Genomic DNA, 72,089 nt, shown 5'->3' with positions numbered 1-72,089 from the left:
CCCGTGGTACATATTTGACAGGCCTACTCATTTGCGGAGAATTTGACTTCCAGAATGGTAAATTTTATACCTCCATTAATTGGTTGGTTGTTTTTTTAACATTGTATTTTTTTATTGTCCCTTTCTTGACTCTGGTATCTCGGTTTTCTTAAGGCCAAGGGGTCTCTTTTGTTGTTTCAAAGAATGAAAATCTTTTGTAACTTTTGGTAAGATATAATTTATTTTAGATATTCATTTATATATTTCTTTTGTGTGTATTAAGTGTTTAACAATGATACATATGTTGATGAAAAAGTTACAATTATGGGTTTTGAATGACATCTTCAGATTTTGATTGAATGTGTCGTTCAATTCTGTTGCCTATTTATTTTTATTTGTTTATAATGCCCAAGTCAATGCAGCTGCTAATGGTTTCTGTTGTTTATGCAGTCACCGCTGTCGCATCTATTCTGAGAGGAATTGAAAAAAAAAATCAAAAACTTTCTAAAATTGTAGGAATTAAGTCAATTAGGTAAAACATCATTTTTTCAGCTTAAAATATTGTCTTGTGAGTTGCTTATTATACTTGTTATACAAGCTTATTTTAATAATTTTTTTGGTGGGGATTCTTCTCTAGAATATATAAAATATTTGTGTGAGTTGCTTATTATACTTGTTATACAAGCTTATTTTAATAATTTTTTTGGTGCGACACTTGCAAACCCAAGTGAAAACGAAAAGTTGTAAAGGGAAGTGGAAAAAAAATTACGAAAAGAGATGAATCAAGTGAACAAAGCGTAACTTCAATCACAACCGAATGAACTTACGAGACAAATTGGTAAACCCATATGAAAATGCACCTATATAAATGAATTTCAATTCAAACGCAACACCAAAAAAAAAAAAAAAAAAAATCACTTTTAGCGACGATTAAAGTCATGTAATTGATTCTAGAAATCCATCATTAAAGGTAGCGACATATGTCGTCGCATCTGCGCTATTACTTTTTGTCTAATAGTCATAATACAGTCATAGTACGATTAGCGTCGACGCTAACAGGTTTTGTCACTAAAATAGGTCGTCGTCATAAACGTTATCATCGCCGTTAATGCTTTATTAATATATTTTTTTAAAATAAATTTTATATTTTCATATAATTTATGTTATAAAAATACAGAAATTATAATCTCTGCATTAATTAAGCCATCAAAATACATAAAACAAAATATAGTACGAAATATGTATTAGAAAATTTTAGGTTTAAACTTATTATATTTTTGGTTGAAATTGTAAAATTACATCTGTTGATTATTTTATTATATGGGCATTTTTGGCAGAGAACAATTGGATTTCTTTTATTATTTTTCAGTTTTTTCTTAACTAATCGACATTTTAACAATAGATTACTGATGTTTAAGTCGATAAATTAGACAAAAATTCCGTTGTTAATCATAACAAACAAGTTCCGTTGGTAATTTGTGGCAATCAGAAAAATCAATCGAAAAATAGTTATTATAAAAATCAGACTGTCGGAATACCTTCGGCAATTACCGACGGAATGGATCTCTTTGACAAGTTTTCAGAATATAGATACATTAGAATGAAAAACAAAAGTAATAAAACAAATACGAAAGGAAAAACCCGGTTTTGACCTCGTTGGAAAATGAATTATGGTGTAACTGTGGAAGTGTATCATGTTTTGATTAGTATTGTGGCTTGTAGCATTCAGGGGCCATCTTTCCACCAAACCTTTTGTAATCTGTGCAGTAGTTATAGATCATGTAATTATCTTGAACCCACTTCATCTTCCCCAACTGATCCCAATTCAATTGCTTGTAAACACGTGATGTCCACCAGTTAAATGGAGTAGGTACTGCACACTTGATAATGCTCAGAGGCCCCTCCCATTTACAAGCTCTTGCATTGAATTTCTTCAAACCAGCCATGAAAGGTGCACAACTCCAGTCAATTTTCACTAGTCCACCTCTCGTTGCCCAGTTATCAGCATTCCACAAACTCGAATACACCTGCATCCCTTGTTGGTTTGGGAACCCAATTCCTTCACTTTTGTAGTTTCTGAAAACCCTAATTGGTATACTATCAACAAACCACCTGCATTCATTCGATCCCATGATCTAACCTTTTAGTAACTGTTAATCTTAGTATTTATATTGTTGTTTGAGTAGAAAATGTGTTAAACTTACACAACAGCGGTTGGGTTCCAGTGAATGGTGTAATTGTGGTAATCAGCAGTTGGGTCAAACCATAATTTAAACTGTTGCTCTCGATTGCCTTTTCCTTGGGTAAAGATGTTTGTGTGCATGGTGTAAGGTTGTCCTGATGAGTTTCCTAAGAACTCAAAGTCGATCTCATCATGATAGTTTCCAGTAGAGGAAAGCTGCAATGATTCCATATCGATTAGACCAAGTTAGGGTTAGGGCCAATTTCAAGAAATAGTTACATACTATTTAATGATATTGTACTTTTGAATGTTTTTCTTTGTAAGATATTGTACAGTTGCTATTTTTTGTTATTTGAATGCTTACGTAATATGCTGTGACAGTTCCAGCAGAGTTCCCTGGAACCAACTTAATTAGCATTTCAATGCTTCCAAAAAGGAATGAGTTGTACGATTGAACACCAGATCCTGTATAGATCATTACCCATTGTTAACAATTCATGTTTGGCTTTTGAAAGACAAATGGACTTGAATTTAAATATTTTCAAAACTAAAAGTTAGAATTTAAAATACTATACCTGCAGTTTTATCAAGAACCAGATCAAGATTATCACCATTGTTATACATATATGCATGCTTGGCACCCCAGTTGAAGTACACATCCCTGTAAAAGTTTCCATGGACAACACATGATTGGAAGGCGATCACTGAGATAAATGCAACTGCAACCAAACCATGGAAGCTTCTCATCTTAACGGATTCAGAAGGTATTCTTCTTAAATTGCTTTATTTTCTAATTTATATGATGTTTTCTCTTTTCATTACTAATTGATACCTTATATAGCCTTTGTTTAAGCTTATGATGATGACTCTTGCCCCATTATTTTTTCTTCCAAAATATTTTTTGTTTCTTGACTTTGTCTTGCATTTGACATTCCAGTCTTTAATGATTATTTGTCTAATCATATTTGAAAATAAATTTTATAAAAATAGTGTGCTTGTACTGGGAACCATTTTCTATAAAACAAGTCCATTCTAGGTCAATCTTGATAGATGTAACAAGGGTGTGCAGAAAATTAAAACCAAACATAAACTAAAAAAGTTGTAAACAAAAAACCATTTTGTAAAAAATTTTGTTTTAAAAAAAAAACCCTGAAATTTGAGTGTTGGTTTTGATTTTTGTTACCGAAAATAAAAACCAAAGGTATTCTAAGTCATTGCGATTTAGTTACTTTGTTTGATTTAAATTTGTAGAATGTTTTTTTTTGTTATTATATATTGCAAAATTTATTAAGTATACTTGTCTGTGATTTCATGGATTTTGACTTCAACAAGTCCATTTATTCGAATGTTGTTTTTATTGACAAATTATAGCATGTTGCGTTTTGTAGTATTTTGGCACAATAAAAAAAGAAAACAAAAAGGAAAAACGAGTGGGGAGGGGGTTAAGGACTTAAGGTTTGAGGAGAAAAGTACGTGCATAGGACTAAAAAGAAGTTTGTTAGCCAGCTGTGAAAGAACTTGTAGACAGAAAGGGGATGAATTTGAAAAAAAAAATGTTTGATTAAATCACAAAAACACAAAAATGGGAGAGTTTTTATTTATTTATTTTAAAGAATATTATGAATTAACTCTTTGTTTTGTAAAATATATATGGATAATTATTTTATTTTGTGAAATAAATTTACGACAATTCCAATGATTTTTTTTGGCTAAATTCTAGATTTTTCAAAACGATTTCCAAAATGCTTGTTATTTAGGATTTTTTTGAAACGACAAATAGATTAAAAAGGCACAATGCCTAGCAAGTAGTTAATGCGCAGACATAGTGCAAAGAGAAAATTAACAAAACTTTAAAAACAAAATTAAGCAGTGACAATGTGTTTACCAGAAATTTAAATGACTGAACAGTGAGCAGCTCCATTCTTCCTAATTTCCGCATCCAGACTTACTTCTATAGTTGCACCAGACGAACAAGATGGAGATGATGTTATCAACGAATTTTGTAGGTGGTGCTCTAATTTTTTTTGAAAACAATGTCATTTCGGGTCAGCCAAGCATTCCAAATCATGCAAAAGAAGATGAAATTGATAATTGCTTTCTTTCGAGGGCAATTGCCCCATGAAGCAGCGTAGTCAAGGAATTCCAAAACATTCGAGAAGTTTCGATATTGAATCCCACACCATTTGAAAATCCACACATAAACTTCCTTCACATAATCACTGCTACCAAAGAGGTGATCTATGATTCCAATTCATTGTTGCATAATGGGTAGAGTGTGTGGGGGACGATAATGCCTCTAGCTGCCAACGATATTGCTACTGGAATCCCACCCATTACAGCTCTCCAAACAAAGCAATAGACTTTTGGAGGAATCAAATTTGACCAACAAACCAGAGGACCTTTGTGTGTAATCGAGACTGAGTCGATCAACATCTTCATGGCCTTAACAATATATCTACCTTCCATGTTCAACATACATCTAAACCCAAATGGAAAATGAGAAACACAATTAATATTCCAAAATTCAACATATAATTGCAGTAACTCGTGGAGTGTCTCCGTATCAGTCGGCTCATGTTTCCAATTCCAAGAGAAACTAGATGTTGATACACAATCAGTAATATCACAATATTTGACAACTTCAATCGAGTACAACCTTGAAATTTTTTCTTGAAATGGGATCATACCACACCAGGGGTCTTTCCCGAATAGTATTTTCACGTCCGAGCATGGAATTAATTTGAATATTTCATTTCTATGAATATTAAATTCATCAAGACTTTTCACATCTCTGGCAATGTTACACCAAATCCCATTTGAAGATTTTATAGCAATGTAAGATGCATGTTTCTTCCTTAAGTTATGAATACTAAAGATGACTGCTTTCTAGATGCTCCCCTTGTAATTTATAAGCCTCTACCTGTAACATCCCAAAAATTAAGACCGAAAATTTTATTTTTAAATAACTTATAAGGAAACCATTAGTGTTAAAAACATTCATTGTGTCATCCCATAACAAAACCAAATGGCAGTAATTGAAACATGTCACAATAAAACATCATTAGAGTATATCTCCCAAGAATCTCATGTGCAGAATAATGGTGTGATGCACTGTAATCATGCCGGCTCCTTTCCCTTCGCAGAAGAGGTACCTAAAACCAAAACTAAAAACCGTAAGCACAAAGCTTAGTGAGTTCCCCCATCATACCACATAATCATACATTGTCAGGCATATTTGGGTGCCCGGCCTACCCTGTCAGGCATATCTGGGTGCCCGACCTACTCTATCAAGCATATCTAGGTGCTCGACCTACCCTGCCAGGCATATCTAGGTGCCCGACCTACCCTCCAGTTTATTTTAACCGATTACGGGGACTATTTCACCCCTACCACTACCACATAATAACATAGCAATAAGCACATAATTCATAACAGAATGACATACCAGGAAATTATCACAAAGATAACCGCCTCTACCATAAACAACTACTAGTGGGTTGACATTGGTGCCTTCGACCCACTCCTACAGGAAGGCAACTCACCTCGTAAAGCTAAATGCAGAATCTCATGGTAAAAAATGTCTAGCGGTAGCTCCGATGAATCCCCGAACTATCATTACCTCAATAACACTTAATCAAAAACTAATAATCCTTCTTAGGGTAAAATGACCATTTTACCTCTGATCTAATTGGGCCCATGCCTAGGGCCCAACACCATAACATAAAAGGCCCCAAATCTAAATAGTCTTCCCAAACCTACAAGTGGCCCACCAATGGCCCAATTTTATGAATTGGGCCAAACTCCTCAAATGGGCCTTATCGAAAGCCCAATAAATCCTTAGCCCAAAATAAATAATTTCGAATGGCGCAATACCGCCAATCTCAGATTTAGGCCCAAAGACCTAATTCCATAATGGGACATGAGGCCCAACAATCCAGGCCCAAACTTCTAAGGCCCAAAAGTCCATATACTCCACCCTGCATGCGTACACACGACGTACCTGGCACGTAAGTTGGCCTTGACCAAAAGCGGGAAGTTGACCAAGTACGTGTAGCGTACTAGGGTGTACGCCCAGCGTACTGGCCAGCTTCCTTATGACCCCTTTTGTGACTTAATCCATTAAGTCCTAACGTCCAAAACATAGATCCAAGTCCTTTAAGACGTTTTAATCCATAAAGTTACAAACTTATGTCTTTGCATGTGTAACATCCCAAAATTCAAGACCAAAAATTTCGTTTTGATTAATCAAAACCGCTTAATAAGTTTTGCTCAATCATTTAATAACATTCTTAATATAAAAATTATCAGAGTTTAAATCCCAAAGATCATCTAGTGCAGAAAACATGGTGTGATGCGCTGCGATCTCCCCGAGCTCCTTCCTTGGAAAAACATTAGCACCTAAAACAAATAGCTGAAAACCGTAAGCACGAAGCTTAGTGAGTTCCCCAGATACCACATACCATACATATCAACCGATCCATACATGCCATACGTAACCATGAGCCATACATAACAAACATATCCATAATCAAGTAAGGTGCTATGTGCCATCATAGTCTTGCTGTTATGCCACGGGCCGTACGTGGTCTTCCTTACCAAGCCTGGGGCCACTCCCTGGGTCTTACACACAAGTGCCAAGGGCCACCCCCTGGTCTTCCATGCAAGCATCACAAAGATAACTATACATACTACTCTACTAGGCTACTCAGCATATAGTGTGCCAAGAGCCACCTCCTGGTCTTTCATACATAATAGCATACAGTGCGCCAGGAGCCTCCTTCTGGTCTTTCACACATATTGCCTAGGGCTAACCCTCCCGGTTTTCCTACCATACATAATAACATATTGTGTGTCAGGAGCCGTCTCCTGGTCTTTCATGCATAATTCCTAGGGCTAACCCCCGGGTCTTCTTATTATACATAAACAAAATGGGCTGACATTGTGGTTGTAGACCCATACAAACAGTGAGGAGACTCACCTCACACTGCCAAAGATTCACCGAACACTTCTGACTGCTAACCAGCACTTCTGAATTGCTGACCCTTCGGCTTCCCGAACTATCAATACCCAAAACAACATTTAGACCATAATAATCCAAAAGTCAACCCTGGTCAAAGTCAACATCCAGTTGACCTGACTCACCGAGTTGGTCTACCAACTCATCGATTCCATACTCTTCCAACCCCATACAACCCCGAATCCACTCGTCGAGTCTAGCAATAACTTGACAGGTTCTCCTTCAACCACACAATTGGGACCAACTTCATCCGACTCGCGAGTTCATCCTTGAACTCGTCGAGTTCATCATCCACATATAAATGTGTCTAGTCTGTGACTCGCCGAGTTGTATGAACAACTCGTCGGGTCCATCTTCATAACTAAGGAGATTGCCTTAGACTCGCTGATTTCTTCCTTGAACTCGTCGAGTACGATGAACTTCATGACCATTATGGACTCGGGCCGACTGAGTCCCTTTCCAAGCTCACTCATACCCTTAACAGAAGGGTTTTGGGGCAAGAACTGGCCTGACTCGCCGAGTCTCTCTATGTCCAACACTATTCTAACGATTTCCAACTAACTTAAGGCATCCAAGACCCAGATCTGGCCTCCTAGGGTCGTGATATCACACAAAGCCACTACCTTTGCACCCATGCATGGCCCTTTTTGCTCAAAAGGCCAAAAACTCCTTAAACTTTGCATGGAGAGGTATAATGGCATAAAGCTTCCACCTTTATGCCTCTACTACTCTGTACACCTCTAAATCTGGAAGGATCTAGCTTGGGGACGTCCAAATCCCACAAGACATCCTTCTTGGACAATAAACTCCATAAAAAGGGACATAAAGAGATCTATCAAACTAGAAGTAAAGGTGAGAACTTGATTACCAGAAAATGAAGATGATGAAGCAAACTTCGTGGATCTACAGCCTTTTCCTTGGACCTTCAACCTCCTTTTTCTTCTTCTAAACTTCAAGAACACTCTAAATCCTTCAATAAGGCTCACACACTCAAAGAGAAAACTAGGGTTTCGTGGGACAGGTTCTGGATAATGGAGGCTACAAATGACACTGATAGAATGAGAATAAGATGCTTAAATAGGGCCCCAAGTCCCGATTTAGGGTTTTCCCAAAATCTGGCCAACTCGTTGAGTCAGTCCTCTGACTCGTCGAGTAGGTAACTTAACCCGCGACCAAAATCGCGCTCCTACTCGTCGAGTCACCCATCTACTCAATTAGTCACTTCCTTATCTTGAGGTTTTCTTTCCTTTCTTGGTTTTCTGAATTCAGGGTGTTACAACATGCAGAAATGGGGGTCAAAACATGATTAAGTCCTTAAACTAACCTTGTGACACTACTAGAAAAACAACCTTTTACGATGCTCATTGTGCGTCGTAAAAGGCTCAGACGACGCGCAAATGCGCGTCAAGAAAGGCCCTATCATAAAGAGAGACAATGCGCTTTTGCGCGTCGTCTATAGACGATGCGCATTTACGATGCTCATTTACGACGCGCATTTACGACGCGCGTTTACGACACGTAATGTGTATCAAGGAAGGCCCTATCATAAAGGAAGACAACACGCATTCGTGTGTTGTAACCTTATGACACGCGTGTTAATGACACGCAATGCGTATCAAGAAAGCCCCTGTCAAGAAAGGTCATGTCATAAATGAAGACGACACACATTTTTGCGTATCGTAATTTTAAATTTTAAAAAAAAAAATTATTTATAGATTTACTGATTTTCAAATTAAATTTGCATTTCATGTCTCATAATACAAAAAATACAATACATTGCACAAAATTTAATGTCATACAAATAATCATTCCAATAGTAGACAAATGTAATACATCAAATAATCATTCCAATAGTAGACAAATGTAATATTTCAACATTTTTTTTATATAATTAACTAAATTATTAGCCAAATTTCCTAAACTACCAACATACTTTCCTATGAAGAGCATTAACACTATTCTTTTCCATCAAAAACTTCAAAACCTGCATAATTAAATTAATGTTTAATCAGCTACAGGTCAATAAGGTAGGTTTAAGCAAAAGATTTTCATAATAGTTAGATTTTACTTACCACTGTTGTTAATGACATTGAAAGAAGCAGCCCAACAAACACCCCCTCAGAAGGATTACTACCACATAACCATTGATATTTGATACTTTATTACTAAATGAAACCAAAAACAAAGTTAAAAAGTAAACAAAGTCAAACGGTTTACAAGATGTCCAATATGAGCACTGACATTTCCACCTTCATGGTCACTATAATAAATCAAGATTTCATAATCCTTAAACATAAATTCAAAATATATACAAACAAGTAAATAATCATAAATCATATTCTTACTTATGGATAGTGACATAAAGCCTCAAGCTCTTGCATGGCTGGACTATCAATTCCAAGCATATACGCAAAATTTGCACCATAATCTAACGAGTCATCCGCTGATACAACTTCTCCATTTTTGTATATCCTTTTAAAAAAACAGAAAATAAAATCAACTGTAAACAATAGTCAAAACTTTCATTTTCAATATGAAATTATGTAGAAATGGCATTTCTTTGGATATACATATAGACATACCTACGGTATGTATATGCAGATCCAGCTGGTGGTTGAGCAATCAATGAAAGAGAGTCCTCAAATGTTGGCTCCCAGTATCTTGAATAATAATAACAAGTATATAAATCATCTTTTGCATTAAAAATAAGTGTGTTGAAAAATATAAAAGTTAGAAGAAACCTACTTGGATTTATGGATTCCATTCTCATAAGCTTTTGCAAATTCACTTTGTACTTGTGAAAGAAGGAGTGTAGTTAAATTGTGGAGTATATTTATTGCTTAATTTCTTATAATATTAGTTTAACTTAACAACATGGTTTTATATAAATATAACGAGTGCAAAGTATGTTCCTATTTGCTATTTCCTGCAAATTTGACCTCTTTTGTAAAGAAACAATTACATGAAAAAGCTAACCTGAAGAGCCATGACACCAGTTGTAAACTGAGTCATTGGATGAGCTGTTATAGGTAATACATTGATGGCTTTATACACATGATCTGCAAAAATAAACAGAATACACCAATAAACAAAAAGTTCAACTTTTTATATATTTAAATTAAAAGGAAATTAATTTACATGACCTGGGATAATGGCACGACCGTGTAATTCTTTGGACAAAGCATTCACTTGTTCTGTTGTTGGTACCTTTAATGATGGAGAATATAGAAACAAAACAATGTCAATAAAGAAAATTAAAATAAACAAATGGCATATTAGCATTTAATAGTTTACCTTTCCAATCAAAAGAAGCCAGTGAAAAAAATAATTTTGTATTCAGTAATAATAAGACCTACACGCTACTATCCTACTGTCCTGTAGTGATCCACATTACTATTGCATTGTCCTCCTCAAAGATTAAAAAAAAACAAAAGTGGTGATGGAAATCAAGATAGACCAAACATCTGAAGCTAAACACAGTTTTATAATGCAAACAGGTCACATTTTATTATACAAAAGAAAAACCCTAATGAAGTAAAAGATAATAAACCCAAATTTAGCCTTTTCTTAACTGAATTGATAATAGCAAAAGCAAAAACAATAGAAATATTTATAATGTATCTGCTACCTTTTCTTCAAGATATGAATCCGGTTCCATCTGTTTGTATTTGTGGTTCACCATCTTCATTATAAACAATTTCACATCCAATCCTCAAAATCAAACATTGACTGCATCTTCAAGATATACAAAATCTTCCAGCTCCTAAACATCTTATCTTCCCTGATTACATGTCCAACCTAATACAACTCCTAAACATCTGTATGTATATATACAAACAAATGAATCGCATATCCACACTTCAGGTATGAACCGGTAATCCAAACAGAAGAATCGCAAAACCTAACAATAATGAAAATATCATATTGTTAATTTCTTTTCAGGTGTAAACCAAAATGGAACTCCAGAGAAAATATAATTAGCAATTTGGGTAGCATGTTTTATCCATGTATCTAATTAATATCTAAAAATTTGATGAAGCTATTTTTCAATTGTTGTTTTACACTTCTTCTCAAGCTCAACCACTTGATTAACATGCTTTAAAATGCAACATTTCATTCCACTCCCGTTCATATTAATTAGATATTTGACTAATATTAAAATACTTCCTCTATAAAGGAAAGAAGCTATAATGCATATTAATTAGATATATTTTTATAACCTTGCCAAATCAACAAGATTAAGTTTCCTGTAAAGTTGCCCAAAAGTTGGACGAGTTTTCCCTTGATGAGGATTTGGGGTTGAAAAAAAAAATATGAAACTACAATATTATTTTTCCACTCGCTTTTAAAGCAGCTCCATAAGAGTATCCTTCAGATTATCTAAAATTATAATTAAAGTTGTTAGGATATTTGATAATCTGGGACAAATTGGTCCCAGGGGCATTTTAGGAAAAACTGTCCTATTTTTAGTATTTGACTTAGATTAGGATTTTGTTTTATGTAGTATAAATGGGATAAACATTTTTGATGTTTTAATTATGTTTTTATTCATGTTTCTTAATAAATTTTAGTAATCAAGCGATTTTGTAGAGAAGTTTCATTTTCCCCTGTTCTTCCTCTTTCCAGTTTCTCCATGTTTCTTTTACTCCTGCACATTTTTCTGAATAGAACCAGGTTAATAGCTTACAAAAGTAATCAAACAAACAAACCAGTTTGAGTCCACAAATGCATGGCAGAAAAAAATCCAATAAAAACTAGAGTTATGTTGCAGACTACACCTTCAGGCCAAACAACCTGGAATGCCAAATCCAATCCCATTCAAAATCACATGTCTTATTAATTACTAAATATGAATACAGGGATTTGAAAGTCTTGAATCGTTAAAAAAAGTTAGAAAAAGAGACATACATATTGTAACCTTGATAGAAAGAAATTGATGTTGAGTGTCTTTGACAAGAGAGTCAAGAACCCGTTCTATGTTTCTCCCTTTTTTCCGTTCATATTTTTAGAATCCATACAGATACAAGTTTTCCTTTTCTGTTATCCAATAAAAAACAAAGTGATAAAATCATAAACAGAATATACACTTATCATTATGAGTTGTTTCATGTAAGATGTAACATGTTTAGTATAACCCTAAAAATACCTCGGGAAGCACAAATCCATCTTTGTTCAACACAATGGTGTCTGATATTTTGTTACAATCGAAGACTTCTAAAGTTGAATTTTCATTGAAAGAAGAGAGTAGTAGATATAGTAAATATTATTGTTATATCCTCCTAAAATTCCACTTCCCTTGTTAATTGAGACTTGGGAATAGGGTGTAATCCATAAAAAAAAAAAACTCTAATTTATGGAATCAATGGAAGTTTTCTCAACATAGAAACATCATTCAACAGAAAAGGGAGAACAGAGAAGAAAATTCGAGAAAAAAGAGAGCGAGAATAGAGATAGTCAAGAATGAGTAGCTGAGATTGTCCAACAACTTACCTGATGGAAGAGACCGCGGGAGAAACACTGAAGACATCTTCGTACAATGATGGAACACGGAAAAGAGGTGATCATGGGAGATGGAAGTGATGAAAAAGCAAAGGCTGTAAAAACTAAATAGAAAACTAGCGTTAAAGTGTAACATCCCGAAATATCAAGAGTAGAGTTGAAGGGCTAAAAGAGTAAATTGGGAAAGAGTGACTCGGTGAGTCCATGTGCGGACTCGGCGAGTAGAGACGCGACTTGGTCGCGTGTTAAGTGGCCGACTCAGCGAGTCAGTGTAATGGACTCGGCGAGTAGGCGCTGAGTGGAGAAAACCCTAATTCTCGGGGTTGAGCCCTATATAAGAACATAACATCTATTTCCTCAGCCTCCTTACTCATCTTCAAAAACCAGAAACCCTAACCCTCATGTGTGAGTGGATCAAGTGCATTTGGAAGCTTGGAGAAGCAATTGTTGAGGAAATCTTGAAGGGCAAGAGGCTTGGAGCAAGGGGCTTTGCTTGGATTCGAGTTTCATTTCAGTTGGGGCATTCCTTTGAGGTAATATCTCGTTTTTAAGCTGCTATTTCTTAGATGCATCATTATGGGGGTGTTAGAGATCATATCTTTGGATGTATTGGAGTTTAGAGGTTAGATCTGAGGTTGCTACCTCAGATATGGAAGGGAGAAGGTCTAGAGTACATGAAAGTCCCTGTTTGTGAGTGGTTGATGGAGCCATCTTGTCCCAAACCGAAACCCTAGAGTGAAAACGCATAGATCTCTTTGGATTCACATAAAGTTTGCCACTTTACGTAATGGATGGGGTTGTAGGAGGCTAGATCTATGTTTTGGATCAATTGCATGGCCTGGAGTGCTTCTGAATGGATTCAGACCGGTGGTACTCGGCGAGTCACATGGGTGGACTCGACGAGTTGGATGAAGATGGCCTGGAACTCGGCGAGTTGTATGAACAACTCGGTGAGTAGGTTGAAGATAACCGTAGACTCAGCGAGTCTATTCTTGGACTCGACGAGTCTTGTCGAAGAGTCCCAAATATTTTCTGGTTGAGTCGAGAATCGGCGAGTCAAGGGATAAATCGGTGAGTTGTGTGCGAGTGGACTAAGAGATGTGGGACTCGGCGAGTCTCGGGGTGACTCGGCGAGTTGAATCGCGGATTGGGGAAGTTCTGAGCATGGGGACTCGACGAGTCGACGGGTTGACTCGGCGAGCAGGGTCAACCAGGAGGGTTGACTTTGACGGAGGACTTTGACTTGGACCAAGAGTTGACCGTTGACTTTTAGGGCTTGGTCAGCGATGTGGCCTTTGGGCCAAGAGAGGGTTAAAATAGTCTTTTATCCTTAAGAGGGTGCCATGAGAGGGTTGATTCTAGTCTCGAGAGTTATAGTCATGAGAGTATTTGCCTTACGTGTTAGGCGGTGGCGAGTTCGAGATTAAGTGTGGGGATATCTGCTTTATGTTTGCCAGGTGAGTCTTCTCACTATACTTTACCTTGAGTAGGTAACTAGAGTTATGTGATCAGAGTATTTGTATGCTATATGTACGTGATGTGTTGTAATGCATTATTTCTATGTGATTTATGCTGTGCATGCTTATAGAGTTGTAACCGGAAGGTTCCCAGAGTTAGAACCTAAGGGTTCACAGAGTTTGGGTGCACGGACCCATAGAGTTATAGCCTCGAGTGGCTAATATGTGTTATGTGTGGTATTTTGGGGAACTCACTAAGCTTCATGCTTACAGTGTTTTGTGTTATGTTTCAGGTTTCTTTCAGGATCACGGGACGGCACCGGCTTGATTGTATACATCAGAGAAAGAGTCATGTTTTGAGGATCCTGGTTTAATATGCGAGTGAAAATGGAGTTGTGTTTTGTAATTCGATTATGAATGAGATTTTAAACAAATGTTTCTAAGAATTAAACGATTATTTTAAATGAAAAATTGTTTTGAAATTTACGGTGTTACAAGTTGGTATCAGAGCCTTGGTTTGAGGGATTTGGATGCGCCTTCGGGTAAATCTGGACTCAAACTGAGGAAGTAAGAAAAGTTTTCAAAGAAATAATTTTCTAAAAGTAAATAAGAGTTCAAGGAGAAAGCAAGAAAAAGCGGTGTGTACAATCAGCCAGAGCCCGAACGGTGATTTCCCAAAATACCCTTACTTTTGTGTTATGAGATATTTATGATGCACGTTATGAGATATTATTGCATGCTAGATATAGGCTAGGTATTTCATATCTTAGGACTAGAGTGGCCTGATTTGTGATGTCTTAGCCTAGGACTTGTTGTTATATGTGTTATGCTTTTGAGTATGTGATGAGTGAGAGTATCCAGTTAGAACCCGGGAGGGGTAGAGTTACAGAGTTCGGTGGTACTTTCGAGGATGAGTCGAGAAAGTGGGGTTATCACCGAGGGTGAGTTCTATGTATTCTTCGATGCTCGAATGCTTCTTGCTTTGTGCTTTGTGGAACTCTCGATGATGGGAGTCGGCTACCAAGTGAATATGATGATATTCAGGAGGTAGATGGCCGGCATCATTAGGAGCTCTTCAGCAGCTGATAGCAAAGAAGTAGGAGGACCAAGAAAGAGCCTAGGGAGTAACCTTAGCCAGATGAGTGCGCTGGTAGGGTAGAGAATTTCGCTGGGGAGCGAGCACGCGCGATGGGATTGGTGAAAGAGCAGGTCGGACAGCTACTTAGGAGCTCTGGGATGGCCCGTGTGGAAAGTATGGGTAGATGTGGCAGGTAGTATGGGCCCGTACTACTGAAAGCAGAGGACCCATACTTGATACAGGGGGTATTCTGGAGGTTCTAAGGAGCGGATTGAGGAGTGATGTTATGGTTCGAGTACCATACATTGGAGCGGATTGAGGAGTGATGTTATGGTTTGAGTACCATACATCGTAGCGGATTAAGGAGTGATGTTATGGTTCGAGTACCATACATCGGAGCGGATTGAGGAGTGATGTTATGGTTCGAGTACCATACATCGGAGCGGATTGAGGAGTGATGTTATGGTTCGAGTACCATACATCGGAGCGGATTGAGGAGTGATGCTATGGTTCGAGTACCATACATCGGAGTGGATTGAGGAATGATGCTATGGTTCGAGTACCATACATCGGAGCGGATTGAGGAGTGATGTTATGGTTCGAGTACCATACGCCGGAGCATATTGAGAAGAGATGTCATGGAATGAGTACCATGGTTCGTAGGGAATGATGATTGTGGTTCTCCGGCTATCCGGTCATGATTGAGTTTGAAGAGGCGTCCCTTGAGAGGAAGATCGAGAGCCTCTCAGAGTATTTTAGTAAGGAGTCAATGAGAAGGGAGAATTTCAATCTGAGTTGAGCGATCAGTCGATAAGAGGGGATATCACCTTCTATGATCTGGGAGGTACTGATTATGTTCGTGTGCAAAACATGAGAAACATGATGTTGAAGTTTTGGGTTTGGGGGTAACCCTGCAGGTTGTCATTGATGATGATTCTTCACCAGAGTATTAGGTAGCATGTGTGTCACGAGGCAGTGATTTATCATGAGCAGATAGTCAGTTGAGACTGAGATAGTCGAGGACCACACTACACCTATTTGAGTATAGTAGGATGTATTGAAGTGGTATCAGTGGGGAGTTCAGTCGAGTTTAGCAGTGCAGAGATTTTTCTATCTATGTTGGGTATTGAATATGGGAGTGGGTCCCTGTTCTTGGGATGATCCGGGTGTTGGAACGTTGGTTGATGAGTTGAGGTGAGGGGTACGATGATTTTGTGGTTCAGTCTATGAGCCAGGGATGTTATTGAGCAGTTGAGTTGTTTGGTACTAGATTGGTACGAGAATTGGAACGACTAGAGGCAGTCGTGACGAGAAGTTCTTGAGGAGTTCATCAGAGGTTCAGAGTATATGAGGTCGATTGATTTCCTTAAAGGGGATTATCGGGCATTGTGTAGCACTTTCCGGGGGCCAAGTGCGATTTTGCTGGTGAAAGTAGTTGTGGGTTGGTTGTGTGCTATTTGGTGATGGTTCGAACCCTAAGTGGGGGAGAACCGGGTACCGTATGTAAGAAAGCAGAGATTTGTCAAGAGCAGTTATAAGTGGAGTATAGAGATCTGCGGTAAGGAATCATGAGACCAGAGATGTCGGTGATCGAGGAAAGGGTCAAAGTGAGTTAATGCAGGAAGTACTCGTTTGAGAAGGATGAATGCCTTCACGGCAGTTGTTAATGGTCAGGAACCTGGTTGTGGTCAGTGTTGTTGCAAGTAGATAGAGAATGATTGGGCAGCCAACTTTCGGGTCGGTATGCGTATCCTTGCTTGGATTTTGAGCGGTGGAAAAAGGGTTTCGGAGAATTATCAGCGTATTTCGTAGCATTAGCGTTTCCTCATAATGCAATTGAGAAATTGGATACATCGAAGTTGCAATTTGGGAAAAATGAAGATCTAATTATGGGGTTAAGAGGGAATGTATTATTGCATCTATATGGTGCTTGGGGAAGGAGATCAGTGGTTGTGGCAGGATCTTGTGATGTTCGGTGGGGGTGTTCCGAGGTATTTGGGTATTGATATCTTTATTCCGAAGTTATTCGTGAATCTTGAGTTGAGACGACTTGTGGTATATCAGGTATCTATGGATCTAGTGGGAGCCCTTCGAGTATGGGCATCCAGGGAGATTATTTAAGAGAGTAGATCTTTGCAAGGGTGGGCATTTTAATATGTCGATTGCCTCCAGAGTCTGTGATGCATATTCGAGTCGAGTATGGGTAGCTGCTTATGATAGTCTGCGGAGCATGAGCTAGTGGGGTCAGAGGGTGTTGTGATACTACGGGGAGCCGTAGTATTCACTAGTCAGAGGGTGTTTTGATACTTCAGGGAGCCATAGTACTCACTAGATGGCAAGAGAATGTGATGATGGAATGTTGTCCGATCAGTGTATGATGTGGAAGAGTTTTGGGCTTGAGTAGCCCTAGTATTGGGTTTTAGAGCCTGGGTGTTGAACCGGGGGCGAGACTGGGGTCTCTGTCTCTGTCGGTAAATGCGGTGAGATGCGCAGCGGAAACCAGGGATCATAGTTGAGACGATCCTCGGTTGGATTGTATTTTTCCCGCATGAGGAAAGGAGAATTTCGTGACTTGTGTGTCACTGGGCAGGGGTAGTGGTCGTGGGGAAATAGTTAGTGAGATATTTGGATCATGTTATTGGTGACATTTGGAGGCTCAGTTGTAGAGTCAAAAGCTGACCTGGTGCTCAGTCTCGAAGAGGGATATGAGAAATGAGCTAGAGCTTATCATGATGATGTCTGAGGACACTTCAGAGCAAGCGATTCAGACGCTCGAAGACATGCTTCGGGAATGTGTATTAGATTTCGGAGGGAGTTGCGGCACGCATTTATCCTTGGTTGAGTTATCCTATATCAACAGCCATCATTAGTGCATTGGTATGCCACCCTTTGAGCTGTTGTATGGGAGGAGGTGTCGGACCCTCATTTGCTGGGGAGAGGTAGCGCATGGACCCGAGAGTCCTTGCGAGCAGATCCAGAGCATGTGCGATACATGGAGTAGTGGCAAGGTTGACAAGTGGATTTCCCTGGGTAAGGGAAAAGAAAGGTATGTAACCCCGGGGGGGGGGGGGGGGGAAGTTTTGGTTCACGGAAGTGAAAGTAGTAGCGAGAATGGATGATTTGGAGTATGGTGGTTGAACACTGCGTCTGTGGCAGTGGTATGGAATGACATCACGATGGGATGTCTGCCGAGGACGCGGAAGGGATTCCGCGGGTGTAGAGCCAAGAGTATCAGGATGGATGCAGGGATGGAGTCTACGACTCCCAGCTTGATTCTGATTAAGGGTTGTGTGCGTAGTGGTGGTTTCTCCTAGGGATGTTAGAGATGTCGTCAGTGTGTTGAGTTTCCTAACCTGAGGGTGCGAAGGTTGGTGCAGCATGTGTGTGTGATTGCAAGAAGAGGACTCGTGGGAGTTGCTATGAGATTGAAGAGTGGGTCTCTCTGTCAGCATGGAATGGATAGAGTGGGTTTCGGATCGGGGATCCGGTGGTTCGTGATTATTTTTAGCTCGCGGGGGGTCGAGCGATTGTTGAGATTTGGAGCAGGAATGCAGCTCGGGTAATTCTCGATTGTTGAGTGTGATTATCAGAGGGTACCGCCGGTGCCCGGTTTGTGACGGTGGTCAGGACACCGCAAGGATAGAGGAAGTGAGTTCGAGTTTGATGGTTATGCTTTGAGGAAACTGGTCCAGTTAGGGCCAGGTGGCACGTCGTGGGAGTATCTTGGAGTTGAGTCACCGTAGGCTTCGAGGACGAAGCCTAATTTAAGTGGGGGAGAATTGTAACATCCCGAAATATCAAGAGTAGAGTTGAAGGGCTAAAAGAGTAAATTGGGAAAGAGTGACTCGGCGAGTCCATGTGCAGACTCGGCGAGTAGAGTCGCGACTTGGTTGCGTGTTAAGTGGCCGACTCGGCGAGTCAGTGTAATGGACTCGGCGAGTAGGCGCTGAGTGGAGAAAACCCTAATTCTCGGGTTGAGCCCTATATAAGAACATAACATCCATTTCCTCAGCCTCCTTACTCATCTTCAAAAACCAGAAACCCTAACCCTCGTGTGTGAGTGGATCAAGTGCATTTGGAAGCTTGGAGAAGCAACTGTTGAGGAAATCTTGAAGGGCAAGAGGCTTGGAGCAAGGGGCTTTGCTTGGATTCGAGTTTCATTTCAGTTGGGGCATTCCTTTGAGGTAATATCTCGTTTTTGAGCTGCTATTTCTTAGATGCATCATTTTGGGGGTGTTAGAGATCATATCTTTGGATGTATTGGAGTTTAGAGGTTAGATCTGAGGGTTCTACCTCAGATATGGAAGGGAGAAGGTCTAGAGTGCATGAAAGTCCCTGTTTGTGAGTGGTTGATGGAGCCATCTTGTCCCAAACCGAAACCCTAGAGTGAAAACGCATAGATCTCTTTGGATTCACGTAAAGTTTGCCACTTTACGTAATGGATGGGGTTGTAGGAGGCTAGATCTATGTTTTGGATCAATTGCATGGCCTGGAGTGCTTCTGAATGGATTCAGACCGGTGGTACTCGGCGAGTCACATGGGTGGACTCGACGAGTTGGATGAAGATTGCCTGGAACTCGGCGAGTTGTATGAACAACTCGGTGAGTAGGTTGAAGATAACCGTAGACTCAGCGAGTCTGTTCTTGGACTCGACGAGTCTTGTCGAAGAGTCCCAAATATTTTCTGGTTGAGTCGAGAATCGGCGAGTCAAGGGATAAATCGGTGAGTTGTGTGCGAGTGGACTAAGAGTTGTGGGACTCGGCGAGTCTCGGGGTGACTCAACGAGTTGAGTCGCGGATTGGGGAAGTTCTGAGCATGGGGACTCGACGAGTCAACGGGTTGACTCGGCGAGCAGGGTCAACCAGGAGGGTTGACTTTGACGGAGGACTTTGACTTGGACCAAGATTTAACCGTTGACTTTTAGGGCTTTGTCAGCGATGTGGCCTTTGGGCCAAGAGAGGGTTAAAATAGTCTTTTATCCTTAAGAGGGTGCCATGAGAGGGTTGATTCTAGTCTCGAGAGTTATATTCATGAGAGTATTTGCCTTACGTGTTAGGCGGTGGCGAGTTCGAGATTAAGTGTGGGGATATCTGCTTTCTGTTTGCCAGGTGAGTCTTCTCACTATACTTTACCTTGAGTAGGTAACCAGAGTTATGTGATCAGAGTATTTGTATGCTATATGTACGTGATGTGTTGTAATGCATTATTTCTATGTGATTTATGCTGTGCATGCTTATAGAGTTGTAACCGAAAGGTTCCCAGAGTTAGAACCTGAGGGTTCACAGAGTTTGGGTGCACGGACCCATAGAGTTATAGCCTCGAGTGGCTAATATGTGTTATGTGTGGTATTTTGGGGAACTCACTAAGCTTCGTGCTTACAGTGTTTTGTGTTATGTTTCAGGTTTCTTTCAGGATCACGGGACGGCACCGGCTTGATTGTACACATCAGAGAAAGAGTCATGTTTTGAGGATCCTGGTTTAATATGCGAGTGAAAATGGAGTTGTGTTTTGTAATTCGATTATGAATGAGATTTTAAACAAATGTTTCTAAGAATTAAATGATTATTTTAAATGAAAAATTGTTTTGAAATTTACGGTGTTACATAAAGGAGGACGAATTAGAAGTAACAAATAACTAGTACTAGGGCTTACTATGGAGGTTTAGTTATCGTAATCCAAGTGTATGGCGGCTCCATCATCGAAGGATTTGGGTAGAAGAAGCAAACATGAAAGACTTCTTGAAGCTAATATCAACCATACGAGTTCTTGATGCTTTTGAAAACGTGAATTCAAGGAGAGGAGGAAACCTTGCTAGGCTTAGAATCCCTAGTTCTTCGTCATAGAGCCCTCAATCACAATGATTTTATAAGGTCTATTTTTGGGAGAAAAAAACCCTCAATCTCAACAATCTTGTTCTGCCTTAAGATTTGACAAATGTGAAAGCTAAACTCCATCATCTCCAAACGATTGCATATGATTTTAACCCTTTATAATAGCCACTTCAGTTGTTCTATTATGTCTCGTACCCGTCGATCACCACCAAAAACCCGAGCACATACTAAGTCGATAGAAAAATGAGAGAATCGGGATTTTGGAAAAAAAATAAATGACCTCCAGCTACCTACTAAGAAGAAAGATGCGCGTTAGGGTTCTTTGTCTGTGTGTTGTTTTGATTTATCTGTGGGAAATCAGAGACAAGCGAGAATCAAGCTTTGCATTCCATACTTCATAGCGATAACTCATGGAATTCACAGAGCTTCATTAAGCCAAACCATTGAAAAGAGAAAAGTAGAAATGAAGGAAGATGAGAACAAAGCGGGGTTTTCTAATTTTTAGGGATTTTATTTCCCGCTTAGCTATTAAAGGTTGGAACGCGCGTTACATTAAAATTTATAAAGCGACATCCTTACACGACGCGCAATTTATTATAGGTGCTCTCCGTGTTTTTTTGTTTAGACACTAATTTAAGGGCGCGCAACAATGCACGACATCAATCCTTAAGTTTTTTGAAGAGATGACAATTTTTTAATGTCACACGCTTTTGCGTAACACAAATCAAGGAGTGTCACGGTTTGCGCGTCGTAAAAGGGTATTTTTCTTGTAGTGTGACCATCATACACTTTCATGGTTGTGGCTTAACTATCAAGGTTCGATTTTTATGACTATAAATGCTTCCAAGAGCTCAAAAGGATAGCTCTTATGGTCTGTAACTATCAAGATACAAGAAACCTCAACATTGGATTCAAAATAACCCATAAAACGCCCCAACACTATCACTAAGCATGTAATGGTCAAGTTTGAAGATTGATACCTCAAATGAGTCAGAAATGGTGCTAATCCCCTGGATCTATAAGCTCTCTTAAAGTCCTTGCTCCTTCTTCAAACTTATTTCTCTTCCAAAACACCAAAACAACACCAGAATGCTCTCAAATGGCTACCAAATCACAAGAACACACAAATATGGGTTAGGGTTTTGCTGAGAGTTGCTTAAAGGTGAGAGGAGGGATGGACTAAGGGCATAAGGTTCTATATATAAGGATCAAACCCTAAAATTTAGGGTTTTAGAGTCTGCATGTGTACGCTATATGTACCCTTTGGTATGCTGGGTGTACGTGCGTGGCATCCGCGCCTTCATCTCATGAGTATGCTGAGTGTACATGGCATGGTACGCTCCGCATACGACACTTCTCAGCCCAATCACAAGGGTCTAGTGGTCCAAGCCTAAACCAATTCAATTCATTAATCTTGTAATAATATAATTAATACCTTTTAAATCCCGAATGTTACACCACCACCCTTTGATCAAAAGAGTCAAGTTCTATGCTTTTAAGGAACCCATGTTGAGACTGCCTTCCTTTTTATGTGCAATTACCTTGGACTAATCAACCCAATGTATTTTTCATTATGTTTCATCTCCACCCATAAGAATTTTATCCTAATCTTTTCTATAGCATCGATAACGTCTTGCGAGGCTTTGAAGAGGGACATGTAATAAGTAGGGATAGAGCCGAGGACTGATTTGATTAATGTGAGACACCCATTAAATGATAGAGACTTAGCCACGACAATTTGGAACTGAGTTTTTCCAAGATCGGCTTCTAATTTTTCTTTATTTCATGTTGCTTCCACAAGAACACCCAAGTAAGTGAATGAGAATGAACCTTTCGAACAACCAAGAATGCGAGCGGTTCTGAGGAGTTCATGGTTTGAAATGCCATCACCGAATAGACGATATTTGGAGAAATGGACTTTTAATCCAGAAGACAAGTGAAAACATTTTAAGATACGATAAAGGTTTTTAATTCTCTCCCTATCCCAGACGACATAAAAAATTGTGTTGTCCACATAGAATAAGTGGGATATTGTGGGGCCTCCGAGTGGTAATTCAATACCTTTTATCAGTGATTTAGCGCAAGCACTTCTAACAACAACATTCAAACCTTCCATTGCAAGAATAAAAAGGAAAGGGGATAATGGATCCCCTTGTCGCACCCCTATAGAGATCGAAAATTCATCCATAAGAGAGTCATTAACAAGAATAAAAGCTCTAGATGATGAAAGGCAACCCACGATCCAATTCCCCCGTTTACCATCAAAGCCCATTTGGTCCATAACCGAGTCAAGATATTTCCAGTTAACTGAATCAAAAGCTTTTTCAAAATCCACCTTGAAAAAGAAGATTTTGTTTTTTTGACTTCTTTACCCACGAGGAAATTACTATTCAGATCACACCAATGAATCTTTGACTATTTTTTGTCATTTAGGATAACTTTAGGTTTCAAAAGGGCTCTTGTGATATTCTTTACTTTTATTTATGGAATTCAAAGACATATATCATGTAGTTCCATGGAAATGAAATAACAATTTCTTAGCCTTGATATCTTCCATCTTGAATAATAAATCATTTCAATCTAAAGAAATTTAGAATAATGAACACTTTTTTCTATACGTATATTTGATAGACTAGCTGGTAGCCTAAAGCTGTATCTTTTATTTGAATAGAATCTTCAACAAAAATAGTAGTTATTTTTGAAAATCATATAATTTGATAAAGACTAAGAGTTAAAAGAAGCATTTAGAAAAACTAGCCGATAACTAAATCTTTTAATTATACATACGTGTTTGGACAATAACATTATTAAAAGTTAGTTTAGTAGTGTTAAGTATATAAAATGATTGGACAATAACTAAAACAACAGCTTTTTGCAAATGCATTTTTCTATAAACTTATAACATATCCATGGAGGTTGTGTTTTAAAAAAATCCATGGATGGTTGTTACAAAAGGACATTTATAATTGAATAAGTTGATCTATTATAGTTCTAATTGGATTTATGTTTGTGGAAATTAATTTTTTAAAAACTATTTTTTCAATATGTTTGATTTATGTTCGTGTAATTTTCTAAAAAAATTACACGAATGATCCTTATGGGTTAGGGTAATTTGCGTTTTTGGTCCCTAACTTATTTTTTCATCTCAGAAGGTCCCTACTGTTTGCTTTTGTTATGTGTATCTTCCATGTCTTACCTAAAAAGACTATTTTTGCTCTTGATTTTTTAATTTATTTAAATAAACACACCTCCAACGCCACCCCTCACCTTACCTTACATAACCCACTATTTTCCCTAATTAAATAATAGTCTTTTTAGGTAAGATAGGGACAAACCGTGTAACAAAAACAAATATTAGGGACCAAACGCGTAACAAAAACAAACATTAGGGACCTTCAGAGTTAAAAAAACAAGTTAGGAACCAAATGTGCAAATTACCCTAAACCATATGGACCATTCGTGTAATTTACTCATTTTATTACTTAGATCAGGCAACCAATTTATGATTTAGATCTTAGAATTTTTTTTAAGTGTTTACTTTAGAAAGAATAGTTTGTACATAGAATCAATGACAATTTATTTTATGCAAAAACCACCAAAAGTTTTATGTGTTGAAAATTTAAAGTCATGAACTATGTTGATCAAGAATCTACAATATAAGATTGGGAAAATGACACATACACCCTATAAAGTTTCTAGGGTTTACTCTTTTAGTCACTTAGGTTTTTTTTGTGGCTTTATGAGGGAACTAGGTTGTGAGCAACCTGTCCTTTTAGTCCCTTTTACTTGTTTTAGCCGGTTTTGGGGACATATAGGCAAAACTTGGGGCCCAGCCATCTCTCTCTCTCTCTTTCCATATCTGTCACACAGGATAAGGTTTCCTTAATTCCCTCCATTTCTTCAACCTTCCATCATTCTCTCTTTAGCTTTGAATTCTCCCAAACCTACCCCCACTTTCCTTCATTCACCATTCCTCTCCTCCTCGTTTTCTCTCACTTCCCACCACAGACCCAATAAACACTTCTGAAAACCCAACTCAAGCATGCTTATCCCCACCTCTAAGCCACCGTCTCAAAAACTCTGCCAACCCTTTTGCCCACCGACATCACAATCTCCAATACTATCCCAATATCGTAACCTCGACACAGAAGCCCGCCTTGATGTTCTTTCGAATCGCCTTTGCCCGTGGTTTGAATACATCCCTCTCATTCCTCCATTGATTCTGGAAGGATTTGCCCTATCTACCCTTGAAGAAGTCACTGGCATCAGTGGTGTTGAGCATAATCGACTCGTTGTAGCTGCTCAGCTTTGGGAGTCATTGGTTCAATCTGGTGTTGATGAGGAACTTTCTAGGGCAATCAAGGATTTCATTGTAATATGGTAAGCCTATCACTAGGAACTCAACGATGACAAATGGAGAACGAGAACTTAGCAGAGAGACTGCTTTCCACACCCATCGATGGAGCTTGAGAGACCAATCTAGAAATTAGATCTGATCCGGGTTTGAATTCCTTCTGGGTCTCGTGTATGTATTTGTGAGATGTTATTCATTGATAATTATTGTATGTGGGTTTTTTTGGTTTCAAATTTCTTACATGGGTGTTAGGTGCATTTCATGTACCAATTTTGTAGCTTTATTTTATAAAAGTACATTGCATATAGGCTTAAACTCAAGCATTTTGCATGTTTTTCGGGATTTTTCATGAGGCAATTTCATTCAAATACTTTTGTGATATTTTAGGGACTTTTGGAGGAAGGATATTGTTGGAGGAGGTAAATAAAAGTTGCGGACAAAATTTCAGGACTTGCGGAGCACCGAGGAGCAAGATATCAAAGAAATGAGGATTTTGGCTTTACAGACGTTTACACGGCCGTGTAAATGGAAGCCTTGCGTTTACGCGGGCCGTGTAAACGTAGATTTCTGCGCAGTATATTTTTGCGTTTACGCGGGCCGTGTAAATGACAGTGTTAATTTACGTGGGCCGTGTAAACGTAAATGCGGGTTTTAAAGCAGTTTTTCACCATTTTTAAAGGGGGGGGAACCAATTTTTTTAAGAGGGGGTCGACTTTTGGAGTAGAGAAGGTGAATTTCTTGAGGATTTTGAAGTTGATTAACACTTGGGAACATTTGATTTCATTTTGTAAGAACTTTAATTTCATTTTCTAGATTTGTGATCTTGTTCTAGCCATTAGTGGCTAGAACCCTAAATTCTCCAACTTTATGTCTTGACATTTGGATGTGATTTCAATCATATGACTTGATGTTTGCTTTCAATTTTCTATCTAGTGAATTTGATTTTGTCTCAATTGAATGTTTGATTCTAATTGTGATTCTTATTGGCCATTTGGATTAGGGTTAGATCATTCAAGTTATCTAATTGCAAAATCCGTAATTGTTTTGTAAATTGGACTAGGTAACAAGCACTAATCTGATTTCTATTGAATGAAATTAGTGTAAATCTATTCACACATTCTTATGCTCCCGAGCTTATGAGGAGTATTGATTATTGTTGGGAACATTCACATAAAGTTTAATGCAATCTTTCAACCTAATTCTAAGAGCTTGTTTAGATTAGATTGGTAAGGTTAGGATTAATCAAAGAGCTTGTTTTGGTTAATTATTGTGGTGAATGGGAAGTGTTAGAGCTTGTTAACACTTTCAAGTACCAACTTAGATAGAATTAAACAAATATCTTGTCATCCGTGGAATCACATTGCTAATTTGTCTTGCATAGAGTTGGAGTTCTCACAAATCCTGAATTTGTTTCATTTAATTGATCATTTACTTATTTCTTTATTCTTTTGTTTAAATCATTGCATACCAACCCCCCATTTATGCGACCATTATTGTACCTTCCGTAAAAAGGTATAAACATTTGTTCCGTGTCTCTGTGGATCGACCCTACTTACCTTGTATTACATTTCTAGTACAAAGTAGTAGTGTTTAAGGAGTTATTTTACCCCTTTATTTGTTGGGTTTGACACGCTTAACAAATTGGCGCCGTTGCCGGGGACACGGTGTTACTAATTGTTTATGCCAAGCATTTTGTTAGCAGGTGCTTTCAAAAAAAAAAAAAGTCAGGTAGAAGATAAGTTTTCAATTGAAGGAAGTGGTGAGAAGGTTAATGTGTTGTAAAGGCCCACCTACTTAGAACAAAGCACATTCAGGGGCCAAGTCGAGCCAACGACTTAAAACAAGGGCAGCTAACCGGGAGGCAACCCTGGGTTTTTTTTCCTTTATGTTAAAACTTCTTAGTCTTTGGTAAATTTCAATTGTTTTTTAATGTCCCAAATGGTTTTGAACTTATTTTTTATTCCTAGAAACTGAATCTCCGGCTCCAAAAATACTTCACGGATAGCTTGGGGAGGATGAAGAGGAGGTTCACACCGTAATTGTGAGGCTCCAAGAACGATTCGGTAAATTCTTTCCATATCTTTAACCGTTCATATTTTACTTAAAATTCAATCATAGTGCATTTGTTACTGTTTTAGACCCATTCCCAACCCAGCTTATGCCTCTATCCAAGCATCGAGGACGATGCTATATTTTAAGCTTGGGGAGGGGAATCCATCCATATATAAATCCCGTTGCATGTAAAAGTACATATTGCATTAATTTTCATTTCATTTTCTTTTTCACTTTTTTTTCTGCATGGAAAATTTTTCAAAGACCAAAAAGATTTTCTTTCTATTCTAATTTTTATTATTTTCTTTGCATTTCGTTTTCATCTAAATTTTTGCATTGCATAAAAAAAATTAAAAAAAAAAAATTGATCCAATCCCAAGCAACCGAATCTTTTCAAAACAGTTGAGATGGTAAGTGAGTTGTGTGCCTTGAAATTGGCTTGGTCTTTTTATTGAAAAATCTAAAAGCAAGTTAATCACACACGAGCACATCTCCCGAAGCTACTTGTGCAAAACAGAAAGTGAGAAGATTGTCAACACTGGAGCATAACAGCAGGTATGAGTCGATTCTTTGGGACATATGACCGGTCTTATGAGTAGTAATGCTCAATTGAACTTAAAATGCCAAATTCAAAAGTTCATAAAAAGAATGCAAAATCTTAATGTCCCGCCTTCCAGCGCTCTTAAAAGTCCTTTCTACTTATTCCCTTTTATATACCCTGCTTGAGGACATAGCTTTCAACTATACTTACGGGTTTTTGCATGTTAACATTTAGTCCCCCGAAAAATGTCTAGAAGTCCCTCACGGTAATAGACCGTGAGATGTCCCACAATAGAAAAGTCAAGGACGAAAATATAAAGAAATTGGCCAGATAAATAAATTAATAAGAGTGTTATGTGTTAACTTAGTTATTTGTATATGTGTTACATTAAAAAAAAAAAAAAAAAAAAAAAAAAAAAAAAAAAAAAAAAAAAAACTGTTATTAAGTTAATCTGTGACCTTTGGGATTCGATCAAGTAAACTCTGAGGGGTGTTTTACACCTAATCGCCTAAAGCTAAATTGTTTGGGACTGATTGAGTTGAAAATTCGTTACATGGGTTCCATAGAAAGTCATGAACTTAATAATAGCAAATAAAGCTAATCTGTGGCCTTTGAGGTTCGGGCAAGTAAACCCGAGGGATCTCTTTAAATCTAACACACTAAGGTCATTTGATTTGGATGTGTTGGTTGGAAGCCCGTTACACGGATTTCAAAGAAAGCCATGAGCTTTATTTGTAAAAAAAAATGTAATTAGGAAGTTTGTATATAGTTATGTTTATAGTTTAATTAGATATAGTGTTTAGGAAAAATACTTGGTTGTCAAAAGATTCCCTTGGACTTGGATTTGAATTTATGACATTGGATAGAATGTTAATTACTTCAACTAGTGTAAGTGGTTTGAAGTTTGTAACCAATCTGGATAAATATTAGGGAATTTTTAGAAAATATTTTTCAGAAAAATATTGTTGTTAACCAACAAATAGCTGGAATCGGACATTGTTATATTTTATGAAACAAAGATGGTTGAGCATGTTTTGTCACATATAATTTCACGAGAGTAAGACCATAATTTGTTCCAAGAATTGACTTGATGATATCGAAAAGGAATAAGTGTTGTGATCTTTGATTCTGTTGAGTTGTACTAGGGAGTGGCTAAAATCTTGTCTCTATTATCATATAATATTTCGAGATTAAAGCCAAGTTAACTCAAGGTATGACAGGTATATTCTCAACTATGGTACAAAACAGGGTTAATTGGGTTGGATATATTTTTTCATGTTTGTTTTGATTTCATGCATTAAGTTTCAAATAGTTTTAACTTTAATTTTATTTTCTTCTATTCTATTTTATTTTCTCCAGTTTAAATCTTCTTGTTCTTTCTTGAGGACAAGAAAGGTTTAAGCGTGGGAAGATTTGTTAGGTGCATTTCATGTACCCATTTTGTAGCTTTATTTTATAAAACTACATTGCATATAGGCTTAAACTCAAGCATTTTGCATGTTTTTCGGGATTTTTCATGAGGCAATTTCAATCAAATACTTTTGTGATATTTTAGGGACTTTTGGAGGAAGGATATTGTTGGAGGAGGTAAATAAAAGTTGCGGACAAAATTTCAGGACTTGCGGAGCACCGAGGAGCAAGATATCAAAGAAATGAGGATTTTGGCTTTACAGACGTTTACACGGCCGTGTAAATGGAAGCCTTGCGTTTACGCGGGCCGTGTAAATGACAGTGTTAATTTACGCGGGCCGTGTAAACGTAAATGCAGGTTTTAAAGCAGTTTTTCACCATTTTTAAAGGGGGGGAACCAATTTTTTTAAGAGGGGGTCGACTTTTGGAGTAGAGAAGGCGAATTTCTTGAGGATTTTGAAGTTGATTAACACTTGGGAACATTTGATTTCATTTTGTAAGAACTTTAATTTCATTTTCTAGATTTGTGATCTTGTTCTAGCCATGAGTGGCTAGAACCCTAAATTCTCCAACTTTATGTCTTAACATTTGGATGTGATTTCAATCATATGACTTGATGTTTGCTTTCAATTTTCTATCTAGTGAATTTCATTTTGTCTCAATTGAATGTTTGATTCTAATTGTGATTCTTATTGGCCATTTGGATTAGGGTTAGATCATTCAAGTTATCTAATTGCAAAATCCGTAATTGTTTTGTAAATTGGACTAGGTAACAAGCACTAATCTGATTTCTATTGAATGAAATTAGTGTAAATCTATTCACACATTCTTATGCTCCCGAGCTTATGAGGAGTATTGATTATTGTTGGGAACATTCACATAAAGTTTAATGCAATCTTTCAACCTAATTCTAAGAGCTTGTTTAGATTAGATTGGTAAGGTTAGGATTAATCAAAGAGCTTATTTTGGTTAATTATTGTGGTGAATGGGAAGTGTTAGAGCTTGTTAACACTTTCAAGTACCAACTTAGATATAATTAAACAAATATCTTGTCATCCGTGGAATCACATTGCTAATTTGTCTTGCATAGAGTTGGAGTTCTCACAAATCCTGAATTTGTTTCATTTAATTGATCATTTACTTATTGCTTTATTCTTTTGTTTAAATCATTGCATACCAACCCCCCATTTATGTGACCATTATTGTGCTGGAATAGTGTCTAAGGCTATAACTATATTCGGTGGTGCATGGTCCTTTTGGGTTGCCTTCACCATAGCAACTTGAAGGATGATTTGTTAAGAGAGGGTAAATATTATAAGGAATAATATTTAGCTATTTGATTAATATAAGTCATAAATTAATTGGTATTAATTTGGTGACTTAAAGAGATTAATTAAATAAGAGGGTATAAACTGTCAATTGTTTGATAGTTAGACTTTAGACTATAAATCCATTAGGATGGACTTTGGACGGATTCTAAGAGCTTTAGGATAGCTCAAAATCGTCCATAAGGATATCTATGGAATGGATTTGGATAGCCTTAAGTGAAGATTATCCAATTAGGGTTTAGGGTGAAACCCTTAAGGAGTCTAAAGGTATAAATAGGCCCTTGGGATGTGGAATTCGTGTACAATCTTTCAGAACCTAAAGCAAGGAACCTCTGGTCGAATTCCATCCCCTCTCCTCTCTCCTAAATCATCTTGCTTGCTATTGGTGTTTGTAAGCCATTAGAGGAGTGACAATTGTGACTCTAGAAGCTCCAAGACAAGAAGATCAACAAGGAACTCAAAGGTATGATTCTAGATCTGTTTTAATGTTGTTGTTTAACCTAATTAGCAATTAGAAGTCTTGGATTCAAAAGCATGTTTATTAGAAAGCCTAGATCCAAGCAATAGGGTTTTGCATGCGCACATAGGAAAGTTCTTATGGCAAAAACCCAACAGTGGTATCAGAGCCTAGATTGGTTTTCTACAAATTGTTGCTTGAATAACTGAAACAAACCTGCAAAATTTGATTTTTTGGGTTTTGAGTCACTGACTCGTCGAGTTCCATGGTGGACTCGTCGAGTAGGCCTGACTCGTCGAGTCCCCTTGTGCACTCGGCGAGTCCAAGCGTCAGGAATGGCCAAATTCGGGATTTTTTCATAATTATCTTATGGAAACTTACCTTAATCATATTAGATCAATGTAAATCCGATTTTTTGATAAATATGACTGTTATCTTGATCTAATTAAAGATATTTATCATCTAATAAAATATTTAATTTCCTTACATGATAATAATTAATTATTTTTTGGTAATTATCTTCAAAGAAATCAAGATAAATCAAATAAAGATAATTAGAATATTAAATTGTTAATTGGAATTATTTGTTATTTGATCCTCCATGTTTTTAAATGTTTAAAACCTACCCTATAGTTTTGAAATTTAAATTTGTGATTAAAAGCTTTAATTTAGACAACTTAAATTTCAAACCCTAGATTTTGAAAAAATTTAAAATACAACCCTATACTTATATGATATTATTAGAATAATATATATATGTATAACTAAATGCTAGTCTTACCGCTAGTAGGCCTCATTCACGAAGCCGATCTATAAGGTGAGTATAAGGTTGCGGCCTATAAAATGGCGCTTAATGGGTGTACACTCACACCCACCGCTTGCTTGATTGGTGGAGGGTCGTTAGCCGAACGGGTAGGATAGGGCAACCTCATCCTCTCATTAAAAGTATAATAAGAAATACGAAGTAACTAAATTTTTTAAATTTCCCAATCTTAGTTACTTTAGGAAAAGTGAATTGATGCAATCCCATGAAATTACACTTTGCACCTTGCTAAGATGTTAGTGGAGCGTGTGTGGTTTACCGGCACACTAATTGGTTCTAAGCGAAGGTGGCGAAGGGTGATTCATTGTTTATCATAGTTCGATGGAGCGTGTGTGGTTTACCGGCACATCGAATAGGTGATCGTAACAATGAAGGCACCATGTAAATTTGCATGGTAATTCACACCCGCTTTGTGATCCTCGGCATCCCAATCACAAACAAGAGGGGCATATCGAGATTTAAACATGCCATTGAATAGTTCAATGAATCTCATCCGAACCTAGGAATTCTCAAAAACACTTAGGACTAAAAGTTTAAGTTTTGAAGAATTAGTGAATCGTCATTCACTTACCTTCAATTTATTTGCATGTTGGATTACGGCATCCCTTTTCTAGTATGTAAATGTTATTGTTGGATCCTAGCCCTAATTTTCTTATTGGGTGATAATTGGGGATTCTTGTTCTAATCTATCTTTGTCCTTTCTATAGATGTCAAACGCAAACAACGCTGCTGCTAGTTCTTTCACGTTGATGAGCCTTTGCCAAAAGGTCACCTTCGATGGAACGAACTTTGGCGAATGGATAAGATACATTCGCACCATTGCTCGCTATGAGGATAAAGAGTATGTCCTCGACGAGAAGCTCGAGAAAATCAACCCCGAAGTTGCTACTTCCGCCGAAATCACCGCCTTTGAAACTCATGAGCGAGATGCGACGAAAGTACATTGCATCATGATCGCCACCATGAACTCCGAGTTCCAAAAGTCCTACGAGGACATGTATCCATACGAGATGCATCAAGACTTGTTGGAGAGGTACCACCAAAACGCGAGACAAGAGCGTTACGAGATCTTCACTAACATGATTTCCGCCAAGATGGGTCATGGAGAATCTCTTACCGTGCACTTGCAAAAGATGCAAAGGTATGTCGACCGCCTTCGCAAGTTAAATGTTGACTTCGGCGAAGACTTGGCGATCGACATGGTGCTTCACTCTTTGCCTCCGATGTACAATCAATTTAGGATGACCTACCACATGAACAAAGAGGAGGTCACTCTAAGTAAGCTCCAAGGTCTCTTGAGGGTTGCTGAGAGCAATTTCAAGGACAAGTCTGTTGCACTAACTCCCAATCCGTCTGCTGCTCCTGTCTTGGCTATTGGTCAGGGGAAGGGAAAGAAGAGGAAAGCTTCTTCAAATAACTATCGAAAGGTGAAAGCCCGAGATGGTTCCTCTTCTAGTGGGACCAAAGTTGATCCCTCTAAGCCCTGCTCTAACCCGAAGGAGGCAGAGTGCCACCACTGCCATAAGATAGGACATTGGAAGAGAAGCTGCCCAGATTACCTGCAAGCCATCAAGGAAGGAAAGATCAAGCCATCTTTCGCAGGTATATATGCAATAAAATCTAACGATTCTAATCATGCTATTTCTTGGGTTCTTGACACCGGTTGTGGTTATCACATTTGTTCTAATGTGCAGGGACTAAGAAGAAGTAGGGATGTGGAGCAAGGAAGGATCAATCTAATCATGGGGAACAGAAGATCGTCGCCTGTGACCAAGATTGGAGTGTATTCTTTGGTGCTTAAGAATAGTTTAGTTTTAGATTTGAACAATTGTTGCTATTCGCCAGAAATGGCTAGAAACATCATTTCATTTCATGGTTTATATAGACAAGGTTTTAGATTTTCTTTTAATAATGAGAATGGTTCTATTTTGGCTTATCTAAATGGTGTCTTTTATTTTGAAGCTATACCATGTAATGGAATATATGAAACTGTTATGATTGTTGATAACTTAGGAAATGATGTTTTGAATATTGATTCTTCCACTAGTATGGATAAAGCATCCTTGTGGCATTGTCGTCTTGGACATGTCAACAAGAAATGCATAGTCCAACTCCAAAAGGATGGAGTGTTGGAGTCAATCGACCTTAGGGAAGATGACACATGCGAGTCTTGTTTACTTGGAAAGATGACTAAGTCACCCTTCACGAGTACTTGTGAAAGGGGTGAGGGACTATTAGACCTAATACATACCGATGTATGTGGACCTTTTAGATCAACCACGAAGGATGGGAACCGCTTCTATGTGACCTTTACCGATGATTATAGTAGATATGGGTATATCTATTTAATCAAGCAAAAGTCAGAAACCTTTGAAAAGTTCAAAGAGTTCAAGAATGAAGTGGAGAATCAATTGGGCAGGAAAATCAAGATGCTTCGATCCGATCGAGGAGGAGAGTACCTAAGTCTTGAATTCCACGATTATCTCAAGGAGTGTGGAATAGTTTCGCAATTGACGCCTCTTAGGACACCACAATTGAATGGTGTGGCAGAAAGGCGTAATCGAACCTTATTGGATATGGTTCGCTCTATGATGAGTCGTGCTTCACTACCTATCTTCTTTTGGGGGTATGCCTTAGAGACTGCCGCCCATATCCTTAACCGAGTCCCTACCAAGAAGGTTGCCAAAACACCTCACGAGATGTGGACGGGGAAAGCTCCCTCGTTGGCACATATCAAGGTTTGGGGTTGCGAGGCTTTCGTAAGACGAGATACTCACGACAAGCTTTAACCTCGAAGTGAGCGATGTATTTTCATCGGCTACCCGCAAACTTCCTTTGGATATCTCTTCTATAGACCGAAAGATAATGTTATCTTTGTTGCGAGGAGAGGAGTTTTCCGAGAGCGAGAACTCATAAGCCAAGGAGACAGTGGGAGGCAAATCGAACTTGAAGAAATTCAAGAATCGATAGATGAAGGAACCTCTACCACTGGCGTTCAACCCGAGGAGGAAACTCCGGTTGAACCGATTGACGAATCCTTACCTCTTAGACGTTCCGATAGAGTTAGAGTTCAACCCCAGTTTTATGGTTTTCATATTACTACCGAAGGGGACACGTATATTAGTGATGGTACACTAGTAAATCTTGATGAACCTAATAGATATAAGGAAGCCATGGAAGGCCCGGAGTCTGCGAAATGGAAAGAGGCGATGGATAGCGAGATCCAATCCATGTACGATAACCAAGTTTGGAATTCGGTTGATTATGTGCCCGAACGTAAGACCGTAGGGTGCAAGTGGATCTTCAAGAAGAAGACCGACGTGGATGGGAACGTACACACATACAAAGCGCGATTGGTTGCGAAGGGCTTTACTCAAACTCCCGGAGTTGACTATGATGAGACCTTCTCACCAGTTGCGAAGATTAAATCTATTAGAGTGATGCTAGCAATTGCCGCATTTCATGATTATGAGATTTGGCAAATGGATGTCAAGACCGCTTTCCTTAACGGAAAGTTGGCTGAGGATGTTTACATGGCTCAGCCAGAGGGGTTTGTGGATCCGAAGCATCCGAATAGAGTGTGTAAGCTTGAGAAGTCCATTTATGGACTTAAGTAAGCGTCTCGCAGATGGAATCTTTGCTTCGATGAGAAAGTCAAAGAGTTTGGATTTGTATGAAGCGAAGACGAATCTTGTGTATATGTTAAAGCCAGTGGGAGTGTAGTAAGCTTCCTCGTTCTATATGTCGATGACATATTACTCATAGGAAACGACATCCCGACTCTGCAGGAGGTTAAGTCCTGGCTCGGGAAGTGCTTCGCTATGAAGGACCTCGGAGAGGCTTCTTACATTTTGGGAATAAGGATAGTAAGAGAAAGAAGTAAGAGACTAATTGGACTTAGTCAGAATACTTACTTGGAGAAGGTACTAAAACGTTTTAGTATGGAAAACTCAAAGAAGGGAGAACTACCGATACAAGGAAATGCCAAGTTGAGTAAGACTCAAAGTCCGAGTACCGAAGCCGAGATAGCAGAAATGAGCCGAGTACCATACACTTCCGCAGTTGGCTCAATCATGTACGCTATGACTTGTACTCGCCCTGATGTAGCCTTCGCTTTGAGCCTGGTTAGCAGATATCAAGGGAACCCTGGCAAAGCACATTGGATTGCAGTGAAGAACATCCTTAAGTACCTTCGGAGAACGAAAGAATGGTTCTTAGTCCTTGGAGGGAGTGATGACTTGAAGGTGCGAGGGTATAGTGATGCCAGCTTTCAAACCGACAGGGACAACTATCGTTCGCAGTCGGGCTGGGTCTTTACCCTAAATGGAGGAGCAGTGACATGGAAAAGTTCCAAGCAAGAAACCGTAGCTGATTCAACGTGCGAATCAGAGTACATCGCAGCAAGCGAAGCGTCGAAGGAGGCAATATGGCTGAAGAACTTCATCGGTGATCTTGGAGTTGTACCGGCCATAAAGGAGCCCATGGAGATTTTCTGTGATAACGAAGGTGCGGTTGCCTTGACCAAGGAACCGAGGGATCATGGTAGATCTCGACATATCGACAGAAAATATCACTTCATTAGACATCGTGTAGAAGAAGGACAACTCGTAGTGAAGAGGATATCATCAGAAGATAACCCAACAGATCCGCTTACGAAGGGACTGAGTAGGGTTAAGCACTTACAGCATGCTAGGAGTATTGGGCTGAAGGATGATATTAGCATAGATTAGATAGTATTAGAAACGTATAATAGATAAATGTAATTAACATTTGATGATTAAATAAAGAAGTTTTATTTATGAGTAAAGTTACTATCACATGTTAGTTGTTTAACTATTGTTTCACTTTGCATGTTTTGACTTCCAGAATAATTGAATTTATTAGGAATAATCGAATTATTCAAATGGTCCACAATCGTTCATATGTTGGGAGTAGATATGAATGAAGATTGTCGTGAATTGGTGTGTAGAGTGTCTAAATGGTGTTAGACATAGCAAGAGTTGCTGCAACGTTCATGAGTGCTTATGAACTGGTTTTGAGCATTGGAATAAACCCGCGCTTGCTGGAATCACCTTATGGAATACGATATAAAAAGGTGATCGCAAGACGATAATATCATATGGTCTTAAAACCTAGATATATGGTTTATTATTTGTTAATTGATTGTGCATTGATAATGCGAAAACGCATCAGTAACTTGATGTTATAAAACGCATTGTTGTGTATAGTTGGTTAATGAATAAGTAAATGCATATAAGTCGAAGTTTATCTGTAAATTTTATCCTAAGAGGGTAGAAGAGATATCTTGGCCACTCGATGATTTGATTTGACTTATGTGCCGGGCCCGGTCAGAACTGAATTGATGTGTTCGATTAAGTTCTATGTCAAATAAATCGAAGATCGAGAAATCTAAATGCTAGACTAACCATTCCATAGGATTGTCAGCATGATATCTAACAGAGGACTGTACGATCCCTTATCTAAAGGACAAGATTGATTAGATCAGAGTTGACAGCGTCTTTGAGAGCTACGATTGCAAACCGTATTATACTTGTATAGTTACTAGACTTATCCAAGTGGGAGACTGTTGGAATAGTGTCTAAGGCTATAACTATATTCGGTGGTGCATGGTCCTTTTGGGTTGCCTTCACCATAGCAACTTGAAGGATGATTTGTTAAGAGAGAGTAAATATTATAAGGAATAATATTTAGCTATTTGATTAATATAAGTCATAAATTAATTGGTATTAATTTGGTGACTTAAAGAGATTAATTAAATAAGAGGGTATAAACTGTCAATTGTTTGATAGTTAGACTTTAGACTATAAATCCATTAGGATGGACTTTGGACGGATTCTAAGAGCTTTAGGATAGCTCAAAATCGTCCATAAGGATATCTATGGAATGGATTTGGATAGCCTTAAGTGAAGATTATCCAATTAGGGTTTAGGGTGAAACCCTTAAGGAGTCTAAAGGTATAAATAGGCCCTTGGGATGTGGAATTCGTGTACAATCTTTCAGAACCTAAAGCAAGGAACCTCTGGTCGAATTCCATCCCCTCTCCTCTCTCCTAAATCATCTTGCTTGCTATTGGTGTTTGTAAGCCATTAGAGGAGTGACAATTGTGACTCTAGAAGCTCCAAGACAAGAAGATCAACAAGGAACTCAAAGGTATGATTCTAGATCTGTTTTAATGTTGTTGTTTAACCTAATTAGCAATTAGAAGTCTTGGATTCAAAAGCATGTTTATTAGAAAGCCTAGATCCAAGCAATAGGGTTTTGCATGCGCACATAGGAAAGTTCTTATGGCAAAAACCCAACATATTGTACCTTCCGTAAAAAGGTATAAACATTTGTTCCGTGTCTCTGTGGATCGACCCTACTTACCTTGTATTACATTTCTAGTACAAAGTAGTAGTGTTTAAGGAGTTATTTTACCCCTTTATTTGTTGGGTTTGACACGCTTAACAAATTGGCGCCGTTGCCGGGGACACGGTGTTACTAATTGTTTATGCCAAGCATTTTGTTAGCAGGTGCTTTAAAAAAAAAAAAAAAAAGTCAGGTAGAAGATAAGTTTTCAATTGAAGGAAGTGGTGAGAAGGTTAATGTGTTGTAAAGGCCCACCTACTTAGAACAAAGCACATTCAGGGGCCAAGTCGAGCCAACGACTTAAAACAAGGGAAGCTAACCGGGAGGCAACCCGGGGTTTTTTTTTCCTTTATGTTAAAACTTCTTAGTCTTTGGTAAATTTCAATTGTTTTTTAATGTCCCAAATGGTTTTGAACTTATTTTTTATTCCTAGAAACTGAATCTCCGGCTCCAAAAATACTTCACGGATAACTTGGGGAGGATGAAGAGGAGGTTCACACCGTAATTGTGAGGCTCCAAGAACGATTCGGTAAATTCTTTCCATATCTTTAACCGTTCATATTTTACTTAAAATTCAATCATAGTGCATTTGTTACTGTTTTAGACCCATTCCCAACCCAGCTTATGCCTCTATCCAAGCATCGAGGACGATGCTATATTTTAAGCTTGGGGAGGGGAATCCATCCATGTATAAATCCCGTTGCATGTAAAAGTACATATTGCATTAATTTTCATTTCATTTTCTTTTTCATTTTTTTTTCTGCATGGAAAATTTTTCAAAGACCAAAAAGATTTTCTTTCTATTCTAATTTTTATTATTTTCTTTGCATTTCGTTTTCATCTAAATTTTTGCATTGCATAAAAAAAATTAAAAAAAAAAAATTTGATCCAATCCCAAGCAACCGAATCTTTTCAAAACAGTTGAGATGGTAAGTGAGTTGTGTGCCTTGAAATTGGCTTGGTCTTTTTATTGAAAAATCTAAAAGCAAGTTAATCACACACGAGCACATCTCCCGAAGCTACTTGTGCAAAACAGAAAGTGAGAAGATTGTCAACACTGGAGCATAACAGCAGGTATGAGTCGATTCTTTGGGACATATGACCGGTCTTATGAGTAGTAATGCTCAATTGAACTTAAAATGCCAAATTCAAAAGTTCATAAAAAGAATGCAAAATCTTAATGTCCCGCCTTCCAGCGCTCTTAAAAGTCCTTTCTACTTATTCCCTTTTATATACCCTGCTTGAGGACATAGCTTTCAACTATACTTACGGGTTTTTGCATGTTAACACTTAGTCCCCCGAAAAATGTCTAGAAGTCCCTCACGGTATTAGACCGTGAGATGTCCCACAATAGAAAAGTCAAGGACGAAAATATAAAGAAATTGGCCAGATAAATAAATTAATAAGAGTGTTATGTGTTAACTTAGTTATTTGTATATGTGTTACATTAAAAAAAAAAAAAAAAAAAAAAAAAAAAAAAAAACTATTATTAAGTTAATCTGTGACCTTTGGGATTCGATCAAGTAAACTCTGAGGGGTGTTTTACACCTAATCGCCTAAAGCTAAATTGTTTGGGACTGATTGAGTTGAAAATTCGTTACATGGGTTCCATAGAAAGTCATGAACTTAATAATAGCAAATAAAGCTAATCTGTGGCCTTTGAGGTTCGGGCAAGTAAACCCGAGGGATCTCTGTAAATCTAACACACTAAGGTCATTTGATTTGGATGTGTTGGTTGGAAGCCCGTTACACGGATTTCAAAGAAAGCCATGAGCTTTATTTGTAAAAAAAAATGTAATTAGGAAGTTTGTATATAGTTATGTTTATAGTTTAATTAGATATAGTGTTTAGGAAAAATACTTGGCTGTCAAAAGATTCCCTTGGACTTGGATTTGAATTTATGACATCGGACAGAATGTTAATTACTTCGACTCGTGTAAGTGGTTTGAAGTTTGTAACCAATCTGGATAAATATTAGGGAATTTTTAGAAAATATTTTTCAGAAAAAGATTGTTGTTAACCAACAAATAGCTGGAATTGGACATTGTTATATTTTATGAAACAAAGATGGTTGAGCATGTTTTGTCACATATAATTTCACGAGAGTAAGACCATAATTTGTTCCAAGAATTGACTTGATGATATCGAAAAGGAATAAGTGTTGTGATCTTTGATTCTGTTGAGTTGTACTAGGGAGTGGCTAAAATCTTGTCTCTATTATCATATAATATTTCGAGATTAAAGCCAAGTTAACTCAAGGTATGACAGGTATATTCTCAACTATGGTACAAAACGGGGTTAATTGGGTTGGATATATTTTTTCATGTTTGTTTTGATTTCATGCATTAAGTTTCAAATAGTTTTAACTTTAATTTTATTTTCTTCTATTCTATTTTATTTTCTCCAGTTTAAATCTTCTTGTTCTTTCTTAAGGACAAGAAAGGTTTAAGCGTGGGGAGAGTTGTTAGGTGCATTTCATGTACCCATTTTGTAGCTTTATTTTATAAAAGTACATTGCATATAGGCTTAAACTCAAGCATTTTGCATGTTTTTCGGGATTTTTCATGAGGCAATTTCATTCAAATACTTTTGTGGTATTTTAGGGACTTTTGGAGGAAGGATATTGTTGGAGGAGGTAAATAAAAGTTGCGGACAAAATTTCAGGACTTGCGGAGCACCGAGGAGCAAGATATCAAAGAAATGAGGATTTTGGCTTTACAGACGTTTACACGGCCGTGTAAATGGAAGCCTTGCGTTTACGCGGGCCGTGTAAAGGTAGATTTCTGCGCAGTATATTTTTGCGTTTACGCGGGCCGTGTAAATGACAGTTTTAATTTACGCGGGCCGTGTAAACGTAAATGCGGGTTTTAAAGCAGTTTTTCACCATTTTTAAAGGGGGGGAACCAATTTTTTTAAGAGGGGGTCGACTTTTGGAGAAGAGAAGGCGAATTTCTTGAGGATTTTGAAGTTGATTAACACTTGGGAACATTTGATTTCATTTTGTAAGAACTTTAATTTCATTTTCTAGATTTGTGATATTATTCTAGCCATGAGTGGCTAGAACCCTAAATTCTCCAACTTTATGTCTTGACATTTGGATGTGATTTCAATCATATGACTTGATGTTTGCTTTTAATTTTCTATCTAGTGAATTTGATTTTGTCTCAATTGAATGTTTGATTCTAATTGTGATTCTTATTGGCCATTTGGATTAGGGTTAGATCATTCAAGTTATCTAATTGCAAAATCCGTAATTGTTTTGTAAATTGGACTAGGTAACAAGCACTAATCTGATTTCTATTGAATGAAATTAGTGTAAATCTATTCACACATTCTTATGCTCCCGAGCTTATGAGGAGTATTGATTATTGTTGGGAACATTCACATAAAGTTTAATGCAATCTTTCAACCTAATTCTAAGAGCTTGTTTAGATTAGATTGGTAAGGTTAGGATTAATCAAAGAGCTTGTTTTGGTTAATTATTGTGGTGAATGGGAAGTGTTAGAGCTTGTTAACACTTTCAAGTACCAGCTTAGATAGAATTAAACAAATATCTTGTCATCCGTGGAATCACATTGCTAATTTGTCTTGCATAGAGTTGGAGTTCTCACAAATCCTAAATTTGTTTCATTTAATTGATCATTTACTTATTGCTTTATTCTTTTGTTTAAATCATTGCATACCAACCCCCCATTTATGTGACCATTATTGTACCTTCCGTAAAAAGGTATAAACATTTGTTCCGTGTCTCTGTGGATCGACCCTACTTACCTTGTATTACATTTCTAGTACAAAGTAGTAGTGTTTAAGGAGTTATTTTACCCCTTTATTTGTTGGGTTTGACACGCTTAACAATGGGTCACCGAGAAGACGAATCAGATAGGGAAGGGAGCTAATTTTCAGTCGAAGATGACAGAAAGACGGGAAACACCACAACCTGGATCGATCAGTTGAGTTGGGGCATGTCGTATCGATGAATAAAAAAGGGAGGGAAAAGACTATGGAAGGAACTTGCAGGTGTGTGTATGTGTGTGTTATAGGGAAAGAGAGAGAGAGAGAGAGAGAGAGAGAGAGAGAGAGATGTTATGAGACCTTTTAATTTTTTTAATTTATTAAAATATAAAAATAAATGAACTGGCACAAGGGGTAACCGGGTTATCCCTTCATTTTCTTAAAAAGGACATATTGGACCCGACAAAAGTAGATTTGTTCCCTTAAAAAGCCACTTAAAATATTAAGTGACTAAAAGAGTAAACCCTAGACACATCATAGGGTGTATGTTTCATTTTCCATATAAAATTCGTCTATAGGATCTAAGACAATTCCTTGTATGTCAAGAATTGAATAGATACTATGCATTGACAATTTATAGAACACGATTCTTGCTGATTTAAAGAAGTAGAACCACCAAATGATAAGAAGACAACATTGGATCTACCTCTTGTAACCCAAGAACCTGACCTAGATTCAAGGTAACACTTTGTATGATTGAGCACTTAATGCGTCATATCCTTTGTATGATATGTTGTAGAAAAAAAAGGATGAATAGTAAGAAACATGCAAAATAGTTGATTGATTCAACGGTAGTAGACATACTTTTTTGAAAAAAAAAAATACAAAAATCGCTTTTACTAATCCTAAAGGTCTTATAAACATAAATGTATGGTTTGGATTATACTATTCCCCATGTTGATCCCCTTAAATCGAGTATAAATACCCATGTGTGTTCACAGATACGAGCATCAATCTTCATAAAATACTTTGCATCTTATGTGTTAAGGTTCTTAGTATATTTTTTAAGGTAATAATTTCTTCTATAAGAGGTAGATCAATGATAAACATCTAGTGCATTGAATGATTATCAAAAGAGTGTTTACTTTTAACATATTGTATACATATTATAAACCATAAAACCATATAAATATTGAATTTTATTGTTAATTATTTTTTATATATCTTTGTGGTTTAAGAAAAAAGATTTTCAATAAATACCTGTATTTAACTGACCTTGTACAAGTATTCAAAAATGTATTTCAAACCTTATATATATATATATATATATATATATATATATATATATATATATATATATATATATATATATATATATATATATATATCAATGTTGCAGAAAACGCTCGACGTAAACTCGGCGGTGGACTGGGGTCAAGGGATTAATCGGCTAGACGGAGATTAATCAGGGACCATTAATTATTAAAAGTTTAATAAATATAACATTAATCCTAATAATACAAGTAAACAAGTTAACAAATATATTAGGTCATTGATGATTTGGATTAAACAACCATATCAGCCAAGAATTACAAATGTTCTTCATTTGTTCTTGAATGTTCTTCATCAATTCTTCAAAATCATGTTTTCATAACGAGTTCATTCAGGCCACCAAATTGAGAGCTGGAACAACCTTAAACCACCACCTCCTTTCTACCCCTAATAAGAATAGAAAAATACCAGCATCTGCTCCATCCGTTTTTTGCTCTATCCACCAAACACCACCATTGACAACCTTTCTGTTTGCATTTGTTTAAGCACCATCACAGCCTCAGCAACTCCACCACTGTCGTACCCTAAACAACTAAAATCACTGAAAGTTCTCTTAAGCATTAACACAAACACTTGGCATGCTAGTTATCAAACAAACATATCAACCTCGTGAATATAGCTATAATGTGTATAATAATCTCTTTTGAAATTACCAGCCAAAATCCACTCGAAACATTGGATATAAGCATCGGTTTTAAGAACCTAGGAAAATCAAGCTGCAATTTGGAGTGTGGTTCACCTCCTGCACATTCCCAAAGGTTCAATCGATTAATAATTGGTATATAACACAATAGGTTAAACATATTCGATCTGGAAACTTGAAATGAAAACATATTAGATTAAAAAAAATGCTAAAACAGATTCTAGAAATTGGTAGACGAGGAACAGAAGACGAAGAGTAACCTGAAATAATTTCTAGAAAATGCTTAAACATATTCTAGAAAAATGCTTAAACAAATTCTAAAAAGATGATTAAACCCGTTTAGGAACAGAAGACCTGGTCAACCGATTACAGTGCCAAGACCCCGCCTAGCTTCGATAATCCCAGACTTTGACCGTTTTTGACCACATCTGATTAGAGAGGCCAATTAGCTATAATCGTCATTAGTCGAGGACTGCCAAGCCCCTAGGTGCCGATTAATCGGCCGTCTAGGCCGATATTTACATCACTGATATATATATATATATATATATATATATATATATATATATATATATATATATATATATATATATATATATATATATATATATATATATACTTACTTTTTCTAACACCACCATAACATAATTCATAAACCACTTTCATAAGTTTTCATTTTTCAGAAATATGAATTCAATAATTCATAAACCACCTTTCATAAGTTTTCATTTTTCAGAAACATGAATCCAATAATTCATAAACCACCTTTCATAAGTTTTCATTATTCATAAACATGAATATAATGATGAAACTAGGTAAACAAGCATGTACTAACAATATAATGTCAAATTCTATGTATTTTATGATTTTTTTTTTCAGTTTTTTTAACGAAATCTTCAAGCTCATCTAAAACAACGATTTCAATCCAAACTTCCTTGCTAATAATGCTAGAATATCCTTAAAGTGATTCTACAACTATAAGATCAATTTTTATTCCGGGTACATAAACTTCTACTATTTAGACAATGTAATTTCCATCATTCATACCATCTTGAGCATTGTCATGGGTTGCAAATTAGAAATTCATGAATTTGATTTTGAGAATGCAACCCTCTTGCATCTTTCACCCGTCTTATTCCAACTACATATGCAAATTATGCAAATCACTATATAGTTTAAAACAAGCTTCGCAGGCTCGATACCAAAAATTTTCAAATAATTTCCTCAAAGCTGGTTTTCAATGTATCAAAAGTGACAACTCTTTATTTATTTATAGGAAATGGAAACAAAAGTGTGTTTCTCTTGTAATATGCCGATGATATATTTCTCCCCCGCCCCACCAAGTATACTAACAACAAACTTCATCCATGCACTCTAATGGGTTCCAAATGGTTTTGATTTTCATCTAATCCAAATAGTTGTTGTCAATGAGATGTTGTAGAGAGGAAACCGTGAAAGAGCCGTCCCTTTCTACATTCCTAATTTACGGGTTATTTTGTAGTTAAGGTAATCAATAAAAAGATTTGCCATTTTCTGCATTCCAAAATGTTTTGATTTTCATCTAATGTAAATAGTTGTTGTTAATGAGATGTTTTAGAGAGGAAATTATGAACGAGCCATCATTTTTTGCATTCCAGCTGCCCCAATTACCTCATTTTCTTTATGTATGTCGATTGGGGAACATGTACTGATACTACTTATACTAGATAATCCACCTCAGGGTTTTTTTTTTTTTTTAGAAATAATGTTTTCGGAATAACAAATAACACTTGTACATTACTTTGATCATGATTATATTATTTTCTGCCTAGGGTTACACGATTTCAGAAGTAGGATAATTAAAGAAATTTGGTTTGGATGACATGTCTAATCCAAAATCATAAAACACAAAATACCTTGTGGTGAATTGTGTTCTAAAGAGATATATAATTGCTATTGATCAATTTCGTGTATAGAAATTAGCAACCATTTTCCTGGAACATTCACCTTGCATTTATACAAGGAAGAAAAGTGGTTAAATGTTGGTTACACCAAATTAGCGCTAAAAGAGGGTAGTTATTGAACATAACTACTGCCTACATCATCATGATGTCATCATTAGATTTTGGCTGAAAATCTATGTTCATACCCTTTCTTGTTACAGAAAAGCGAAACCACCGTAATGGGCTATGCTCCTTGGACCCCGTAAGGGACGCTACCCGTAGACCCCGCCAGGTACGCTGCCCCTTGGAACCCTATACCGTGGGGCGTTGCCCCTGGACCCATATATACCCGATTCCACATTTAACACTTCATGTGTGCACTCCATACCTTCAGTCTCGAATAGTAAACTGAACGTAGCCAGTCTCGACAGTAATTATAACTATACTAAAATATGCTGGTAACACTAAAATTACCAACATGTATTGTGTGTTTTTGGGAGACAAATTAGTCTCATTATCCACCGAAGGAGAACTTACTACTCCCACTTGCGGGTTTGAGGTGGAATATTGAGGTTTTGCTAACGTTTTTGTAGAAACTTGTTAGTGCTGCTATCTACTTCTTGAACTGCACTGACCATATGTTTGGCCACTCTCATTTATCGAGGCAATGTGTCAATTGTTTATCTCACCAATAAATTTGTTCAACACCAAACCGAAAAAAAACATATTAAGATAGATATCCATTTTGTTCGAGAAAAAGTTGCTCTCATTTATGTTCTTTCATGTACTTCACATTCTTATTAGACTAGGTAGGATTTAAATCTTTTGTATTTATCTTTTTATATTTGGTAGGGTTCAATCCCATTTCGATTTCAGATCGATTCTTCATACTTCTTCTATATATACATCTATAATGGAATGCAAAAGGCAGACAGCTTAATACCAAACTTTAAAAAGGAAAACCAAGTTAATTTTAAGCTAAGACTGGAAAATGAATTGTGGTGTAATTGTGAAAGAATATCTTGTTTCTCTTAGTATTGTGGTTTATAACATTCAGGCGCCATCTTCCCATTAAAACGCCAGTGATCTGTGCAGTAGTTATACACCATATAGTTATCTCTAACCCATTTGAGATTGACCTGCTGATCCGAACTCAGTTGCTTGTAGACATTGGAGGTCCACCAGTTAGCTGGGGTAGGGTAGGTACACTGGATAATGCTAAGGGGTCCTTTCCACATGCAAGCTCTTGCACTGAAATTTCGGAAAGATGCCATGAAAGGTGCACAGGTCCAGTCGATTTTGACCAGCCCACCTCTTGTTGCCCAGTTATCTCCATTCCACAAACTAGAATAGACCTTCATTCCTTGTTGGTCTGGGAACCCAATTCCTTCGCTTCTGTAGTTTCTGAAAACCCTAATGGGTATACTATCAACATACCACCTGCATTTATTGTCATGATCTAACCTTTTAGTAACTTCTAGTCTGTAAACTAAGCATTTATTGCAAAAACTTAGTTAATTAATTATGTCCTTATTTTAATAAACTTACACTACTGCGTTAGGGTTCCAGTGAATGGTATAGTTGTGGAAATCGGCAGTTGGATCAAACCAAAAGGTGAACTCCTGCTCCCTATTTGCTTTTCCTTGAGTAAAGATGTTTGTGTGCATGGTGTAAGGTTGTCCTGATGAGTTTCCTAAGAACTCAAAGTCGATCTCATCATGATAGTTTCCAGTAGAGGAAAGCTGCAATGATTCCACATAAAAGAGTGAGCATGTTAAGTATGTGTATGTGTGTGTTGTAGGTAGGGTTTTAAACATTGATTACAACTACTTAAGGCTAAATACAAGAAAATAGCAATGTAGTATTATTTATTTGTTTATTATAACATCCTACTTTTCTCTCTCTAATAACAATATTGTACTTTCAATTTTTTATTCTTATTAACGAATTGTACTTTGACAAATGTAGTACTATATCCAATTATAACTTTGTAGTTTCGATTTTTTTTTTTCTTATTACTTTGGAAAATCTACCAACTAAAGCAATGAAAATTGATTTGTATCTAGTTGATATTGCTATAATTTGGATGATTTTTCAAAGTGCAATGTTGTATAGGAAGAAATGAAGTTGGATTCTATAAGACAAATAAATAAAAGGATGTTGGTATTTCTTGCATTCATCACTATTGCATCCCTTGTATCTTTTTTGTTATCGCACATACATAAAATGCTGTCACAGTTCCCGCAGAGTTTCCTGGAACTAACTTGATTAGCATCTCAATGCTTCCATAAAGGAATGTGTTGTGTGATTGAACACCAGATCCTGTAATTGGAGTTAGATCAGTAATCATTGTATAATCTATGCTACTCGCAGGAGAAAATTAGCATTTGGGTTTGACTTTTTAAGAGTCTAATGGATTTGCATCTGAGTGTTTCCAGAATAAAAAAAACATAAACATGAAAGTGAAGATGAATGATATGTACCTGAAACATGATCCAGAACCAGATTAAGATCACCATTGCTAAAATTGTATGAATGCTTGGCACCCCAGTTGAAGGACATGTCGTTGTAAGAGTTTCCATGGACAAGGCATGGTTGGAAAGCAGTTAGTGAGATAAATGCAACTGCAACCAAAGCCTGGAAGCTTCTCATCTCAACTAAGAAGAATATATGTGATCATGTATTATGATTTTCTAATTTTATAGGTAGTTTGCACAGACAATGCTCTTTTTAATAATTGCTTCTTGATATCTTATAAAGCCTTTGTCTAGTATACGTATATTCTCTGGCATGATGACCCTCTCCCCATTACTATTTCTGTAAAGATATTTTATATTTTTTTGACGTTGTCTTTCATTTAATATTCCCCAAGGATTGTACATGATTGCTGATTTTAGAAGCACTATCATTATTAAATGAGATTCTACAAATCATACAGCTGATATGTCTACAAGGATATAAATAAATTCTACCTTTTAGATTAATCGTTTTTTTACATGAACAAAGTTACTGAAATGCGAATCTGATATTTGCCCCCATAGTCTTAAACTTCAAACAGTATCAACACACATATATCTAATTCAAACAGTCAATGATCTCTGTTTATTTGATGTATAATTTTGTTTATATGACTTGGTAAGGATCATATTAGATTTTTGTATTTCATATCTGTTACTTGATTAAATCTGTTATACCACAAAAAGAAAATGGAAAAGAAAAAGAAAAAGAAAAAAACGAGAGGGAGGGAGCTCAAGTTTGAGGAGAAAAGTACGTGCATAGGATTAAGAACAATACCTTTATTAGCCAGCTGTGAATGAACTTGTAAACAGCGGATGAAAGGGAAAAAAGTTGGGCTAATAAAATCAGATAATAGACCAAAATGGGAGGAAACGACTTCCCACTTTTTATTAAGAGAAAGAATTGTTGATATGTTGTTTTAGAACAGTAATTAATAACTATCTTATGCCTTAAAAAAACAACTATGCTATGGTTTTATTTAGGGTCAATGTCATAAATGAAATATATGTCAATTTATTCTTTAAGCGAGTTTCTTTAGAACAGCACCTCACATACATTCTAATTAGGAGTGCGCCCCAAATTCCTATAAACACAGCCTTTACTAGAAAAACAATCATCCAAGTAATTAAATAATGAATAATCTATTTATATCCATCATAAAGTCTAGTTATATCCCTCAATTTTAATATTATATGAAGATATTTATTTTATTTTTATTACAATAAATAAAAAATTATATTAATTATTATTATTTATTTTGTTTAATAATATTACTTGAATTTTCAGAATAAATATACTTAATATATTTATCATTTATTGTTGTTTAATGCTTATTATTATTATTATTATTATTATTATTATTATTATTATTATTATTATTATTATTATTTATAGGTATATAATATAACTTTGTTATTCTTATTACATAAAAACGTATGCCTAAATATTACTTGATTATAATAAAAACAAGATAAATTACACCTTAGGGCAAATACATTTTTTTTATCATTGATAAATTATACCTTATGACAAATAAAACAACGTTACAGAATATATACTGATGTTAAGAAAAACAAAAAGTTAAGGATTAGCTAAAAAAACGTTTTATTTTTCTGTATACGGGATAGACTTTATTTGGTTAGGTGTATAGAGATTTCAAGAAAAAACACATTGTTCAATATAAAAAAGTACTGTTAAATATTTTATTAGGGTGTTTATGATATGTTTGGGATGTTTATTTAGTAGTACCTATCTAATTTATTCTTGAGTAAATTACTGAAATGGTTCTTATAGTTTGGTTAAATTGTACGTTTGGTCCCTAATTTTTTTTTTTTGCACTCGGACCATCCATATGGTTTGATTTTGTTGCATTTTCTGTCCCTATGATTTGGTTAAAATTACATGTTTGGTCTCTATCTTTATGTATGTAATGGACGAAGAACACAACAAAATCAAACCACAGAGATGATCCAAGTGAGAAAAAATATTAGTAACCAAACGTATAATTTTAATCAAACGATAAGAACGATTTCAGTAATTTGATCTTTATTCTTAGATTCCATCTATGCCGCAACCATTCCTGCAGAGAAGACATTTAACAATAACGCTAGACCAAAAGCTTAGTGGTCTTGGTTATCTTTTAAATATATTAAATAGAAAAACAAACTATTCCATTATTTATATCATGTTATTGGAGTTGATTTCAATGGGGTACCATATATGTAATCATATGTGTCATACAAGGAGACAAAATTTGTAAATATTATGTCCTCGTCTACGTAAATTTTGTTAACATTTAATAAACACTACAAGAAATGTTGGTATTACCGGCGACACTTTTAGTAGCGACGCGGAGCAATAGCGGCGACATGTAATTGACGCGTTACACATTGCCGCTATTGCTACGCGTCGCCGCTAATGCTCAAAATCGGCAATCCGCGTCAAATTACCCTTATCCGTCCGATTTGATTTCAATCCAACGGTTGTAGAGGAAAGCGAAAACGCGCTAACTTTTCCCTCCAAAGATGTCGCTGCTAATATCCTTCTGTCGCCGCTATTGCTTGTCGCCACTAATGCCCATTACAGATTACCCTTTCCAGTTTCCTTTTCTGTGATATTTTTTCCTCTTGTATCCTTTCCTTCTCTCGTTTCTGTTGCTGCTTCTCAGTTTGATCACTTCTACTAAATGGAGGACGAAGGTAAATTACCGGTGCTAGCTCCTCCTGCTGCCACAAGACCTCCATAGCTTCCCCCAAAACCTCCAAAATCAGCAACCCTTGAGCTTAATACCGAAATTTCCCACATTCAAAGTCTAATTTCTCCAATTTTCTATTATTTTTCTGTTTTGTTGCTATGTTATATGATAAATTGTTAGTAATTTTGAGATTAAAAGTGTTTGTGCAATTTGTTGGATTGTATGTATTTTGTATTGTTTATAGCACTTGTGCTGCTGCTTCCTTCTTCCTAAGTCCCCTCCATCCATTCCCTTTTAATCTCTTGATTTGTTGGTAGATGATAAACACAAGGCCATTAATTTGTATTTTTTTTCTTGCTTCTCATTTGGGATGAACGGCGTTGAGGATACACGAGGTATCAAGCCTCCTGATTAAACCAAACTCCATTACAAAATATATATGACCAGTGCCCAATTTCTGATTTTTACGGCTTTGGTCCCTTGCTCTAAAAAATAATTAAAAATCTAGTCGTAAACAAAGAAACTTCAATTAAAATCTTCAAAGTTTACCCTATTATAGAAAAATCATTTCAATTGAATCCAAAGTTTTAATGTAAAATCTCATAAAGTTATTTATATTTTTTTTATAATATTGATTTATTTTAGATTAAGTAAGACTTAGATTAATTAATTTTTTTAGAAATTATTAATTTCTTACCATTTTGTTAGTCACTTAAAGGATATTTTTTATAAAGGTTATATTTGTCTAATGAATTAGTACATGGAAAAAATTGAACAAAAAGTAGGATGTAATAATGGAAAAAAAAAAAAGTATGATGTTATATTGTGTATGTATTTGTATGCAATTTGGAAACTACAATGTTATAATTAAAAGTGTATTATTTTTATACATGTAATATGTGTAAATTCTATTCATATTGTAATTTTTCAGACTATATATGGGGTTTAGTTGGACGATCCTCTTTTACGTGATAACGGATTTTATGGGCTTAGGACATGGTGGTGATGGAGCCGGTGATCCACCACCTCCCGGAGGCTTTGGTCGTGGTCAACACGAACAGAATGGTAAGTCTTATTATGATATTTTTTAGATATTTCTATCCATTTATTATAAGCTATCGTGACTAATATTTTTAATTATATTTTTCAGCTGAGCTCCCTAAGAAAAGAAGAGGCCTAGCAAAAAACATTCAACTATCAAAGATAATACGGGCAAACAAGGGAAATCCTGTAGATTTGGATTTCGATAGGGAGCTGACATATTCCCGTGTCGGGAACCATGGTAATTGGTTTACCCATGAGATTGGGAAGTATATATGGATGAACATCCCTTTGAATGTATCTGGTTGGGACAATGTTTCCCCCGCTTTAAGGAATGCCACAATGGTTCATTTAAAGGTAACTTGGATAATATTTTAAATTTAGTTCTAATTGGTATTTAACTAACTAACTTTTTTGTATTTGTAGAATAAGTTTGATTTAGATAATGTTAACTTAGATCCCGAGCATGCTTAGTTGTTGCAGAACATGGATGCGACCTTGCAAAGAATTTATAGAGGCCGGAAAAATAAAGCACATACTTATTTTGAGAATGTCAGGGGGCTTACAAATATCCCAAGGGCATTAGCCAACCCCCCCCCCCCCCCCCCCCCAAATGGTATGTTACGTGAAAATTAGGCGCAAGCAATCGAGCATTTTCAAACTCCTAAATTTCTAAAGAATTCGGCGTGAAACAAAGGAGTCCGTGCACAACAACAAGTTGTAAACAGAGGGGGATCGTACTCGTATAGCAATGCATGTTTCAAAATAGTAAGCTATGATATATATAATTGTTTATTTAAATTATAAATAATCTAATTTTTAATGTTAAATAGGACATCGCTCGAATCGAAGCATTTCGTAAGGCCAATATTCATCGCCAAGGGGTGTTTAGTAGTCCTGCAGTCGAGCAACAATATGTTAGTGGTTAATTTGTATTTTCATATAAGTGCTTATATCGTTATGGGTTAGTTAGTAATCTAATTTTTATTATATTTATTATTTTTTTGAAAATACAGAATGCTTTACTCTTTGAGATCAGTCAACAAACTCAAGCTTCTTCTAAAGCCAGCGGTCTAACACCAAAGGATATACAAAATTGTTTTGAAAAATATTGGGTGTTCGACGTGGCCATATTAGAGGCATCGGGCGTAAACCTTCTACGGTTGTGTCGATGTACGATCATAAACAACCCCTAACACAACCACCACCACAATCACATGTGACAAGACTATTTAATTTTGGTAATTGTTTAAAATGTTGGTAATTGTTGGTTTAGTAATAGTTTCAAAATTTGGTAATTGTTAGTTTGATAATAGTTTATATATTGGTAATTGTTAGTTTGGTTATAGTTTGATATATTGGTATTTTATAGCTTGATAATTGTTAGTTTATAAAAGTACAATGCTGTAATGGTATTTTGTAGGTTGGTAATTGTTAGTTATAGTACAATGCTATAATGTTTTATATGCAATATGTGGAATGTATATTTTGTATATAGAATGTTATGATGTTAGTTTAACTTATAAGACTACGTTGTTTTATTTGTAGTTGGAAATGTTTCAAACAATGTTAAAAGATCCGATATGTAGTGCTGCACTTGAAGATTGGTTTCGTTCGTTGCCACAACGAAATGAAATCGGAGGAAACGATGAGAGCGATGATGACAAGTAGATAGTTATAAGATTTTTTTATGTTTTATTTGTGCAAGTATTTCAGACTAGTATTTTCGATATTTTGTTATATGTTAAATCGGACGAGTATTTTAAACAGATATTGTATTAATATTTTGGAATGGAATGATGTAGGATTAGATTAATTAATATCATATCAGGTTCTTTTTTTTTTTTTTTCAATTTTAATGTGAAATATATATACATATACATATATATATATATATATATATATATATATATATATATATATATATATATATATATATATGGGTAAAGTGAATATACCTAACAACCTTATATAAGCTTAAGTACCTAACCACATCATACTACGTAATTTTATATCATATTTGCATTGTAATCACCCAAAGTTCTTAAAATTCAACCTCATAACTTGATTGCTTCTAAAATCTTTGGACTTTCACCATTATCATCCTTCAAATGACGTCTTTCTATCGGAGACCCCCTGGTGGGGCTTCATATACTACCGTTACAAATCAAATGGTGTAGGAAGAATATAATGGTGAATATCTGAAAATCTTGAAAGTAAATCAAGTTAATGGTTGAACTTTAAGAACCTTAGACGATTGCAATGGAAATATAATGCAAAACAATGTAATATAATGTGGTTAGGTACCTAAGCTTATATAAGGTTGTTAGGTATATTCACTTTACCCTATATATATATATATATATATATATATATATATATATATATATATATATATATATATATATATATATATATATATACATATATATATAAGAAAAACACTAATACCGGCGACGCCTTTAGTGGCGACAATAGGTTATTATTGGCAACTGGTCTTTAGCGGCGACATGAGCTTATTAGCGGCGGCATGTCTTTAGCGACGACAAACAAGTATTAGCGGTGACAATTTGATTAATAGCGACAAAACATCAGCGCCAATGTTTTAGCGACGACACGTCGCCGCCAATACTATTAGCGGCGACAAGCCCCACTTTTAGCGACGACACCTGTCGCCGGTAATACTCTAATTTGATAATAATAATAATAATAATAATAATAATAATAATAATAATAATAATAATAATAATAATAATGTGAACAAATGAAATTAAGGTTTGTTTGTGAAGATGATGGGGAACCAACGAACAAAATTGTCCCTCCAAACCTCGATGCAAATAGCCTTCATCGTGTTTACCGTGTCTATATTTGTGTTGGCCTTTTGCATCCGTCTATATTTGTGTTGGCCTTTTGCATCCAAAGGGGATGATTGTTTCCATCTTAATCACAATTTCCCTATCAACTTCACAAGCAAAGCCTATTACCCTTTTATTATAATCATAACATTAATAATAGTTATAATTATAATATTGGAATTTTAAAAAAAAATTCACGCGAACATCAGGCAAACACATGTACAAATGTTGCTCCAATCGATGTTATGTTGGATGTCAAGTATGATTACATACCGATTTTCCCGGTTAAGGCCATACGGTGTGGGTCAATAACGTCATCGAGGAGCCGACATGGCATCTCCACAACGATGTTATGAGCCCTAGCACACCCGCTCTCGTTATGTGGCATCTCATTGCAACAATAATGTAGCTCAACGAAAGAATCAACCAATCAAAATCCTAGACCGTAAATTGTCATTCTTTTAAAAATTAATTAATTAATATGAATATATACCATCTTACCTAGTTTCATTCACACAATTCTTTTCTTTCTCTTGGAAAAATCGTTTGTGACTCTTGGCATCTCCACAACGATGTTATGAGCCCTAGCACACCCGCTCTCGTTATGTGGCATCTCATTGCAACAATAATGTAGCTCAACGAAAGAATCAACCAATCAAAATCCTAGACCGTAAATTGTCATTCTTTTAAAAATTAATTAATTAATATGAATATATACCATCTTACCTAGTTTCATTCACACAATTCTTTTCTTTCTCTTGGAAAAAGTCGTTTGTGACTCTTGGCAAAGGTTGACAATGGATTGTGTACTAGTTTTCCAAATTCCAATTTCATAATAAAGCTATGACCATGTACAAAAATACATACCACACCATAACCATTTTCATCATTAGTTCATCAATTTCTATTTTGCACTTGTGTTATTTTTCTTCAGTTCATTAGATATCCTTTTGTAAAAATCGTAATGCTCCGACAGGAGATGACATTGAGACTGTAATTAGTGAGACACAAGGCTACATTGATGTTGATGATGATATAAAACAAACATTAACAACAAGCGAAAGTCAAGAAGAAAAACCAACCGAAGAGAAATATGAAACTAAGCCGCTCTTAGATGAAATAACATTCCTTGGTGCAAGAAACAACAAAAATTCATGGGGTTCTAAACATTGTATTTGCAATCACTGTAAAGGGATGTTTATGAGATCTTATACCAGATGTCATTGTAATGCCCGCATTTCTAGACTAGGCATTATCATTGATGTAATAGTCTAGGTTAACCCTTTTAACTCTTTTTGGAGTATTAATGATGAAATATTTGAGTATTATGTGAATTATGTGGATTATGTGTTTATTTTCTTAATTATTATAATTTAATGAACTAACAATAAAATAAACGTCAAATTTGAAGCGAGATAAGCCCGATATCTTCACATAAAGATGTAGTGGTTGAAACAAGGATTCCGAAGATATAAAGAATGCCGAAATCCGAGTTATAACGAAGAAGTTATGACCTGTTGAAGTTTCGCAACAGAACCGGCAACGCTGAATGACGTAAAAAGTGAAATTTACATTAGAGCGATATTTAGCCTTAGTGATCTAAACGAAAGTCATAGAATTCATTAAACCGAGAGCGTGCATGAAAAGAACGCCCAAATCTGACTTCGTATGAGGAAGTTATGATTTTTCTAAATTTCGACTTAGCAGTATGCAGCCCAAATATTCGATTCAAGATCGAGTGATTGTTGGTTGAAACAATCTAAACGAGAATCGAAGATCTCGTTGATAGTAGCGCATTGGTGAAAAGACAGACAAAAACGGACGTCAGATGAAGAAGTTATGAATTTATAACGGAGTTTTCCTATCCCGACCTAGTAAAAACAAATAACAAAAATAAAAGTCAAAATTAGCTGACGGAGTCTAAACAAAAGTTGTAGAGCGTAGTCTCACATACGCGTGGATATAAAGAACGTCGAAAACAAAGTTCGTATGATGAAGATATGAGTTTTTGAAGTTTATTAAATAATTAATATATATATATATATATATATATATATATATATATATATATATATATATATATATATATATATATATATATATATATATATATATATATATTTCGGATAATATCCAAAGGGGGGAGGAGTCACCGTTCGATCAACACTACGCCCAACGTAGTGTTGTACGCCCAGCGTACCACTCGAGTGCTCCGGGTTTGTAAGCGATGACGTCGAAGCTCCGATGGCGCAAGCAGTGACGACTTTGGAGGAGTACGCCCCGCGTAAGGGCATTACGCCCAACGTAATGCGAGGCCTCAGTCTCCTATTAAAGGCTTGCGAAGGCAGCCGAGAGTTTGCTCTTTTTCTCTTCTCTCTCTCTCTCTCTCTCTCTCTCCCATTTTGCATCGTGTTGCGTGCCAGAAGTATCCCGAAGCCCCGGTATTAATCCCGATCCCTGAAGCAAGCCCCGAGAAGTGCAATTCCCGAGCCGAAGCTCTGCCCGCGAGGAGCCTGGTTTTTGTGAAGATCTTCCAGATCTGCTGAAGAATACTACTTCTACAAGTCGTAGTGCTGTCCGATCATCTTCTGATCAAGTGAGTGTGTAGTTACTTTCTTCTAACACATAATTATGAAGTATTTTATACGAAATACGTGTTATGTGTATATTTTGTTGTTATATGTGTGAATGAATATTCACTTTCTTCTATCTCATACATATGATTTATTCTCTATGAAATACGTGTTATGTGTATGTGTCTCATCTGTTGTTTGGAATATGTATTGAATGAGAATGCTATACAGGTTTTAAACTATGTATAAAAATATATATATTTTTATCTACTAATATGTCGGGTAGAACATGGGTAGATAGTTGTGTGATAAACAGATGAGAGGCCTTGATTTTGTTTTTGATTCAGTCATCTAGCGGAGTTTAGATGACGACCACAAACTTTTCTAGATAGTTCTGTGGAACGCTAGCAGGTTCGCCACCTGTAGGTGTTAATGAACTTGGGTGTTCATTCGCTATACTCCATCCCCCTCATGGTTGCCTTATTTGACATATATTGCCGGGAAACCCCCGATTACATGTGTTGTCGCCCCAATGAAATATTCTTAGACTAGGTCCCTTGTGTTAGTTATTTTAGGGACGTAAAGTGAGAATAACGGGAATGGGTAATTAGATTGTTTTTGGTTGGTGGAATTAAATATAATTATTTATTGTGGGTTGAAAACCGTATATGCTCACCAGGTTCCCAAGCCTGACCTACTCATTTTATTTGTATTACAGGAAGTGGCGCAAGGGCATAAGATAGATGAATCATCAAGTTGTTTTGTTTACAAGTTTGTATATGTATATATTTGTTAAATGACTTGTAATGTTATCGTTTATGCTTTATGGTCTGTATCGGAACATGACATCCCGAGTTTTGATTATATAATGAAAATACATTTCTTTTATGAAATGCTTTTGTAAATATTATTTTATCACGTTTTGTTTTTGGAAACAAATTCCTCAACTCTTTCAAATCAAAAGGATTTACTTTGAAATTATTTTAAAAGCATAAATGAAAATCAGTCTTTTCTGGCCGAGATTTTGGGGATGTCACATTCGTGTACCTTTTTTTGGAGCTGATGTGAGAAAAAAAAAACCAAAGTTAGAAGATGTTTAGCCATGGTAAGAGATCAAAAGTAGCATGAAAGGATTTTGAAGAAGATAAAAGAAGTAGAAATTTTTGGTGTGTCAAAGTGTTTGAAGAATTCGGTAATCTCTAAATATGCATCTTCTGGGAAATGCATTGAAGAATATTTTGGCATATTAGAAAAAACGCAGTGGACTTGAAAATCATTCGAGGATTGTGTGCTAATGAAATTCCTTTCAATGTGTTACGCAACATGCAATTTCTAGGAAATTTATTAACTCTGTTAAGAATGCATCACATGGAAACAAACCCCAATTGTGTGAAAAAACGACAAAAGTATTAGTTGATGAATATGTTAGAGATGTTTAGAAGGAGTTCACACCGGTTAAAAGAAACATGGTACACACAATGAGTCTCAATGGTCTTGGATAGGTGGTCTAATGTTAAACATAGTTCACTCGTCAATATTCATGCGTTTAATTTGAGCTGCAAAATGTTTATGTACTCAGAAGACTTTATAAGGGGTGGAAAAAACAAAACAGGGTCGTGATTCCTCAATTTCTTCTTGAATCCATTGAGAGCATTGGACCAAGCATTATGTTGCGAGTTGTAACGGGCAACACGACATATTGTAAAGTGGTCGGGAGGGAAATCGAGAAGTTATACAAACAAATTTTTTTGGTCTCGTTGTGTGCACACTTTAAATATGATTTTAAAGATTTGGCTATTGGGTTTTATTGTCTAACATCAAAATATAAGAAAGGCAAGGCAATTGGAAAGTATTTTCTTACCCACACCCATGTCTTAGCATTTTTAGAGAAAACTCAAAATTATAGTTATTGAAGGTTGTGAAGAAAAATTTTGCATTACATTATATATATTTTGGAGAAGGTTATTGGATTGTAGGGATGCACTTTCCTCGACTATCATCCTCAACTCTTAGTAGGAATGGGTCAAAAGTGTGGAAGAAACACTTAAATAGTTGGGGGTAAAAGTCACGGATGTGATTAACGATGATGAGTATTGGGAAGATGTGAGAATATTTTGGCTATTACAAAATCCATATTTTTGCGAATTAAGTTTTGTGGTGGTGAAGATCCCAAAATGGGAGAAATCTATGAAATAATGGAAAACATGTTAGGTTGAATCAAAGGTGTTATGTGGGAAAACAAATACTCAAGTTGAAAATATTGTTGTGGCTCAATGGGAAAAAATTACAATTCCACTTTATTGTTTGGAGTTTGCTTTAAGTCCTAAATTTTATGATAAACACTATGTAGAGAAGTTGCAACACAGTGACATGGAAAGAAAATCTCCTAACCAACACAAATAGATTGTAGTCAGTGTTATGGAAGCGTTTCATAGGATTGCGGAAAATAAAGAAGAAGAAGAAGAAAGCATTTTATGAGAACAATTTGCCACATTTCATATGAAGAAATGAATGTATTCTACAAACACAACGCAAGCCAATGATGTGACAATGGAGAAAAATGATTGGTGGGCTACATATGGATCGAAGACTCTTGAATTGGGGAAAGTAGCAAAAAGTACTCTCCCAACCGACTAGTAGCTTTTCAGCAGAGATAAATTAGAGTACATACTCTTATATCTATAGTGTCAATTGGAATCGTTTAAATGGCAAGAGAGAAGATAAACTTGTCTTTATTCATTCCAACATTAGACATCAATCATGTTTAGTTGATTCTTATAAATCTAACATCTACAAGAAATGGTCCATGAACCCAGAAAGTGCATATATACAAGGTTCAACTGCTCAATTAGAGGAAATGGTTTAGGAGAATCCATATAACGAAGCGTTGACAACGGGAAAGGGGAAATGTAGGTGGTAAATTAGAAAAAAATGTCACTATTTTAGTACTTTATAATGTTCGTGTAATGTTTGTTCCTGCGCTGTGTTATTTCATATTTTTAGAATAAAATGGTATTGTTCACAATTTTAAAGTTAAACTTAATTTATTTGTACTTTGGAAATTGGTTTATAAATTATGAAGACTAAATGTTTTTGAATATATGTTTTAATTAGGTACACTGAACCATACTATACGGTAATACCGATTCATACCAAAATGAACTTAACCCCTCCGTACACAATATGACCACTTTAGGGAATCTGGAGAAAACTGCAAATTAGGTAACTAGGGTGAAGGGGAGCATAACGAAAAAACGAGAAAATGTGAAACAAAAGATATAACACCTGTTTCCTGATTTATTCCTTGTGGTAAATGTGGAGATTCAATTTTGGGTCTATGTTATGTGTAGATTAATCTACACAACGTGTAGGTCTACGTTATGTGTAGGTATAGCTACGCCACGTGTAGCTATTGTTTTCATGAAATCCCAAATTTGGGAGTTGGGCCCTATTTAATGATCTTAACTTCTAGGGTTTAGTGTCATTCTTAGCCTCCACCCTCGAAAAATGATACTCTAGCCTCCCTCCCTTGTGTTCATGAATTTTGAGTATTAAAACCCCATATTTGTCTTAAAGAAGAATAATAACCTTCGTGATGCTTACAAGTTTGATTCACTAAATATCCAACCTTTATTTGTGCTTCTAGACTAGGGATGAGCGTGGATGAAACTGGTACCAACCCGTACCGTTCCCGATTTCCTGAAAACCGAATTTTATCAAAAGTCAATCCCGAGTACCGAACTGATTTACCATCACCGGTACTAGTATCGGGAATGATATCGGTTTTCGGTACTAGTATCGGTACCGGTGGTACCGAATCCCGAATTTCATATATTTAGAGTACCGAGTATCATCCCATATTTTCAAATTCGATACGGTTCGGTACCGGTTCTGGTACGGTAGCGTTACGAGATCGGGATTTGGGACAAACTACTCATCCCTATTCTAGACCTTTTAAATTTATAATATTCTCTGATTTATTTAAATCCATGCATAGGTCTAGACTTTTGTTGGGTTTTTGGTCACTTTTGGTCCTTTATACTTGATGTTCGTGGAGTTTGAGCAACTCTAGAACCTTAGAATGGAGATGAGTTGTTTTCTGTTCATTTAAGAATAAAAAAGGGCATGTAAATGGACTCCATTTGAGTCATGCTCAAGATCTTGATCATTTTGGGACACTTTTAAGTTAGGGTTTTAGATTGGGATTTTATGTACCATTGATCTGGATAAATTTGAAGACTTTATCCATTAAGATACTAAAATGATTGAGATTTGGAACTTTGAGCCTTTGGTTTAATAGATTAAGGACTTAATGAGATTTTGAATATGGTTACTCTGCGCTACACATAGGTTGAAGCTATATACTATGCGTAGGGTGGGTGTCCACATGTCTGTTTTTGTCATGTAGTGCTACGCCTTGTGTAGGTTGAAGCTACGCCACTTGTAGCGTGAGATCATTGACTTTTGGTCAAAATTTGGATAAATTTAGGGTTTGTATAAAGGATTGACCCTTTGTTTGTTTGGGTCACTAAGTTATGCGTAATGATGATATAGGAGGTCTGTGAGATTGATTTCGTGCGAGTGTGCACGTGTAGCTGTGATTCCTCAACTTTTGTCTCAGGTGAGTTATATCACTATACTTTGTATTGCAATGAAAGGATATAAAGATTGTTAGGGTAGGGTTATATAAGTAGACCGGTATAGTCTTTGTATGATTGGTTGTTTGTTATATGATTCATTCATATGTTTGTATGAGGAGTTGATGGTGGAACGAAGAAATGATGTGGGCCTATATGAGTCTAGTGAGCCATTGTTTGTCTGCTGTCGAAAGGAATGACCCAACTTGACCGCACGCAGATTGTTGATGTTTTACTAATGATGCTTCCGCTGATTTTATGATAGCACTTTGTTTTGAAAAGCTATGTTTTACAATTATTGAACAAAAAAGGTCTTTACATTACTTTTGGAAACACATTTTGATATTATATTATATTCTGTAAATGAAAATTTTATGTTGAAAACTAGGAAGCACACATGAATAAACTTATGAGATAATTTGGTAAACCCACCCGGAAATGCACTCTCAAAGGAATGAAGTTCAAGCACAAATGAATAAACTTTAAGGCTTATGTTTGATTATGTGTACGAACTACGAAATATGTCTTAGACATTTTGAGGTTTAAACTTATTATATTTTTAGTTGAAATTGTAAAACAACAATTCTTGTTTACTGTATTATATTTTTCTGCATTCTTGGCAGAAAAAAATGGATTTCTTTTTGACTCTTTTTAGCTTTTATTTATCTATTAAATTGACATTTTACCAACAGACTACTGATGTTTACGTCGCTAAATTAAACAAAAATTCCGTTGGCAATCCGTCATGAACACATTCCATTCATAATCTGTCGCAAATCAGAAAAATCAAATAAAAAATCATTATTAGAAAAATCAGACTGTCGGAATTCCTTGGGCAATTACCGATAGAAAATGGCTCTCTTTGACAAGTTTTCAGAATAGATACATTAGAATGAAAAACAAAAGTAATAAAACAAGTACGAAAGGAAAAAAACCCAGTTTTGACCTCGTTGGAAAATGAATTATGGTGTCACTATGGAAGTGTATCATGTTTTGATTAGTATTGTGGCTTGTAGCATTCAGGGGCCATCTTTCCACCAAACCTTTTGTAATCTGTGCAGTAGTTATAGATCATGTAATTATCTTGAACCCACTTCATCTTCCCCAACTGATCCCAATTCAATTGCTTGTAAACACGTGATGTCCACCAGTTAAATGGAGTAGGTACTGCACACTTGATAATGCTCAGAGGCCCCTCCCATTTACAAGCTCTTGCATTGAATTTCTTCAAACCAGCCATGAAAGGTGCACAACTCCAGTCAATTTTCACTAGTCCACCTCTCGTTGCCCAGTTATCAGCATTCCACAAACTCGAATACACCTGCATCCCTTGTTGGTTTGGGAACCCAATTCCTTCACTTTTATAGTTCCTGAAAACCCTAATTGGTATACTATCAACAAACCACCTGCATTCATTCCCATGATCTAACCTTTTAGTAATTGTTAATCTTTAAACTAAGCATTTATATTGTTCTTTGAGTAGAAAATGTGTTAAACTTACACAACTGCGGTTGGGTTCCAATGAATGGTGTAATTGTGGAAATCAGCAGTTGGGTCAAACCATAGCTTAAACTGCTGCTCTCTATTTCCTTTTCCTTGAGTAAAGATGTTTGTGTGCATGGTGTAAGGTTGTCCTGATGAGTTTCCTAAGAACTCAAAGTCGATCTCATCATGATAGTTACCAGTAGAGGAAAGCTAATTCAATGATTTCACATAAAAGTGTTAGCTATCAGTTTTCCGCATGAGAAGGATTTAAACAACAAAAATGTGAGATATGTGGAGTTCAGTTTTTTTTTTCTTTATAACAGCGCTTAAGAAGAAATGTGAGGCTCAAATGAGACAATTATATATGTCTAGCTAATGTTGGACTCTATCACGTATATTGAACTCCTGAGATGATACACTCCAGATTTTTACCATGTTAGATAGGTGAACTTGAAAATTTTGTGGTCAAAAGAGCCCTTAATTAAGGAGAGATGAGACTCCATTGTATATATATATACATAGTAGAGTTGCTATTTCTGGTTATTTGAATGCTTACATAATATGCAGTGACAGTTCCAGCCGAGTTCCCTGGAACCAACTTAATTAGCATTTCAATGCTTCCAAAAAGGAATGAGTTGTATGATTGAATACCAGATCCTGTAAATCATTACTCATTGTTAACATGATGCTGCCTCAAAGTTATGATCCATGTTTGACTTTTGAAAATCAAATAAAAGCTAGAATCTATACCTGCAGATTTATCAAGAAGCAGATTAAGATTATCACCATTGCCATAAATGTATGAATGCTTGGCACCCCAGTTGAAGTACACATCCCTGTAAAAGTTTCCATGGACAACACATGATTGGAATGCGATTACTGAGATAAATGCAACTGCAACCAAACCATGGAAGCTTCTCATCTTAACAGATTCAGAAGGTATTCTTCTTAATTTGTTTTCTTTTGTGAGTAGTTTGCACTGAGGATGCTCTTTTCATTATTTTCGACATCTTATATATAGCCTTTGTTTAGCATATTCTTGCCATGTTGACTCTTGCCCCATTATTTGTTTTTACAAGACATTTCAAATTTCTTGACCTTGTCTTGTATTTGACATTCATTAGAGGCCTTAATAATTAATTTTTTCTTTCAACTTTGAAAATGAAATTTATAGCATCTTAAATGACGAATTGTACTTGTGGAAACAGTTTTCCTACATATAATAAGTCCCCTTTCAGTGCATCTAAGGAGCCATTCGGACTGTCGTTTTTGAAAAAAAAAAAAAAAAAAAACGAAATTTTAGAGTTCGGTACTTCGGTTTGGTTTTATTTTAAACCGAAAATAAGTGATCAGAATCATATTTATAACATATACTTGGTTCTTATGTGATTAAATGTCTAAGGCTGTTTCAGTTTTCAGCAACATTATTTTGATCACTTATGTTGTAGATGAAATAAGAATATTTTTGCTATTATACTTGATGCGATGCTGCATTTTGCAGAGTGTGATTGCCACCAAAATAAATAAATAAATAAAAATAAAAACTTGTGGGGAGGGGGTTCTCGTTTCAGGAGAAATCTACGTGCATAGGACTAAAGATATGAACTTTATAATTTGACAGCTGTTAATGAAGTTGTAGACAAAGGGGGAAAAGGTTTCTAGTATTCCTTATTTATTTGGTGGATAGCTAGACGTGCTACCCTAAAGACACCTACCTATATAATTGGTTTTTCTAGGTGGATGTTTTTCTTCAAATAGGAACATACTTGAAGGTTAAAAACATGTAATATATATATATATATATATATATATATATATATATATATATATATATATATATATATATATATATATATATATATATATATATATATATATATATATATGAGAATTCAATTGAGAACATTTTTTATTATGAGAATATTTAAGAACAAATTTAAACTACAAAATTTTTTTTAATAAAATTATAAAATAATACATATAAATCAAAAAAATAGTTACTAACAACCATCACTCACCACCCAACTAACACCACCCACCGCCACTACCCACCACCCGCCAACCACCACCACCCACCATTCACCACCACCCCATCACTACTCACCAATATCACCGCCACGTGCCACCAACCACCAACCTCCACTCGCCATCACCACCACCATCACCACCAACACCGCCACCACCAACCTCACCACTAACCATCACAACCCACCGACCCAACACCCTCATCACTTGCCTCCACCACCCATTATCACGACTCATAACCAGTACCCTACCCATAACCCACCATGACCACCCCTACCACTAACCATTACCCACCACCACCACCACCACCGCTGTCACACCCCCAAACCAGAGCGGCAGAATCGTTCGGGGGTAGAGGACGTCATGTTAAGTAGCACAACAAATGCATTATAGTAATCAAAGTACAATAACCATTGCATTAGTAAAGTATAAGTTTTACATGTGTGTTCAATCATTGTATATTGACACCAAAATAGATATATACAAAAGATAGAAAGTATGACTCTATACTACTCCATCTCCTCAAAATCCCGGGGATATACATGTTTATTGGTTCCCTGATAATACAAGTATTTTGAAAAGGAGATTATCAACATTTAAGTTGGTGAGTGTATAAGTATTTATGTTTAGAAGTTTGTTATCTGTTCCTTGAAATCGTGAGAATGTTTACTGTTCTAGAAAATCCAATATTTTCTAAAATAACTGAAAGTAGTTTTAATACCATAAAACCGTTAGGTATAAGTGTTTTTGTATTAAGAAATAGTATAACATAGTTCTAATTCACAATTAAACTATAAAAGAACGTTTTCTGTTTTGTTTATGTTTTCCAGATTTTGTAATTGTACTCTTTGAAAACCTTGCAAATGTGAGTATGCATGGCTCCACCAGCTGTAATTGTAAATTATAATGTAATATTGCAAATCGTATCATTGTAAAACCAGTACTTTGTATTCGTACTCTTTGATTTAATTATTCATACACTAAATGTATTTGTTCATATCTTCTTGTGAGTTATTATAACCATCCTATGACTAGATGGCCTGATATGACGTTTTGTAGGTGCCATAACTATTAACGCCATTTGTCACTCATAGGCATACCAGCCTAACTATAGTGAACAATCCGAGTGCAGGATTGTCAATCTTGTATAGATCTATAAACATTTGTCTCGCTCTCTATTAGGAGATTCTGGTTATAATTATCAGGACTTTAATAGTGTTTGCTTAATTAACTGAATAAATAAGCAAGTGAACCTTGTCTCACAAAAACCATATTAACGCTTACGTGTATAATAATGAAATCCCAGTCATTCTGAAATAAATGACTGATAGCACGTTCTTTTGTTTAGTATACTTGAAATGTAGAGTAAATTGTACATACATGTTTAACTTTGAATTGCATCCTTGTTTGTGTAACCATATGTACTTCACTAGTAAAATAGAGTTCTTGTATCAAAAATTATACATATTATAATTTACTGTTGAGTATGACTGTTTATGAATGTATCCCTTTGCTCAGCATGATACAAAGGGTAATCAAACTGATTAAAGTAACTTTAATATTCATATATATATATATATATATATATATATATATATATATATATATATATATATATATATATATATATATATATATAATTAAAATTGAAACAACTTTCGGACAAATAATTTTTCCTAAATCTAGATCCAAACAAGGAAAATGAAATAAAGTGAATTATTAGTCCTAAGCCCTTTATATATATATATATATATATATATATATATATATATATATATATATATATATATATATATATGATTTTGGTAAAATATATGTTAAAAGGAATTTATAAAACATTTAAAATTTGTTTTTGAAATCATTTATTTGTAAAGACAATATTGTTGTGTTAGACTTGTATCCCCCCCCCCCCCCCACACACACACAAAAATAGTAAAAAATTATAAAAATATATGGGTATGAACTCACATTGTATGTGTGTTCTTAGGTGATAACGATGTGGTAGTGATGATTCTCAGGTTAGAACACGTGTTAACAAATGTATAAGAAAACCCTAGTTTGTAAGAGAATACTTACTAACGGTGAAGAACTTATGAATGAATATATGAAGTGTTATTGAGAGTTTGAAGTTTAAGTGGGTAGCTTCTTGATACTTCAGAGCATATAAGTGAATTATGTTTACTGTAAGTGTATAATGTATTCCATTTGTTCCTTAAATACGAAGGAAACTCATAAGGCGGTTTAAGCTTTGGAAAGTGTGTCAAAGGGATTTCTATTGAGGTTTTCGGCCATTTTATAATCTTATCTTTGAGAATTCGGTTGTTCATGACCGAATTCACCTTGTGTTCGATCGAAAAGTGAGATAAGATGAAGGGAATTCGGTTTCTTGGTCAAATCTAAAGTAGAATTCGGTCCAAAAGTCCAATGGAAAGGAGAATTCGGTTTTAGCTTTCATTCTTAAAGGAGAATTCGGTTATTACTTTCATTTCTTTAAGGGATTTCGGTGTTTTGATGACATTTTGATTCCAAAAACCGATTTCTATATATATATATATATATATATATATATATATATATATATATATATATATATATATATATATATATATATATGTAATTCATAGTTTCCTTTAAATGTTAAGTTTAACCCCTTTAACTTGCATTAGTATACATTTGATTTGTTTTAAGCTTTTACATGTTTACAAAGGTAAAGCTTTCCATTAAATTTTCTTGGAATAAAACCACAATTATACTAAGATATAATATGATTTAAGCTATGTATTAAACTTAGATATGAATAGATGTAACTCTTTGTTTGATCTAGTGCAAGCTTTGATTGAACTAGTGTGTATTTCATTGACTTTTGTTGACTCGAAAGAATGAGGGTATTACATTATCCCCCTGTTAAAGGGAATTTCGTCCTAAAATTAAGACTATAGAGATACAGTAAGACTAGGGAAATAGATGCGGATACTTTTGTTTCATTTGTTCCTCCCGTTCCCAATTGAATTCAGGTCCTCGTTTTGCTTTACAGTGAACCTTCACTATCAAGATATGACTTTCTTTCGTTCGGTTGAACTCACATTGTATGTGTGTTCTTGGGTTATAACGATGTGGTAGTGACGATTCTCAGGTTAGAACATGTGTTAACAAATGTATCCTAATAATATTATATACATAATATTGACTAATAATTAATCATCAAGTAACTTGTTATAAGAAAACCCTAGTTTGTAAGAGAATACTTACTAACGGTGAAGAACTTATGTATGAATATACGAAGTGTTCATGAGAGTTTGAAGTTTAACTGGTTAGCTGCTTGATACTTCAGAGCATTTGAGTGAATTATGTTTACTGTAAGTGTATAACGAATTCCATTTGTTCCTTAAATATGAAGGAAACTCATTAGGCCGTGTAAGCTTAGGAAAGTGTTTCAAAGGGATTTTTATTGAGGTTTCCGGCCATTTTATGATCTTATCTTTGAGAATTCGGTCCTTCATGACCGAATTCACCTTGTGTTCAGTCCAAAAGTGGGATAAGATGAAGGGAATTCGGTTTCTTGGTCAAATCTAAAGTAGAATTCGGTCCAAAAGTCAAATGGAAAGGAGAATTCGGTTTTACCTTTCATTCTTAAAGGAGAATTTGGTTCTTACTTTCATTACTTTAAGGGATTTTGGTTTTTGGATGCCATTTTGATTCCAAAAACCGATTTCAATATATATATATATATATATATATATATATATATATATATATATATATATATATATATACACACACACACACACACTAAGATAATTCATAGTTTCCTTTAAATGTTAAGTTTAACCCCTTTAAGTTGCATTAGTATACGTTTGATTTGTTTTAAGCTTTTACATGTTTTCAAAGGTAAAGCTTTCCTTTAATTTTTATTAGAATAAAACCATAATTATACTAAGATTTAATATGATTTAAGCTATGTATTAAACTTATATATGAATAAACGTAAATCTTTGTTTGATCTAGTGCAAGCTTTGATTGAACTAGTGTTTATTTCACTGACTTTTGTTGATTTGAAAGAATGAGTTGTTACATTACCCCCCCCCCCCCCCCCCCCGTTAAAGGGAATTTCATCATGAAATTAAGATTATGGAGATACAGTAAGACTAGGGAAATAGATACGGATACTTTTGTTTCATTTGATCCTCCCGTTCCCAAGTGACTTCAGGTTCTGGTTTTGCATTCCAACGAACCTTCACTATCGAGATACAACTTTGTTTCGTTCGTTTGAACTCACATTGTATGTGTGTTATTGGGTGATAACGATGTGGTAATGACGATTCTCGGGTTAGAACACATGTTAACAAATGTTTACTGTAAGTGTATAATGAATTCCATTTGTTCCTTAAATATGAAGGAAACTCATAAGGCGGTGTAAGCTTAGGAAAGTGTGTCAAAGGGAGTTCTATTGAGGTTTTCGGCATTTAATGATCTTATCTTTGAGAATTCGGTCCTTCATGACCGAATTCACCTTGTGTTCACTCCAAAAGTGGGATAAGATGAAGGTAATTCGTTTTCTTGGTCAAATCTAAAGTAGAATCCGGTCCAAAAGTCAAATGGAAAGGAGTATTTGGTTTTACCATTCATTCTTAAAGGAGAAATCGGTTCTTACTTTCATTTCTTTAAGGGATTTCGTTTTTTGGATGACATTTTGATTCCAAAAACCGATTTCAATATATATATATATATATATATATATATATATATATATATATATATATATATATATATATATATATAATTCATAGTTTCCTTTAAATGTTAAGTTTAACCCCTTTAACTTGCATTAGTATACATTTGATTTGTTTTAAGCTTTTACATGTTTTCAAAGGTAAAGCTTTCGTTTAAATGTTCTTGGAATAAAACCACAATTATACTAAGATATAATATGATTTAAGCTATGTATTAAACTTAGATATGAATAGATGTAACTCTTTCTTTGATCTAGTGCAAGCTTTGATAGAACTAGTGTGTATTTCATATACTTTTGTTGTCTCGAAAGAATGAGTTGTTACATTATCCCACTGTCAAAGGGAAGTTCATCCTGAAATTAAGACTATAGAGATACAGAAAGAATAGGGAAATAGATGCAGATACTTTTGTTTCATTTTTCCTCCTGTTCCCAAGTGGATTCAGGTCCTCGTTTTCCATTCCAGCAAACCTTCGCTATCGAGATACGACTTTGTTTCGTTTGGTTGAACTCACATTGTATGTGTGTTCTTGGGTGATAATGATGTGGTAGTGACGATTCTCGGGTTAGAACACGCGTTAACAAATGTATCCTAATAATATTATATAACATACTATTGACTAATAATTAATTATCAAGTAATTTGTTATAAGAAAACCCTAGTTTGTAAGAGAATACTTACTAACGGTGAAGAACTTATGTATGAATATACGAAGTGTTCTTGAGAGTTTGAAGTGTAACTGGGTTGTTGCTAGATACTTCAGAGCATATGACTGAATTATGTTTACTGTAAGTGTATAACAAATTCCATTTGTTCCTTAAATATGAAGGAAACTCATTAGGCCGTATAAGCTTAGGAAAGTGTTTAAAAGGGATTTCTATTGAGATTTCCGGCCATTTTATGATCTTATCTTTGAGAATTCGGTCCTTCATGACTGAATTCACCTTGTGTTCAGTCCAAAGGTGGGATAAGATGAAGGGAATTCGGTTTCTTGGTCAAATCTAAAGTAGAATTCGATCCAAAAGTCAAATGGAAAGGAGAATTCAGTTTTACCTTATATTCTGAAAGGAGAATTTGGTTCTTACTTTCATTTCTTTAATGGATTTCAGTTTTTGGATGACATTTTGATTTCAAAAACCAATTTCAATATATATATATATATATATATATATATATATATATATATATATATATATATATATAATTCATAGTTTCCTTTAAATGTTAAGTTTAATCCCTTTAACTTGCTTTAGTATACATATGATTTGTTTTATGCTTTTACATGTTTTCAAAGGTAAAGCTTTCCTTTAAAATTTCTTGGAATAAAACCACAATTATACTAAGATATAGTGTGATTTAAGCTATGTATTAAACTTAGATATGAATAGATGTAACTCTTTGTTTGATCTAGTGCAAGCTCTGATTGAACTAGTATGCATTTCATTGACTTTTGTTGACTCCAAAGAATGAGTTGTTACATTATCCCCCCGTTAAAGGGAATTTCGTCCCAAAATTAAGACTATAG

The 72,089-nt window shown here is 35.8% G+C and overlaps 3 protein-coding genes across 3 annotated transcripts; all 3 read right to left on the bottom strand.

The window, feature by feature from the left end:
• Positions 1–1,473: 1,473 nt before the first annotated feature.
• Positions 1,474–2,955, bottom strand: LOC145011289 (putative xyloglucan endotransglucosylase/hydrolase protein 26). The gene is made up of 4 exons (XM_078969984.1): positions 2,737–2,955; positions 2,526–2,626; positions 2,184–2,377; positions 1,474–2,091 (listed from the first exon to the last, which is right to left on the bottom strand). The coding sequence occupies exons 1-4, from the start codon at positions 2,906–2,908 to the stop codon at positions 1,683–1,685; spliced, it is 876 nt and encodes a 291-aa protein (XP_078826110.1). The 5' UTR covers positions 2,909–2,955; the 3' UTR covers positions 1,474–1,682.
• Positions 2,956–47,010: 44,055 nt separating this feature from the next.
• LOC145009163 (putative xyloglucan endotransglucosylase/hydrolase protein 26) lies at positions 47,011–48,733 on the bottom strand. Its single transcript, XM_078967835.1, has 4 exons — positions 48,490–48,733; positions 48,228–48,328; positions 47,555–47,748; positions 47,011–47,446 (listed from the first exon to the last, which is right to left on the bottom strand). The coding sequence occupies exons 1-4, from the start codon at positions 48,656–48,658 to the stop codon at positions 47,038–47,040; spliced, it is 873 nt and encodes a 290-aa protein (XP_078823961.1). The 5' UTR covers positions 48,659–48,733; the 3' UTR covers positions 47,011–47,037.
• Positions 48,734–63,092: 14,359 nt separating this feature from the next.
• Positions 63,093–64,783, bottom strand: LOC145009162 (putative xyloglucan endotransglucosylase/hydrolase protein 26). Its single transcript, XM_078967834.1, has 4 exons — positions 64,560–64,783; positions 64,366–64,466; positions 63,826–64,019; positions 63,093–63,730 (listed from the first exon to the last, which is right to left on the bottom strand). Exons 1-4 carry the CDS (start codon positions 64,729–64,731, stop codon positions 63,322–63,324), a joined length of 876 nt encoding a protein of 291 aa, XP_078823960.1. The 5' UTR covers positions 64,732–64,783; the 3' UTR covers positions 63,093–63,321.
• Between the last annotated feature and the right edge of the window lie 7,306 nt (positions 64,784–72,089).

This window comes from Lactuca saligna, chromosome 8 (assembly GCF_052625555.1).
Source record: "Lactuca saligna cultivar CGN05327 chromosome 8, ASM5262555v1, whole genome shotgun sequence".
In the NCBI taxonomy this organism is placed as follows: domain Eukaryota; kingdom Viridiplantae; phylum Streptophyta; class Magnoliopsida; order Asterales; family Asteraceae; genus Lactuca; species Lactuca saligna.
This window is presented reverse-complemented; position numbering and strand designations above follow the sequence as displayed.

Bases quoted from the DNA above. Each gene is read 5' to 3' on its own strand.
- LOC145011289 (XM_078969984.1), bottom strand. From the start codon at position 2,908: ATGAGAAGCTTCCATGGTTTGGTTGCAGTTGCATTTATCTCAGTGATC. The intron at 2,627-2,736 runs GTATAGTATTTT...TGATCTATACAG, and splicing joins GGTTCTTGATAAAACTGCAG to GATCTGGTGTTCAATCGTAC. The intron at 2,092-2,183 runs GTAAGTTTAACA...GAATGAATGCAG, and splicing joins TGGAACCCAACCGCTGTTGT to GTGGTTTGTTGATAGTATAC.
- LOC145009163 (XM_078967835.1), bottom strand. From the start codon at position 48,658: ATGAGAAGCTTCCAGGCTTTGGTTGCAGTTGCATTTATCTCACTAACT. The intron at 48,329-48,489 runs GTACATATCATT...CTCCAATTACAG, and splicing joins GGTTCTGGATCATGTTTCAG to GATCTGGTGTTCAATCACAC. The intron at 47,749-48,227 runs GTATGTGCGATA...GAATCATTGCAG, and splicing joins GAACTGTGACAGCATTTTAT to CTTTCCTCTACTGGAAACTA.
- LOC145009162 (XM_078967834.1), bottom strand. From the start codon at position 64,731: ATGAGAAGCTTCCATGGTTTGGTTGCAGTTGCATTTATCTCAGTAATC. The intron at 64,467-64,559 runs GTATAGATTCTA...AATGATTTACAG, and splicing joins GCTTCTTGATAAATCTGCAG to GATCTGGTATTCAATCATAC. The intron at 64,020-64,365 runs GTAAGCATTCAA...TCATTGAATTAG, and splicing joins GAACTGTCACTGCATATTAT to CTTTCCTCTACTGGTAACTA.